General features: G+C 42.8%; 1 protein-coding gene across 1 annotated transcript; it reads right to left on the bottom strand.

The window, feature by feature from the left end:
- Positions 1-21381: 21381 nt before the first annotated feature.
- On the bottom strand, positions 21382-50693 carry PEDS1 (plasmanylethanolamine desaturase 1). Its single transcript, XM_063459675.1, has 6 exons — positions 50497-50693; positions 35712-35831; positions 26151-26242; positions 25662-25806; positions 25027-25239; positions 21382-23630 (listed from the first exon to the last, which is right to left on the bottom strand). Exons 1-6 carry the CDS (start codon positions 50669-50671, stop codon positions 23509-23511), a joined length of 867 nt encoding a protein of 288 aa, XP_063315745.1. The 5' UTR covers positions 50672-50693; the 3' UTR covers positions 21382-23508.
- Positions 50694-72089: the final 21396 nt, after the last annotated feature.

Here is a 72089-nt window from a genome sequence, read left to right on the forward strand (position 1 = left end):
TGGACAAATGAAAAGTTCGTATTCTTTTTATTTATTTATATATACATAGATATATATACAATTTCATTCTAAGTGTATTTTGATATAAATATATATATATATTAATATCAAAATACAGTTAGAATAAAATTTCGTATAGATATATAATTTTTTTTAAAAATTGTATTATTATTTTTACAAGTTTAATTTAATTTAAATTTCTTTTTATTTGTATTTTATAATATATATATATATACACAATATATATAGTTATTATATATATTATATATATACGTGTGTAATTTAATTATAAGTGTATTTTTATATTAATATATGTACATATTAATATAAAAATACACTTAGTATGACATTATATATATGATATATAGACGTATATTATATAGGTATAATATATGTCTATATATCATATATATATAATAATAATTTTTTTTTATTCACTTTAACTTTATTTTTTTTTATGATTTTACACTTGCAGGGAGACTGCCTGTCAGCACAGACAGTCCCCCTGCAGGCAGACACATGGACACCTATTGTGACCATGTGGTCGCCCTGTTGGGCGATCACATGGCCACAGGGGTCCTAATCCGCCATGGGGAGACTGTCTGGGCTGCAGGCAGTCTCCCCACAACGGGAGCACCGCCGATCGCCGCCGGGGGAACGACGGCGATCGGGTAAGTACCTCTTAAATTTAGGACGGTTCAGGACCGTCGTCGGTCGGCAACGCAAAAATGCCAATGACGGTCCTGAACCGTCCTGCGTCGTTAAGGGGTTAATTGCCGTGTTGGCACTTTAAGGAAAAAAAAGTTGGCATATATTGCGGTTTGGGCACTCGGGCTCAAAAAGGTTCACCATCACTGGTATAGATCATTCCCATTTCACTGCTCAATTCACTGTCATTTAGGAGTTAAATCACTTTGTTTCTGTTTATGCAGCCCTAGCCACACCTCCCCTGGCTATGATTGACAGAGCCTGCATGAAAACAAAACTGGTTTCACTTTCAAACAGATGTAATTTACCTTAAATAATTGTATCTCAATCTCTAAATTGAACTTTAATCACATACAGGAGGCTCTTGCAGGGTCTAGGAAGCTATTAACATAGCAGGGGATAAGAAAATCTTAATTAAACAGAACTTGCAATAAAGAAAGCCTAAATAGGGCTCTCTTTACAGGAAGTGTTTATGGAAGGCTGTGCAAGTCACATGCAGGGAGGTGTGACTAGGGCTCATAAACAAAGGGATTTAACTCCTAAATGGCAGAGGATTGAGCAGTGAGGCTGCAGGGGCATGTTCTATACACCAACACTGCTTCATTAAGCTAAAGTTGTTCAGGTGACTATAGTGTCCCTTCAATGAGAATTCAAGGTGAATTTCAAATCTAAGCCCACGGTAACCGAACTGAAAGCATAACTTAGGGAATTTACCAGGTTAGATATTTTTACCATCAAATTGAAATTCACTCTGAATTGTCACTTTAGTAAATAGCCCTAAAATACTAAGAATAAATGCTCCTGAATGAGTGACTGGGTGTTTTAGGGAATTCCCACCATCAGTCACTAGATGGTGCTGTGTACAAAGTTTGAGCAAAGTATTCTGCAATGATAATATTCTGTTTCAAGTTTTGGTTGACAGACAGAATTAAAATTAAACTCCAAGCACTCTAACAAGCCATCAGGGCCGGCTGGGGATACAAAGCAGCCCTGGAAAAAAATCTATGCCAGCCCCGCAGCACGGCGTGAGAAAAAAAAAAAAAGGTGAGTAAAACCACTATTTTTAAACACAGACACACAAATACACCATGACAGACACAGACACACACATATACCACAACAGATGACAGACACACACACTCCATGAAAGACACACACACTCCATCAAAGACACACACACTCCATGAAAGACACACACACACCATGACAGACACACACTCCATGACAGACACACACTCCATGACAGACACACACACTCCATGATAGACACACAAATACCATGACAGACACACACACCATGACAGACACACACATACCTTGACACACACACATACCATGACAGACACCCACGCCTTGACAGACACACACAAACACCTTGACAGACACACACTTTGATAGACACACACGTACCATGACAGGCACACACACACACCTTGACAGGCACACACCATGACACAGACACATACACCATGACACAGACACACAAACTGACAGACTGACACATAATATAGCTACCTGTGGGCGAGCGGACAGGAGTCTTGCTGGGCAGACAGCTGGGTCAGGTGTGCTGGCGGCCCCAGCGCGCAGCTTAATGAGACCGGATATTCTGGCCCCGGTCTCATTAAGTAGCGCACACGGGGAGCAGAGCCAGCACAGCCAGCTCCCTCCTGCAGCCGCCAGAACAGCCAGGAGCCAGCTCCTCCCTGCAGCCGCCGGAACAGCCAGCTCTCTGCCCGGCCCCAGGTGCCGACAGCCCACCAGGAAATTTCCCGGTATCCCGGTGGGCCAGTCCGGCCCTGCAAGCCATATATGTTGCATGAACGATGGTGAAAGTAGGTCTCCTGTCTCTGTGTCTTTGCTTCTAACTGCAGTAATTTGCATAGCCCATATAGAATCAGGCCTAACCCAATACCCTATGACATCACAGGAAGAATCTATATTTCTTCCTTGGCTGTACTAGTATCTGTACAGCCCTTGGAGCATGTGTAAAGTCCCTGCCTCCAGGACCAGTTGTCGGAAAAAGCTCAAGGTGCAGAAACGTGTCAACGTCTCAACAGAGAGCTGCGCACAACCCTTACGGGTTTGTGAATGGGGCTGTCATTAAGCTGAATAGCAGCAACAGTAGGGCTGCCATTTTTTTAACTCAGCCATTCCAGTCATTGGATGAATGAAACGGATTGTACATTGTACAGCGCTACGGAATCTGATGGCGCTAGATAAATGATAAAATTTGTGAAATTGTGAGGTTTGAATTAAATATGCCAGAAAACTCTGCCCCACCTGGGTTGCTGAGATAAGCTCAGACACAATGACCCAGAATGAGAAGGTCCTGATTGGTGGAGACTCTTTCCAGTCTGTGCTTCTGTTTGTGGTTTTCCTATCCTTCTCATTGAGTGGAGATAATTAATTAAAGACGAAGAAACCTTTCCCGGCTGTCTGATAATCAACTGGGGAGGTGTTTCAGCGATGTTATATAAAAGTGCTAATTTCTACTTTTATAACCTGTCAAAAAACGACAGACTCCAAACATAGAGCTTTCCTTTTCAGTACAGAGATGTACTATATATTATTCCATAAATGTACCACAAGAGGGCACCAAGGTTATACAAGCTCCTTCTAGTGACCCAATGAGTTCTAAAATAACCTGACAATTCCGGAATATTGAAGAGGAAATGGCACATTTAAAAGCTGATGTAGAATTCCCCATATTGAGCTCTGCTTGTCAGTTCTCCACAATTTCACATTTATTAAATAAAGCCCGGACAATGTCCCATAAAATGCCAGAAGTTAGTTTGCCTGGTGGTTGAGATTAGCAGGGACAGAATGTGGGTGGGGTAGCTGTCTGGTGCCCAGTGATTTCCACCCATTCACTATGGAGCTAATCCACCCCGGCCACCATTTAATTACCGAAAGAACCCACCCTCAGTCTTATTATCCAGAGTGCACTCTCCATCTATTGCCTAGTTAGCCCCACAGTGCCCCATGTCCACCACGGCCCTCCAGTATGACATTTAGGAACCCTTCCCATTCTGCACCCCACAGTGGCTCCCACCCACTCTCCCTCCCTCCCTCCCCATCCTGTTTCCTAAAGTGACCCCCTACCTTAGCCACTTTATCCTGCTCCCCACAGTGGGCCCTACCCACCCCGTCCTGTTCCCAACAGTGATCCCTACCCAACTTCCCCATCCTGCTCCCCACAGTGACCTCTACCCAACCTCCCCATGCTGTTCCCCACATTGACCTCTACCGAATCTCCCCATGCCGCTCCATATATTAACGTCAACCCACCCTCCACAACTTTCTCGTGACAGTGACCCCTACCTACCTGCCCCATCCTGCCTCCCACAGTGACCTCTACCCAACCTCCCCACATTAATGTCAACCCACCGTCCACAACATTCTTGTCACAGTGACCCCTACCTACCCCATCCTCCCCAACTTTCTCATCACAGTGACCCCCTACCCACCTGCCCCATCCTGCTCCCTACAGTGACCTCTACCCAACCTCCCCACATTAATGTCAACCCACCGTCCACAACATTCTTGTCACAGTGACCCCTACCTACCTACCACATCCTCCCCAACTTTCTTGTCACAGTGACCCCAACCCACTTGCCCCGTCCTGCTCCCCACAGTGACCTGTACCCAATCTCCCCATACTGCTCCCCACATTAATGTCAACCCACCATCCACAACATTCTAGTCAGTTTCTACTATCCACCCGCCCCTTCCTGCTCCTCACAATGGCTCATACACACATCCCCAACTTTCTCCTCACAGTGAGCCCAACGTCCCTATCCTGCTCCTCACAATGGCCTCTACCCACTGTCACCAACTTTGTCACAGCAGTGACCCCTACCCACCCGCTTCATCTTGCTCCCCACTGTGACCCCTACACAACCTCCCTATGCTGCTCCCCACAGTGATGTCTACCCACCCTTCCCAACTATCTTATCACAGTGACTCCTACTCCTCGCAATGGCCCTACAGTTTTCCTATCTTTCGCCTCACAGTGACCCCTAAACATCTTGCTTCCCAATAACCATTACAATAGTAAGTGCAAACAGTTATATCTGTAAGTACAAAGTATATTTCCATCAACTTGTATGATAGTTGGGGGTTCATATGAAAGGGAGATTTAATAAGGGCGTGACCAGGAGAAGGCATGACCAGATAAGAGGTGGGAAGCTGGGAACATCGAAGTACTAAGTAATGATAACCTTCTAGGGAGAAAGTGTCAGGTTACTCTAATGCAGGGGGGGACGGGACCCCAGGTAGAATTTACTGTGAAACAAAAGAAACACAAGAGTAAACCATTTAGAAGATAAATCCTTTTGTGAATGGAGTAACCCAAATAAAACGTCACTTTTAATATAATTGTTTCAAATATTTCTTGTGGAGATAATCAGCGATGACAGATAGTAACCATAAATAAATAAAATAAAATCGAATGAATAAATAAATAGATAAAGTATGGTTGGTAATATCATAAAAGGTATTAATGTTGTCCCGTATCTCCTAGGACCTAGACCAACACCATACTATGTGACGTCCCGACGCGCGTTTCGCCCTTAAGGGTCTTCCAAGGGGACATGTTTTGTACTGGGTGTCTGAGGGCCTCAAGCTGTCCCTGGCTGCAAAACGCACTGTATTAGCTACTTGTGTGGATTCACTCGCAAAGTGGTTTGTTGTAGTAACAAACAAGTCCCTGTGAACTTTTGATCTAATGACACAATGCCACAAACATAAGTCATGACAAAGCGAATCACGTTCACTTCTGCAGTGAACAAACTAATAACATAATAGGAAATGTATGAACAAGGCTCTCAAGCCTGAACATGCAACAAGACAAATAAAATTCACCACAATCTCTAAATCCCAGCCAGAATGGAGATTTTGATCGCTCGTGTCACCGCTAGCATTTTCTCTGTTTATAGAGAGTGATAGCCTGCCAGTATCCTTGTTCTGGATTGTTTGGGTTAATCTTGGACATTTCATGTTAAGTTTTGGCCTAGTTTATATATTGTACGTATCTGATTGAGATGGTTTATCCAGGACACTTTCCAAATGTCAGCTAACAAAGGACAAGTCAGCAAGGAGGTCGCTAAACATTTATTTCAGGTCCGATCACAGTTAGTCACTGTGCAGAAGGGAAATGAGGGGCGTATTCACCAAGCCTATGCGATTATCTAACTATAATAAAGAAAGGAAAGAGCCAGTGGCCAAAGACAACCAGCCTGTAAGTGTGTCAGGGGGATCCTAAAAGGGGGTAACCCTTACATCCGTTTAAAGAAAAAGACAAGAAAGGAAGACCTAAAGAGAGAAGAGGAGACTCCTCACCCCTACACTAGGTCAACCAAGGGAGGAAACCCCATCCTTAATGTAATGCTAAAACTTAACCTTTAATAATAATAAGATAAAATAATGCAAACACAAAAAATAATAAAAAATGTAAATAGGGAGTGCCACCACAATGGATGTGGACAGTAGAAATGAATCATATGTTGTCCTCCAAAACCACCTATAGATAAAGATCAAACATGAAAGCTAGTAACTAGATAGGGAAGGTTGTATAGAGGAGAAAAAAGAAAGAAAAAAGGAAATCCTCTGAGTCACTTGGAAATCTCCTGTAAAAGAAGGGGGAATCCTAGTATGCACAATGGCAGACAGTAACAAAATATCTAGTGCAAAAAGAAACTAAATTGCACTTGTAGCAGTAGTCCCTATAATATGGGATAGTCAAACTGGATAGTGTAACCAAAGAAAGCCATTGTTGCATAGATAAAGGAGACTACCCAAATGGAGAAAGACTCATATATCATAAACGGACAAAACTCATTTCCCTCCTCTTGTACCACCAAATTACTAAGACAAATTACTAAGACTATAAGTGTACCGAGCCGGCAAAAATGTGTGGGAGTGTTAAACCCGTTCGCACCGAAATCTGCGTTCAAACAGGTACTGCCCCCTTGTGTGAGTCACTGAATGATTGACAAAACATGCAAATGAACCCCTAAATGCCATCACCTAAATGCTCAACGGGTGATTTGCAGGGTTTAAAGAAAAAGAATATTTGAAGTCAATAAAGTGTCCATTATTTATGTAGTATATCAAATAAAATGATATGAAATGGAATGAACTATGTGCAAGAGCTATGTCCTTATTAACTATGAGGACAGAACATGAAAGAAACATGTTATTACTAGCACATTAAAGGTTAGCATAACTGTTCTGCTCAAAATCCATTAGTTATCAGTCGCTCATAGTTTGAACAGTACATAAATATTGGTTATTATTGAAATTTAATTTACATTATTATTATTATTTTTATTGGGGGGAATAGAGGCATTGAAATCCATATTAATCAAAAAATAACGAAAGTATTTACAAGAATTAATATATATACAAATTAAGTAATAATGCATTACCTATGATGTTAAATATTACTCTCTGTGTAACTCATTTGTCGATGAAGGGAACGAACGTAAACCCCTCATTTAATCCATTGGGGGCCAATGTATTGAAATTATAGATCCAAAAGCATTCTCTTTTGAGGAGGGTACGATCCAAATCTCCTCCTCTCCGACCCAATTGCACCTTTTCAACCCCTGCAAACTTGATCCCTCCCGTGTCACCATGATGATCATTTCTAATGTGTCTAGAAACCGGGGTATCTCTGAAATTTCTGACTGACTGTATGTGTTCCATAACTCGCCTCTTAAAGGGGCGGATAGTTTTCCCCACATATCTAAGACCACAAACACGTCAGCAAATATATAATCCCCTTCGTGTTGCAATTGAAAAATTGTTTAACATGACACACTGATTTGTCAATCAAGTCTGGAAGGACATTTGAATCTTTCATCATGTATTGACAGGCCACGCACCTGCCACATTGGTAGGTGCCCTGCACGGAAAGCCAATTTGTAATGGCACATTTGGTGGACAGATGACTGGGAACCAAAACTTCTTTTAAATTTCTACCTCTTCGTGCAGTGAGGGAAACAAATGGAGTCACAACTCCCTTAAGTTGGGGATCTTGAGAAATCAGAGGCCAGAACCTGCCTAATATCCGTTTGGTCTGATCCCATCCAGAGTCAAACGTGGCTATACAGCGAATAGGTTCTTGTTTGGTTGGTGCCTCCTTGTCTTTTAGAAGGTCCCCTCTATCACTCAATAATGCCCTCTGATATGCATTTTTGAGGCAGCGATTGGGGAATCCCCTCTCCTTAAACCTAGTTCTGAGGAGTTTTGCTTGGTCGATGAATTCTTCCATGGTTGAGCAATTTCTCCTCAGACGTAGGTACTGGCCAACCAGAATCCCTTTTTTAAGGGTGGTGGGGTGGTAACTCTCCCACCTCAGCATAGTATTTGTCGAGGTGGGCTTCCTAAAAAGAGTGGTCCTAAAAAGAGTGGTCTCAATCCCTGAATCTAGAGATATTGAAAGTACAATTGAGGAAATTCAGTGTAGAACCACCAATCTCCATCGTGAGTCTTAAGTTCAGATCATTGGTGTTCAGTTTCTCTACAAAGGACATGGAGTCCCCCGTGCCCGTCCAGACAACGAGGATATCATCGATATATCTTTTCCACAGAAAGATATATTTCGTGAACTCAGCATTAATGTCTGAAAACACCACATTCTCTTCCCACCACCCCAGGTGCAGGTTAGCATATGATGGGGCACAAGACGTACCCATAGCTGTACCCTGCACCTGGTGGTAGAACTGGCCATCAAAGAGGAAGAAATTGTGGGTTAACACGAATCTCAGCAATTCAATTACGAATCGCGTATGACATTCATGTCTCAGACCTCGTGTTTCAAGATAACATTTGGTATGTGCTAGACCCAGAGTATGGGGAATTGATGAGTACAGAGCCTCTACATCAAGGCTACACAGTAGTGCACCTCTTGGTATATTGAGGGAAGCTAGACACTTTAATGTGTCCTTTGTGTCTCTCAAATATGAGGGTAGCCTTTCAACAAATGGTCTAAGTATTTTGTCTATGTGTACCCTGACACAATCGGTCTGGCTGTTAATTGAATAGACCTTTTGTGCACCTTGGGTAGGCAATAGAACGTAGAAACAACCGGATTTTTAATATAGATAGATGTATGTTCATTCCTACCCAAGATGTCATCATCAAACGCTGAGTCCAAAATACCCTTGAGGTCTGACAGAAATTTAATGGAGGGATCAGAACTCAATGTGCGATAGGTTGTATCGTCCTTGAGTATGTTGATTGCTAGCTGGATATAGTGTGCTGTATTCAAAATAACAATGTTACCCCCCTTTGTCTGCCGGTGTGATGATGATGTCCTCGTTGTCCTGCAGGCCACGGAGGGCACGACACTCATCCCCCGAGAGATTACTGTGAGGTCGAGGCTCTAAGGAGTCAACTTTGAGCTTCTGTATCATTTTACATACTGATTCAATGAACATGTCTATGTTCTTAAAATCCCTGATGTTGGGCGTAAATTTACTTTTGGGACACAGATCTGTATAGGGTTGTGGAGAAGTATCATCATTATCTTCCAAAAGGGACACTAAGTCGTGGAGGCATTGGTATTCTCTGACACTGAAGCCCAGATCTTTGGCTCTTTTTTCATTAATAGTATGGAAAAATGTATGTAGAGCCAGGCGTCTACCAAATAAGTGGATATCTTTTATCCAATCAAATTTATTAAAAGGGGGTACCGGAACAAACGATAGACCCTTCATCAAAACCCGATATTGTAGTTCAGTAAGTGTAGTGTCAGAGAAATTAAGAACCTTAATATTAGTGCCTAGTATCGTTTCCGTGCCCTCCCCCTGTTTTCCCCCTGATTTCGGCGCGAACGGGTTTGACACTCCCACACATTTTTGCCGGCTCGGTACACTTATAAAAGAGCCGGGCAGGGGATAGACCATTGCTTTACCTCTGACGAAGGCGCATTTAGAAGTGCTGAAACGCGCGTTAGGTAGTTCAGTCAGGAGTTGCCACAAGTGATGAGATTCAATAAGATTTAGAAAGCGTTCACTAGTCTTAGTAATTTGGTGGTACAAGAGGAGGGAAATGAGTTTTGTCCGTTTATGATATATGAGTCTTTCTCCATTTGGGTAGTCTCCTTTATCTATGCAACAATGGCTTTCTTTGGTTACACTATCCAGTTTGACTATCCCATATTATAGGGACTACTGCTACAAGTGCAATTTAGTTTCTTTTTGCACTAGATATTTTGTTACTGTCTGCCATTGTGCATACTAGGATTCCCCCTTCTTTTACAGGAGATTTCCAAGTGACTCAGAGGATTTCCTTTTTTCTTTCTTTTTTCTCCTCTATACAACCTTCCCTATCTAGTTACTAGCTTTCATGTTTGATCTTTATCTATAGGTGGTTTTGGAGGACAACATATGATTCATTTCTACTGTCCACATCCACAGTGATTGTGGTGGCACTCCCTATTTTCATTTTTTATTATTTTTTGTGTTTGCATTATTTTATCTTATTATTATTATTAAAGGTTAAGTTTTAGCATTGCATTAAGGATGGGGTTTCCTCCCTTGGTTGACCTAGTGTAGGGGTGAGGAGTCTCCTCTTCTCTCTTTAGGTCTTCCTTTCTTGTCTTTTTGTGATTATCTAACTATACATTTTAATCTGCCATTGGCTGAGGCTGTCTGTGAGCGCAAAGTATTTCTCTGACAGCTACAAACTATCTCATTTCTTGTTAAATACCCCGACTTGGGATCAGTATTCACACCCTGGAGATAAGGTGTCATATTGCAGCCTCCTGTCTAAGGTTTGAGTGTATCTGCTCGCAGGATTTACCTCGATTTGAATGAATCATTACTTTTTTTTCATACAAGTCATCCGTGTGTCAGGAAGAATGTTATGCCTTATTAGAAAGGAAATGGCAATGTAAATGTTTAGTGCCATTTTTAAAATACATACTTTTAATCAGATACTTTCAATCAGATACTTTTTAAGCAGGCACTATAACCACTGAATTGGTTATAATGCCTTGAGTCCCCTGGCTCGTGCCCTCCATTCACTGTTTTAACCATTTTGGAGCAGTTTAGCACTTGGATGTGGCTATGGCTAAGGTAGATATTACACACTTCCTTCTAGCCATACCGATTCATACCAGTAATGTGCACTGATGGGCTGAATGCCAATCACAGCTGCACACATTGCTCTCCCTGAGTGTGAGCGTAAAATGTCCCCCGAGTATTTTACAGAAAGCAGTTAAAGGGTTACTCCAACCACCATGGCCACGTCTGCTTTTAGAAGTGGTTATGGTGGAAGGTCTCTGTGTGTGCATGTAAATATGTGCATAAAGCACATCTATCGTCAACATCCACTGTGCGCTGGAGACGGACATTATCAGATTCTCCCCTAGCATGTAATGCACCTCTATCTCCCATCTCTCTCTCAATGGAACCCACGCTGCCATCTCCAACTCCCATGATTCCTAATAATCCCTCTATTTATTTAGATATTTAGTTATATTTTACAAGCATTTAATTGGAGCTCATGAGGGCAGGGGTGACGTTGGACAGGGAGGGGAATCCAGTGAGGACACCTTTTAGGTAAATTATTGCTCTATTTTGCAGGTTTTTAAGTTGTGAGACCCAATAGTAATTACCAATAAAGCATTCTAGGATTAAAAGATTCTCCAGTGTCAGCAGCTGAGTTCCTGGAGTATTCTACAGACCGTGGTTAGATTGTAATGTCCATAATGTGTGTGGAGTCTCCCTTTAATAATATAAACCCACCCAGTATAACTAACTGTAACCTAACCTACACAATGCATCTAACATGTGTGGGAACCTGGAGTGTCCCTTTAATGATATAAACCCACCTAGTATAACTAACTGTAACCTAACCTACACAGTGCACCTAACGTGTGTGGGAGCCTGGAGTGTACCTTTAATAATATAAACCCACCCAGTATAACCTACTGTAACCTAACCTACACAGTGCACCTAACGTGTGTGGGAGCCTGGAGTGTCCCTTTAATAATATAAACCCACCCAGTATAACTAACTGTAACCTAACCTACACAGTGCATCTAACGTGTGTGGGAGCCTGGAGTGTCCCTTTAATAATATAAACCCACCCAGTATAACTAACTGTAACCTAACCTACACAGTGCATCTAACGTGTGTGGGAGTCTGGAGTGTCCCTTTAATAATATAAACCCACCCAGTATAACTAACTGTAACCTAACCTACACAGTGCATCTAACGTGTGTGGGAGCCTGGAGTGTCCCTTTAATAATATAAACCCACCCAGTATAACTAACTGTAACCTAACCTACACAGTGCATCTAACGTGTGTGGGAGTCTGGAGTGTCCCTTTAATAATATAAACTCACCCAGTATAACTAAGTGTAACCTAACTTACACAGTGCATCTAACGTGTGTGAGAGCCTGGAGTGTCCCTTTAATAATATAAACCCACCCAGTATAACTGTAACCTAACCTACACAGTGCATCTTACGTGTGTGGGAGCCTGGAGCGTCCCTTTAATAATATAAACCCACCCAGTATAACTAACTCTAACCTAACCTACACAGTGCACCTAACGTGTGTGGGAACCTGGAGTGTCCCTTTAATAATATAAACTCACCCAGTATAACTAAGTGTAACCTAACTTACACAGTGCATCTAACGTGTGTGAGAGCCTGGAGTGTCCCTTTAATAATATAAACCCACCCAGTATAACTGTAACCTAACCTACATAGTGCATCTTACGTGTGTGGGAGCCTGGAGTGTCCATTTAATGATATAAACCCACCCAGTATAACTAACTGTAACCTAACCTACACAGTGCATCTAACGTGTGTGGGAGCCTGGAGTGTCCCTTTAAAAATATAAACCCACCCAGTATAACTGTAACCTAACCTATACAGTGCATCTCACGTGTGTGGGAGCCTGGAGTGTTTCTTTAATAATACAAACCCACCCAGTATAACTAACTGTAACCTAACGTGTGTGGGAGCCTGGAGTGCCCCTTTAATAATATAAACCCTCCCAATATAACTAACTGTAACCTAACCTACACAGTGCACCTAACGTGTGTGGGAGCCTGGAGTGTCCCTCTAATAATATAAACCCACCCAGTATAACTAACTGTAACCTAACCTACACAGTGCATCTAACGTGTGTGGGAGCCTGGAGTGTCCCTTTAATAATATAAACCCACCCAGTATAACTAACTGTAACCTAACCTACACAGTGCACCTAACGTGTGTGAGAGCCTGGAGTGTCCCTGTAATAATTTAAATCCACCCAGTATTACTAACTGTAACCTAACCTACACAGTGCTTCTAACGTGTGTGGGAACCTGGAGTGACCCTTTAATAATATAAACCCACCCAGTATAACTAAGTGTAACCTAACCTACACAGTGCATATAATGTGTGTGGGAGCCTGGAGTGTCCCTTTAACAGAGACGGCTCTCTAATTAGGCGGTTTAGGCGGCCGCCTAAGGCCTCGCGCTGGCGGGGGCCTCGCGGCCGCCTAAACCGCCTGTTGGCAGAGTGTGTCAGGTCCTCGGTCAGTGACCGAGGACCTGACACCAGGAGGGGGCCCGGCGGCTTGCCCGGTATGCCGCCGGGTGCGAGGCCCCTCCTGGCTGCCCGGCCACCATCGCAGACACTGGTCTGCAGCTCCGCAGTGTGCAGAGCTGCAGACCATGTGACTCGCGAGAATTGGCCAATCAGAGCGTTGCCGCGGGTTACCACGGCAACGCTCTGAAATCTCGCGAGACTACTCGGTCTGCAGCTCTGCAGAGCTGCAGACCGAGAGCAGTGGCCGCCGGACCACCAGGGAGCCCACTGGACCACCAGGGAAATCAAGGTAGGCTCTCCCTCCCCATCACCCCCCAACACACTCAGCCTCACCCCCCCCCAGTCACCATCACCATACTCAGCCTTACCCCCAGCCTCACCATCCCCCCACCACCACCCTCAGCCTCACCACCATCACCCCCACCACCCTCAGCCTCACCACCCCTAGCCCCCACCACCCTCACCATCACCCACCACCCTCAGCATCACCCCCCTCAGCCTCACCCCCCACCACCCTCAGCCTCACCACCCCTAGCCCCCACCACCCTCACCATCACCCCCACCACCCCTAGCCCCCACCACCCTCACCACTACCCCCACCACCCTCACCACTACCCCCACCACCCTCAGCCTCACCCCCACCAGCCTCACCACCCCTAGCCCCCACCACCCTCACCATCACCCCCCACCACCCCTAGCCCCCACCACCCTCACCACTACCCCCACCACCCTCAGCATCACCCCCCTCAGTCTCACCCCCAGCCCCCCTCAGCCTCACCCCCCACCACCCTCAGCCTCACCTCCCACCACCCTCAGCCTCACTACCCCTAGCCACCACCACCCTCAGCCTCACCACCCTCACCATCACCCCCCACCACCCCTAGCCCCCACCACCCTCAGCATCACCCCCCTCACCACTACCCCCACCACCCTCAGCATCACCCCCCTCAGTCTCACCCCCAGCCCCCCTCAGCCTCACCCCCCACCACCCTCAGCCTCACTACCCCTAGCCCCCACCACCCTCACCATCACCACCCCCAGCCTCACCACCACCCTCACCATCACCCCCCACCACCCCTAGCCCCCACCACCCTCAGCATCTCCCCACTCAGCCTCACTCCCACCACCCTCAGCATCACCCCCCTCACCATCACCCCACCACCCTCAGCCTCACTACCCCTAGCCCCCACCACCCTCAGCCTCACTACCCCCCCACCCTCACCATCACCCCCACCACCCTCAGCCTCACTACCCCCCCACCCTCACCATCACCCCCACCACCCTCAGCCTCACCACCCCTAGCCCCCACCACCCTCACCACCACCCTCAGTCTCACCCCCAGCCCCCCTCAGTCTCACCCTCAGCCCCCCTCAGCCTCGCCCCCCACCCACCCTCAGCATCATCCCCCTCAGCCTCACCCCCTCACCATCACCCCACCACCCTCAGCATCACCCCTCACCACCCACCACCCTCAGCATCACCCCCCCACCACCCTCAGCATCACCTCCCCCCACCAGCCTCACCCCCCACCACCCTCAGCCTCACCACCCCCCACCACCCTCACCACCCCCCACCACCCTCACCACCCCCCACCATCACCCCCACCACCCTCACCATCACCCCCCACCACCCTCACCATCACCCCCCACCACCCTCACCATCACCCCCCCACCACCCTCAGCATCACCCCCACCACCCTCAGCATCACCCCCCACCACCCTCAGCATCACCCCCACCACCCTCAGCATCACCCCCACCACCCTCAGCATCACCCCCACCACCCTCACCATCACCCCCCACCACCCTCACCATCACCCCCCACCACCCTCACCATCACCCCCACCACCCTCACCATCACCCCCACCACCCTCAGCATCACCCCCCACCACCCTCAGCATCACCCCCCCCCCCCACCCTCAGCATCACACCCCTCACCACCCTCAGCATCACACCCCTCACCACCCTCAGCATCACCACCCACCACCCTCAGCCTCACCACCCTCAACATCACCCCCACCACCCTCAGCACCACACCCCTCACCTCCCTCAGCATCACACCCCTCACCACCCTCAGCCTCACCACCCCCACCACCCTCAGCCTCACCACCCCTAACCCTCACCACCACCCTCAGTCTCACCCCCAGCCCCCCTCAGTCTCACCCTCAGCCCCCCTCAGCCTCGCCCCCCACCCACCCTCAGCATCATCCCCCTCAGCCTCACCCCCCTCACCCCTCACCATCACCCCACCACCCTCAGCATCACCCCTCACCACCCACCACCCTCAGCATCACCCCCCCACCACCCTCAGCATCACCTCCCCCCACCACCCTCACCACCCCCACCACCCTCAGCCTCACCACCCCCCACCACCCTCACCACCCCCCACCACCCTCACCATCACCCCCCCACCACCCTCAGCATCACCCCCACCACCCTCAGCATCACCCCCCACCACCCTCAGCATCACCCCCACCACCCTCAGCATCACCCCCACCACCCTCAGCATCACCCCCACCACCCTCACCATCACCCCCCACCACCCTCACCATCACCCCCCACCACCCTCACCATCACCCCCACCACCCTCACCATCACCCCCACCACCCTCAGCATCACCCCCCACCACCCTCAGCATCACCCCCCCCCCACCCTCAGCATCACCCCCCCCCCCCCACCCTCAGCATCACACCCCTCACCACCCTCAGCATCACACCCCTCACCACCCTCAGCATCACCACCCACCACCCTCAGCCTCACCACCCTCAACATCACCCCCACCACCCTCAGCACCACACCCCTCACCTCCCTCAGCATCACACCCCTCACCACCCTCAGCCTCACCACCCCCACCACCCTCAGCCTCACCACCCCTAACCCTCACCACCACCCTCAGTCTCACCCCCAGCCCCCCTCAGTCTCACCCTCAGCCCCCCTCAGCCTCGCCCCCCACCCACCCTCAGCATCATCCCCCTCAGCCTCACCCCCCTCACCCCTCACCATCACCCCACCACCCTCAGCATCACCCCTCACCACCCACCACCCTCAGCATCACCCCCCCACCACCCTCAGCATCACCTCCCCCCACCAGCCTCACCCCCCACCACCCTCACCACCCCCACCACCCTCAGCCTCACCACCCCCCACCACCCTCACCACCCCCCACCACCCTCACCATCACCCCCCACCACCCTCACCATCACCCCCCACCACCCTCACCATCACCCCCCACCACCCTCACCATCACCACCCTCACCATCACCCCCCACCACCCTCAGCATCACCCCCCACCACCCTCAGCATCACCCCCCACCACCCTCACCATCACCCCCACCACCCTCACCATCACCCCCACCACCCTCAGCATCACCCCCCCCCACCCTCAGCATCACCCCCCCCACCCTCAGCATCACCCCCCCCCACCCTCAGCATCACACCCCTCACCACCCTCAGCCTCACCACCCTCAGCATCACCCCCCCCCCCACCCTCAGCATCACACCCCTCACCACCCTCAGCATCACACCCCTCACCACCCTCAGCATCACCACCCACCACCCTCAGCCTCACCACCCTCAACATCACCCCCACCACCCTCAGCACCACACCCCTCACCTCCCTCAGCATCACACCCCTCACCACCCTCAGCCTCACCACCCCCACCACCCTCAGCCTCACCACCCCCACCACCCTCAGCCTCACCACCCCCACCACCCTCAGCATCACCACCCCACCACCCTCAGCATCACCACCCCACCACCCTCAGCATCACCCCCCACCACCACCCTCAGCATCACCCCCCACCACCACCCTCAGCATCACCCCCCACCACCACCCTCAGCATCACCCCCCTCTCACTCTCACATTATCCCCCTCTCACTCTCACATTATCCCCCTCTCACATTATCCCCCCTCTCACTCTCACATTATCCCCCCTCTCACTCTCACATTATCCCCCCTCACTCTCACATTATCCCCCCTCTCACTCTCACATTACCCCCCTCTCACTCTCACATTACCATTACCCTCCCTCCATACACCCCCCGCTCCCTCTCACCATCAACCCCCCGCTCCCTCTCACCATCAACCCCCTCTCCCTCTCACCATCACCCCCCCCTCCCTCTCACCATCACCCCCCCTCTCCCTCTCACCATCACCCCCCCTCGCCCTCTCACCATCACCCCCCCTCTCCCTCTCACCATCACCCCCCTCTCCCTCTCCCTCTCACCATCACCCCCCTCTCCCTCTCACCATCACCCCCCCTCTCCCTCTCACCATCACCCCCCCTCTCCCTCTCACCATCACCCCCCTCTCCCTCTCACCATCACCCCCCCCTCCCTCTCACCATCACCCCCCCTCTCCCTCTCATCACTCCCTCTCACCATCACCCCCTCTCCCTCTCAACATCACCCCCCCTCCCTCTCACCATCACCCCCCCTCCCTCTCACCATCACCCCCCTCCCTCTCACCATCACCCCCCCTCTCCCTCTCGCCATCACCCCCCCTCTCCCTCTCGCCATCACCCCCCCTCTCCCTCTCGCCATCACCCCCCCTCTCCCTCTCGCCATCACCCCCCCTCTCCCTCTCGCCATCACTCCCCTCTCCCTCTCGCCATCACCCCCCTCTCCCTCTCGCCATCACCCCCCTCTCCCTCTCGCCATCATCCCTCTCGCCATCACCCCCCCTCTCCCTCTCGCCATCATCCCTCTCGCCATCACCCCCCCTCTCCCTCTCGCCATCACCCCCCCTCACCATCACCCCCCCTCACCATCACCCCCCCTCCCTCTCACCATCACCCCCCCTCCCTCTCACCATCAACCCCCCTCTCACCATCACCCCCACACCATCACCCGCCTCTCCCCCCGCCCCCATACACACAACACACTTCAAGCAGCTGCCCCATACACATAGGGTCTCAGACAAAAACGCAAACATGTTCAGAGACATACATTCACACACACACGGATACTCTTTGTCAGACACACTCTCAGGCACATACACAGGTAGACAGTGCATCAATGTGTATATGTGACACTTTTTTTTGTTAGTGGGGCCTCATGTTTGCGTTTCGCCTAAGGCCTCATAAAGTCTAGAGCCGCCTCTGCCCTTTAATATAAACCCACACGGTATTACTGTATTGTTGGGTCACTTATTTAAACTAAAAAAGAGGGGCACATTATTAATACATTTAAAAAAAAAAAGGGGGGGGGTGGGTAGCTTGGTCAAGCGGACGCATCAGACACAAGCTCCACGAACTCTCGCTTTAATCTCTGGCAATAAAGCGGTCACCATTGCAGAATTGCGCCGACCCGGAACCTGAAGGTGTCTGGGAGTTGCTGAACAGTCCAGTGAAGTCTTCTCTAGTTTATTGCGGCATAGTGTGGGGCACGCTGGTAACAGCGGCCGGCTTCTCGCTTGGGACCCTACAGGCTGCTTTGGGGCAGAGTCCCATATTCCCCCTCCTGGGCCAGTGGGGGTTATCCTGGTCCACGCTATAACACTTGGGTTACTCCCCACCCAGTCTCCTGAAACCTGCTACAGTATGAACCAGAACACAGCAGCTCCCCCCAACATGGCAGACGCACCGTTTCCTCAAGTGGACTCTCCTGTACAGTCCGGGAGAGCTCTACATAGCTCTATAGAGCAGTCTCTGCGCCAGTTGGATGAAATCTTCACATGCTTCTGGGCATTATTTGAGAATCGCACAGAAACAACTTTGCAGAAGCCTCAGGAGTGAGATTATGGGAGGGGGGAGAGCCTGTGGGCGAGTGGTACTCCTTCATGTATAGCTCTTTTGATGGCGGTTTACTGAACTGCTAGCCCACCCGGGCCAAGGGCCTCCGAGATCAACTAAGGGCATCACTCTCATGGACACCTGGCTAACCTTGTAAGCAGTACAAGACCCCCAAAGCCTTGTTTACCACAATGTGGCAAGGACATGGACTTTCAGAGACAAGTCCATGGTACATAGATGCTGGCCTCCATTTGGACCAGGGGCTGGAAGAATGCCTTGTCTTGCTCCAGCTATGTCTGGGAATAGGTTGAATAATGACAAGCCAGTGCAGGGTGACATTTGTGTAGCACCAATACTCATACCCCATATGTCTGACTTTTTGCCTTTATGGACAACGCTTGTGACTCCTGACTGGACTTCGCTTAGTCTATAAACAGATTGGACATGACTGCCTATCCAGATACTATAACTTAGAATTATGTCATGCCATTTACCGTATCACTATTGTTTGTATTGTTAGATCTACTGCTTGTACTGTGGTATTCTCAGCTTGTTTGAATGGTGCTCAACCCTCAACATACACTGATAAACCACTGTCACCTGCGTTTAACTTTCAGATTGTCATTTTTTGCTTGTTTTGAACAGAAAGCACCGCAAAAATAATGATGGCCCTAAAATAAATAAATAAATAAATATATATATATATATATATTTATTTATATTTTTTTAAACTGGTGTGTTCCTTTAAATACATGTCATGTACCTTCCTGTCATGTGGGTAGTGGAAGGTGTCAGAATGTTCCTAGGAGAACATTCTGCCATGTTGTTACTAAGGTGGATATCTCCTGCACTGTGCAGATACAGACCGTGTGTTATGTTACTACTGTACGTGTTTGTTTACGAGGGGGAAAAAAAATAGTCAGACAAGTTTTTTCACAATCGATTAGTAAGGTCTAATTTTTTTTGTTATAAATATATTCACATTTAGAACATGAAATTAAAATATTATTCCCTATTACACAAGAAAAAAACTTTATATTTTAAGGCTTCATATAATGTACAGGGAAACAAAAATCCGAGCACCTTAAACAAAATACCATCAGGCTTATTCATTTTCCTTCATACACGTTGATACTGCAGCTCCTGAATACAGATTATAGAAACCAACACAAACAGCCCTGTGATACCATTCGTACTGGGTGCAATCAGGGGAAAACACAGATTTTTAGGGCAATATTTACTACGGTGATTATTTCTTAACAGCATAGATGGAGAGAGCTGGAAGATTAGGATTATAGATAAGTATTCAGTGTCCAATTAAAGAAAAACCATTGTGCTACTGGCTTCGTTCCATTCGAAATACCAAAACATGGAGTTCCCATCAAAAGACGAAACTTTTTTTTTTTTTGACCAATAAAACATATTATTGGCGATTTCATAAAGTAAATGAAATAGAGAAAAGGGCAATTGCCATAATTTTAGCTTACATTTTACAATGTGATTCTGCAGTTATCACAGCTTGCTGTTAAGTTAATAGACTCCTTAGTAAAGCTCATCCTGAGAGGTATAGGGGTTCATTAAGTTAAAAAGTGAATTGAAAAACAAATTGCAAACTCCAGGCTAGAGTAGCCAAGTGCTGACTGTAGTCTAGCCGATTTGTTTTTCTAGCTCAACTATAGTCTTAATCCGGCAAATCAGTTTTCAATTTACAACTGGCAGGGCAAACGGTTAGGAATTCACAATACGATTCCAAATTTAAGGCTGAAACAGACTAACAACAACATAACAAAAAACAACATAGGCAACTTGATTGCACCCCTTCCCCGCCCCTGAATATTGCAGTTTACATTTCTCAGATTGCAGTAGTTGTGTACAGGTCTGTCACATGCTGTTTAACCGAGCACTAAATCTTTAAACAGTTGCACATTTCACCAAATCTGTTCGGAATAAACTGAGAAAGATGTTCCAATTCCAGGTTTGGGCAGCCAACTCGGCTAATAATATAACCTGGCTATAACCTTTGTCTGCTTCCGTGCACAATCATTAAATACATGAAAAGTAACAGTTTTAGTTTATTTTGAAAATTACACCTTAAAGAATTAAACAAGATACGTTTAAATCTTCTGTGGTCAGTAATCTTTAAAAAAACAAACAAAAAAACACTATTGGTCCAGGAACCATAGAGAGCGTCAGAGGGGACATTTTGCTCAGATTCATGAAATTCTCAGCAAGAAAATGTAGTTGTCGGAACCATGATTTAATCAGAGAACACGCAGTGAGTGAGCTAGGAGCCAAACTGGGCAAATTCTCCCATTAGTGCTATTCGCTGACCAAATCACAGACTTCGAAAGAAAAATGACAGACGTCATTGAAAGTCATTAAAAAATGGACCCAGATCGAATTTTATTTTTTCCAGAGCATTGTGAAGGAAAATAAGCAAATCTGCATGGAATTCCCAGGCTGGCATTGATAAGGTAGCTGTGAAAGCTGTGCATAGTAAATGAATCAATATATAGATAGAAAAGAGCGAGCCAAAACATACATAAATAGATCTATTAGGTTACTTATGTGAGGGGTTAAAATATTAAACAATTTCATTTAAGTGACTTGATTTGGCATAATTGTATCTGGTTATATTTGCCAGCTGAATAAAACTGTGGACATTCTAACAATCCCGCTGGAGAGACTCAAAACAACATCTGGATTTTGATAAAATAATCTTTAGATGGCCTTGTGATCGTATAACCTAATAATTGGACAGTGCAAGTGCCTTCTCCCTCACAAACTAGGTAGAAACTGGGATTTAATATTGATAACAAGGAAAACATTAAATTAGCAAATCAAGCATAGGAGGAATTATCCAACTCAGCTGTACACGGTCTTGTTGTACTCAGCAGAATGACAGGCAGACTGGACCCTGCTGGGAGTTGAGGCTTTGCACTCAAGCTTTGAAGATATTCCACAGTTGGTGTATTAACCAACTAGCCTAGGCGGATAATCTGCTCAACAATTCTCAAAACCGATTGTAACATGCAAACGTGTATGCTGGCCTCATAACACGAAAGTAATTGGATCTGTAATTTATCGGTGGGCTCATGTCTGATCAATGGGTATTCAGTGCCATGAATTATTGGGAATAAACTGTCCATCTGTGGAATAGGAAAATGTTCCAAGACAACTGTTTATTTAGATTATTTAATAAAAAAATTTAAAAAAACCTTTTTCCAACAGATGTCCAAAATGTTGTTTTCTCTTTGTGAAAAGAGGAAACTCAAGGAGTCACGAACACCACTGTCTGGCACATCCTAATAGATGTGGTCAGCGAACAGCTCTAATCTGGACTGTAAAACACTGACCGGTCAACTGCCACCAACAAAAATCAAATGTCAAGATTATTCCCCGACACCAACAGAACGTTATACACAACAACAAACTCACTTTGTGCACTTCAAAAAGGGAAATTTTCCTACCACCTACTAACCTACAGACAACCAACTCCACCAGTCAGGGAGAACACACATTAGCAATGGCTTAATCAATCTCAGCAGCGTGTTGGCTTGTTAAACAATTCTGTGACCTTTTTATTCCTAAAACAGTTAATGTGGATTATACACTCCTAGCTTTCTCTGGTGTGCGGTGCCAGAACTAAACCTTGTGGGTGGACAAGGGTGAATCAGGGCTCACCACACTGGCACTTAAGAGTTAAAAGTTGGCGGAGAAATATGACCTTTCCATACCCCAAACGAATGAAACACGGGAATTTCCCCAACCTGAACATTTTAAACATATTCCTAAAATATCAGCGCAAGATTAAAAGCGGCGAGGACCACCTTGTCAGAAATTTAGGACATTACCTTTACGGTCTTGAGAAAATATATATATGAAAAAAAAAAAAGTATTTCGTTTCTTTTTTAAAACTTGTGCCGTGCACTCAATCTGAACGCCGATCCATCATTTTATTGATTTTGAACCACACATGCACCATTAGCCCTTCTAAAATACCAGATGACCCAAAAAAATAATTAGAAAATTCTAAATAAAATACTCTGCACATAATCTTCATATTTGCATGAAATGTCAGCTATATCAAGGGCAGCAGATTCATGTTGATACAACAAATGCGAAATCATTTTCACTGATGGATTTCCATAGTGCAAGTTAGTTTGCGTACAATCGTCATCTAATCTGGCTCATGGGATGGAGGCATGAGGCTCAGCAAGGTGAAATGTCAAATAGAACATCCGCAAATTAAACGGTTAGAGCTCCGGCACACAGAAACGAGGGGAACTCTCACTGCTCGGCTACGCCCCGCGCATTTTATGGAGTGTGAGTAGTTGCTTAACAGTTTATGGTGTTAGCACAGTTAGTTTGCGCTTCAAAAGTCAGTAACTCCATAGCAGTCTGTTTTTTGTGTTATTTTCATTTTAGACATTTGGCTAATGGCTTTAGGTTTCATTTATTTTGAGTTAAAACAGTTGGCAAACTGGTTCAAGGTTGGGACAGAGATGTGTCGGTTCATTTCACTTTTTGAGCCCATTTCAAGTCATCTGATCGTGGCTTCTCTCCAGTCACACTATGGATGAGGTCCTCTAGGCGTCTCCAGAAGCCGAGCTTCTCCAGTGGGTAATTCAGCCAACCTTAAAAATGGAAAGACAATATATTTAAAATCAAAGACTTAACGCACAACGTTCAACGCATTTTACGGGTCCTCTCTTCTAGGACCAAATCATCAAATTCATAAATACAAAAGATACTGCACCAGGATTAAGCATCAGACTTTTATCCCTCCTTAGTGCACCTGGCCATCCTCAATTCAAACAACAAAAAGTGGATCAGGCATTAACTACCATAACCACTGCAGGCATTTGAGACCATAGTTTTTCTAATTTGAACCATGAAAACAGAGAGAACTTGGATTTTACAGCAGTAGGCATATGGCATGCTGCAGTTGGATTAGAAATGTCGGGCAGTTTTAGGGCACTGCTACGTGCTCTTTCAAAAAGCCCGGCAAAAACCTCAGTCTAAACTCAGCCTCTAGCTCACTGTAAGGTGATGCTATTCTAGGACTATGAGCAGGGAAATCTCAGAATAAAAAGATCAAGCCATTTTTTTGTCTCGTCAGACATTTCACAATGAACATTGTTTTGCTGTCCAGACAGAGGTGATTGGCCAATCAGGATGCTTCAATAACTTTATAATTCCCTTTTTAGCCGGGTTTAATAGGCAGAGTATAGTTTCTGTTTTAAGCCAGTTGTGAGTTTTTCACTCAGGTAAGCGGTTAGAAGTACAGGTACCAGAAAGCTTTGTTGTGTGTTGTGATGATATGAAAACCCATTATTGCAAAGATTAAGCAAAATTGAAGCACTTTAGAAAAGGCGGGGTGAAAGAGGACAAAGTGTTAAAATGTAGAATGCTGCAAACCTCCCCCCCTCCGGGTAAAAATGATTTAACATTTTGTGAGCAATTAATAAAGTTATGCGGAAAGATAAGTCCTGCGTTCACTCCCATCACTTCTGGGCAGCAGCAAAGACTACAGTACACATCAGCCCCAATATATAGTAAAAACCAAAGAAAAACAAGTGAGCTTATCCTCTCATGGCCATTGGAGGTAACTAAAAAACCTCCATTTGTTTAAAAATACACAGGGATTAAGGAGAGCGCAGGTAACTTGTTTTTCTTTGTTTTTTAATAAATAAAGTTATGGCTAATTTAGGCCAAAGCTGTTAAATGTCGTGTTTCTTTAAATAGAAAGCAGCAGCAATTTTGTTTTGAACCAACTACAATCATGTGATATCAGCAAGCAGAGCTTCATTTCTTGTTCGTTCCTTTATTAAACCCGTGTGTGCACATTTTAACAATTACTGCAGATAGATATTTCATTAGCACAAATGGGATCATTAAGACAACCATCACCCATTAAGGCATTTGTGGCGATTGGAATAGTGCGCACCCAAAGCCAAATGTCAAACTCTGATCTGCAGAAATAACCCAATCAGCATTGTGATTACTCCGCAAAACAAAATAGAAACGTACCTGTAGTGATACAGAAGTAGGTCTCGTGTGGGGACACGTGGTGGATGCGGTGGTGTTTACGTGGCAAGATAATATGCCAATCTTGAAGGAAGACCACCCAGCAAGGAAGACCAAAATAGGTGTGAGACCACTTGTGAATCTGGTTTGTAAGCGTCACAAACATGGCGAGGGCGAAGATGAAACATTCTGTCGGGTACGATTTGTAAATTACATCTAGAAGGTCGGGACGTGGGGAGAGAGTAACGACATGTCAAACACAAACCAAAGAACGAACGGTACAATGAAAGCTACACGAACCTTCAGAAATCTCAGATAAAATGACAAAACCAACTTTTCTGCTCATAGTTAACAAGAGGCCCGGTATGGATTATTACATTCTCGCAGTATCTCCAGCTGTCCTCTTTTCTCCTTTCTACTTCCTTCCTTGTCATGATCTAGTTGGTCTAAATGATGGATACCACATGGTCTTTGCAGAATGAACAATACCCATTAAAAATATGTACACAGAGTGGAAATAAAAGTAAATATATTTCAGAGACCAAGAGGAACAATGGTGTTTCCAATCAATCCAACAATGATCAAAAAGCAAAGCAATTCAGTTCTACGCGATAATTGGCTGTTTGTGCATCACTCACCTGGAGTTAGGAACAGAAACTTGTACGCCATGCTAGCTAAAGGAATGATCGTTACCATGCAGTTATCTCCATTCGTTTCAATAAAATCATGTCTTGTAATTGCTGTGGGGTCAATATGATGTTCCCGAAAAGGCCTGATAAATGCCTGGAATAGAACAAAGAAAAATGCACATAAATATAAAAAGATTAAAAAAAACAACCAAAAATAAAAATTTTTATTAATATGCGCTTTAGTGTCAAAATCTTTCTTTTACACATTAGGTGCCCTGTGTAGGTTACAGTTTGTGATAATTATATACAATTGAAAACAATTTAAATAAATAAATGGCATATCTGAAAAAACAATGAGGGTTTAGTTATAGTATCGCAGACTCCTTCCACCATACAATGAACCCAATTTTGTATAATTTCTTTGGAGCCAATTGAGCAAACCGACCTGTATTTTTGTAGCTGGGACTTAAAACAATAATATTTAGTAAGATCACTTACTTTACCAACAATTGGAAGCTCCACGGATCCCCACGTGTCGGCTCCCCAGTGGACCAACCCCGAGGCAAAGTCAGCTGTGATGATTCCCGCAACTAAGAAAAATAGATAAAAAAATAGATTAAAATGATATAAATATATAAACGGACATGCGAGAAAAAAGAAATACACAGAAAGCAAGCTCTTTTAGCTCTCATCAATAAATAATTATACAAATAAATAGTGGTTTCACAATTCCCACAAATTCTAGAAACATTACGGTAAGAAAATATATATTACCAAAGGCAGCCGCACTGGGCGGAGCCAACATATGGCTAGTGGAAGGGGTGGAGCAATGCCAGGGCTGCAGGCTTGTCACATAAACACAACGTCTTATAACAGGGGGCTAGGAGATGGTGCAATAGTAAACGTTACATTAAACTGCAGGATTAAAGGAGAAGGCTTGTGTGCTCTTTATTTTTCTAATCTTTTGATGGGCATTGCGATCAGCTGCCACGTAAATTTATATTATTTATATAGCGACAGCAATATTCCGCATCGCTGTACAATAGCACAATTCATGCATAATAAACGACTTATCTACTAGATTAAAATATTCACATAAAAATATAAGGCAAACTATTCCATTAGCAGGTACGTATTATTGTTTTGTCCTCGTGTCATTTAAAAGGGAAAGTTTATTTTCAGAATTTATGACTCAAAGCGAATTATAAATAATCAATTTCCCGCAGTAGCTCCATGATAAGGAGACTTACTTGTCATTTATTGCCCCTCTCCAGACTCACAGGTTGTTGGCCTTTATCTGCCACTGTTTACACACTATTATTATCAGTATATTGGCTATTTTATCAGCTGAATTGGAAGAGAGATAGAGAAGGGAATAAATAAACAAAGCTGTGTGTTCACTAAAAAGGGAAGATTGAGAAATCGGGGCCGCCACCAGTGACAGTCGGTGGTGCAGAGTAATATTAGGAGCATATATCCACGGCAGCTATCATTTCCCAGCATGCTCCATCTGTCAATCAGCCGCAGAGCGGTGTATGATTTGTTCGAATGAGATGCACACATTGCTATGGATCAGCGATAGTTTAAGTGCATACGATGTGTGTGGTTTGCTTAGTGCTGCTGCAAGATGCACAATTAAAGGGACACCCAGGAGCCCACACACTACATTGTGTAAAATGTTCATTTACTACTAAGCAAAGCCAAATTTAAATTACAACTCCCAGAAACCTTGGATGTGCCCAAAATGCACTTTATATCAGATAAACATACCAAGGACTGCTGCAGTATTCTGTGCAAGGGCAGCAATACATTTATTTTAAATTCTTCCCCCTCCCCCCCTCCCCAACTCCTTTAGTTTACATGTTTTGTTGAGGACTCTTTAAAGAAGATGCACAGCCGTAGGATTTGCTGCAAATACAGAGACTTGAAATGAAAGTACCATTTTGTTTATTTTGAATTTAATGTTTTGGCAAGCATATTTAATCTGAACATCTTACAGCAGAAATGTCCATTAAGTTATGGATATAAAAATCCAATGAGGTTTCACCAGCCTACATGGACTGGGCATCAAAAGGAGGTCTGTCTGTAAATAACGTCCTTAATTCTAAGGCTTAATGGGTCCATTAATGGCTCCGTTTACCTTTAAATCAAATAACAAATTGACATTACCACATATTGTTTTCATGTATTGACAGGAAGATGCTCCCAAACACTTACAATTGGTTTTACACTTTTGATATCTCACTTTCCTGCTGCCCAGACTTGGATATTAATAAATCTTGGCTTCTTATTTACCGAATGTCTTACAATAAATGTATGATCACATCGGCCTCTCAGTAACTAGATCTCAAACCACAAAGTGTGAGCCAATTCAAAGAGGAAGAGACTTATTAAGTATCAAATCCGTAACCACACATTTCACAACGTCGCCACCGCCTAGGGTTTGGAAGCCAAAGAACCTGCGGTAATGCAAGGTAAAGGATTGGAATGTGCCTTAGAAAGCACAGCAACACAGTCGGACATCTCCAGAGAAAACGCTCTCCCCCCTCACATTGGGAAAAACGACTGACTGGTAAGAATTGCTGCAAGCTGTGCTCCGCCATTAAAACAGAATAAGCCCAGGAGAGACCATTAGGAAGACCCAGAAGACGAGTGATGTAAACAGCTTGCTAAGCGCTCCGTAAACAAACAGCGCTGCGTACACAGGAATGTCCCGTGTGTCACAGCGTTTCCTGCCAAGAGAGAAAGATCCAAAGGCTCTGAAGCACTAAGTAAAAGGATGCTGGCGAGATCAGAATCATTAAACACTTCACACACAGTGTCTCCGGTTAGCAGCGATTTCTCCAACATCACACGTCTGCCAACAGAAAACATGAAGGCCTGAAAAGAGAGAGGTACGCAAGGGAGCACAGCTCTGTTTTTTTTTGTTTTTTTAGGGACTTGTCCCGACACCGTAATGTGGAGGCATCTTTCCGACCATTTACAAAGATTCTCCAAGAACACCAAGTCTCCTTGGCTCTCACATTGCTACAGTCTCTGGGCATCTCACAGATTCCCTACCGCTTGCTCTCCAATTTCTCGTCACCTGGATAAATCCTCCATTGTCTATGTCTCACCTTACTTTGACATTTTCCCCTCTTTCCCATAAAGGACTGGCTCTGTAAGCTACAGTTCCCATTATTGCCGAGCAATACGTGTCGTTGTTTAGGATTTACGCCAAATGCTCTTTTTAGGATTTTCGATTGCCGTTTGTCATGTGTAAGCTAGACTTACCAATCAGCCACTTTGGTTACGGTATTTCTATAATGACACCGTATCACCCATTCTGTGTGCACTCCTAGGCTTGGCAATATATCTTTTATAATAAAATTCCTCACTCCTTCTAGTAAATGCCTAATGATTTGATGCTGCTGTAGGCATTGTGCTAGTGCGTGTATCTTTTTCATAAGTGGAATGAGACAAATAAAAAATAATAATTTAAAAATAATTAAAAAGAAGTACTGGGATTTTTTTTTTTTTTTTTAATTCTTTATTTTTGTTGTGCGTAGGTTAACAGTACATGCTTGTCTAGCCACGGCAGCTTTCACAAGCTTAATAATCATAAACAATGCTGGACATAGTATGGCATTTCGAATAGTTCCTAGTAGAAACATAAGGTAGAGTAGTCAAGCATCCGGTAACATATAATTAAACAATAATTTGAACACAAGAGAATGAGATGTACCGTATATGTTGGTTCTGCACATTTTCAATAGGTAGTTATGTCGAGCTAGGTAGAGGTCACAAGGTCCCATTAGTATAATGCACATTATGCTAGTGTTACTGGCTGTGCTGGTTTAACTAGCTGGCAGGTACAAAGCTTAAACCAGCTGCTTCAGTTGGTAAAGTGATATAATTGTTTTAACCGTTAAAGCTACATGCTGGGATAGTCCGCTGAGCCTGTTTGGGGTGTATGAAAAAAAACTAAGACGTTTAAACTATTTATAACCCCCAAGAGTTAACCTGTGAACTGATAGCAGTGCCGGCAGAAGTGTCCTTCGCAATATTGGGTTATCAACAGGATTCACACATGGCTGCATTTAAGTGTTGGGCAAGCCTCCAGTAACATAAAAGTAAACAGTAATTGAAACACAGAAATAACGTTGTTAACAGAGGTTTGTGGGAGTTCATTTGGGGCATATGAGGCTGGGTTACAGCGAGTACTATGCCTGGTATTGAGTCCAAGTCCCTGTTGGATCAGCCAATGCCGTGTTGGGGCTGAATGTGTGCCAGTGTTGGGCCTGAGTGTGTGCCCCCTGCGTTGGTCGGTGCATTTGGCGCGGTCTCCCCGGTGTGCGCAAGCCTGGCGTCCCTGGGTCTCTTAGGAGTGCGTTGGGCGGTGAGTCAGCTCTCCGGGTGCAGCTGTGCTGTGAAGGGAATGATGTGAGCCTCGCTGGACGTCGGCTCTTGGAGCTAGTGAGTGACTTGTGTGGGAGGCCGGCTTAGCTGTCTGGTTCTCTCGAGTGCGGGGGTCATTATGTTCGCCTATGCAGTATGGCGCCGCTTCCCACCCTTGGGCTCGACGGCGTTTGCGGGGTCTAGTTGTCTTTCTGGGTGCTTGTAGTGGAAGAGTACTGGGATTTTATTGTATATGTGACTGTCCTGGTTTAGGTTAGGGCAGATTTAGAATATCCAGCAGGCACACCGTTTTGTTACTGAATTTGTATAATTTGGACATGCTGGGTCTGAAGTGGCATAGTCAGGCATTGGATGCAAATTAGGTTTCAGAAGATTCCAAAGATAATTGCGCATCGAATGCTTTGCAGATATGACCATTAATGTTTTTCTGTGTCGAGTCCTCAAATGCGAATCTTGCAAGCATGCATGCTGAGTTCCAGCGCACTAGTAATCAGGATCCCAAAATGGTAGTTCATGTATTTAGTCACGTCTGCCACAAAATCGACTCCGTAAACACTCCAAGGATTACAGAGGAGAACAAACAAAAATGCGTGTGACTTCCCTCTGTAATGGTGCAGTTTTCAGGAAGCGCAGTATTCCGGCAGAATATATATACAATATTACACATTGTGTGCACTTGTTCACATAGAGTGTCCCTTTAATATAAGAACTATGGATACACTCTTATTTACATGCACCTGCGCTATCAATGGGCTGGAGAGCCTTAATCCTACTATATCAAACAATTTCTCTGATGTTAATCTGCGCACCGGGGGAATATGTTAAACGGATTACACCTCGGGACTGGCTTCAGCAGCAAGTTCATTTAGTCTCCTTGATTCAGACGCATAATGAAAAGTTCGAAACGTCAGAATTTGCCACAAATATTAGCTGGCCAGAGAAGCTGGCCAAGGGCTCTGGGAGTTGCGGAGGGCAGACTGGATCTGTGATGACATTCTCAATCCGTTCAGACGGATTAATTACTGCAAAGCGATAAAGATTTCATTAGGGTTTTCTAACAGTTTGTAATCAGATATTGGAAACGCTATCCTACACACCAATCTGAGTCTTGGTTAACATGACGGTGTTCAAGATTTACAGAGCATTAGGATGCACTTACCTGGCCACTGAAAAGTGGGATGACATTATGGGGCGCTCCGGACCACATACAGCCTGAGCAGACACTTCTAGGGCGGGTAACTAGATTTATAGCGAAGAATCCTCAGCATTAAAAGGGTCAGTTTTAGCACCACAACAACCTGCATCATTGAGAAGGTTATAGAGCCGCTGATTGAGCAGTTCCATTATTTCTATAGGAGGGGCTGACCTGCATCTGGGGAGGATAAACTACTGCTCCCATAAACCCCTACTGGACAGAGGTTTAGGGATCAGTTTATAATCTATAGACAGCAATGAGCGCAGTCTAATCGATGACGTTTCTTGCAGGTGAGGGGGGGGTCTGCCGTTTTCTGTTTCTTTTTTTAATTAGATTTATTTTTCAATAAATACATTACTTGCAATACTTTTAAGGGAGACGGGACAATGTCTGAAGGTAATCTGTTACCCCTTTCAGACAGTGATAGCGCAAACAGTTACATAAAATGCCGCCATATAGGTTACGAGTGCCCCTTTAAATAGACAGGTCATTCGCTATATATTGCTGCACATTAAACATCTTATGTATAAACCTGGCAGCAATTTGAATGAATCCCTATAACCACATGCACCATTATATATTGTTTAAATGCTAAATTGTAATAGGGTTACACTATTCTAAATATATACACTCACTTACTGAAGCATTTTAGAAATCAGGATAAAGCAGATTCAGGAAGAGAAAAATACACTTTTGAAGTTAAATAATTTTTCCCTTGTCTCACGGAGTATAAAACGCTAAGAGTCGGTCAGAGAACATTCTGCGCAGGTTTGCGGTTAGTCTGCATGCCTCTCTAGAACAATCATTTACGTCTTTCTAACCAGACACCTGTAAGAGAGGAGCACTTTGTTCGAGTCCTGCACAGGAACACTCACAGGTAATCATTAACTACAGCGAACCTGCACATTATCACGCATCAACACCTACTCAGTAGATAAAGCCGGGGGTGATTTCTGGAATCAGACACAGCTTCCTATTGCTACAGATGATCTTGCGGCGGCCTGAGACTTAGATCTATCGGAGGAGTGTCGAGTCCCGGGTGGGGCAGTTCAAGTTATTTTCAGTGGGTTTAAATTGCCCAGAACTGCTACATATATACAAGAAAATGCGTACAGCTTTTTGTATATACATCAATCACACGTAGTACAGATTGTATTTTATGCATATTCTGCACTTTACCCAGACCAGGAAATGGCTGCAGCCCCTCTGCCAATCCTGGTCTTCACAGTCTGATCAAAAACAAAATAAAACCCAACAAAACCCACACAGCATGGGGCAATATGTGGGGATTATAATAATTGTGGGGACATGTGGACAGAGTGTGCAGGCAGGAGGGGTAGTTATGGTGCTAGGAGCATTCATTTTAAAAGGACCCTGAATGTTGGAATGAGATCAGAGTTAAATGTGTAAATTTGTGTAAGAATGGAAAGCCATAATGGGTTAAAGTAATATGTTGTCATTACGGCATCCCACATGATACAAGTTGAATCTCGATTTCCAGTTTAACGGGGACATAACGCACTCAGGCTTGCTTTATAAGGATTTAGTAATGGAATTATATTGCTAGATAATGTACTATATGCAAACAGGGGATATTGAAATGGACACCACTGACAGCAGAGAACATCCAGCGCGAGGCTGCTCCCGGCATGCAGGCTCCAGGGAGCCGACTCAAGTTTCAATGACAACAGGCATCTTGGAATTTCAGAGATACACACCCCATGATGATACTCACTGCACAGTCACGGTAAAAAAAAAATCCCTGGCTCATGTGCTTTCAACACTTGCTATTCCAGCAGTCAGCATGAACCACATTATGCAATCTTAAAAACAGACAAGAAAACACCACAAAATGTAGGTCGTTTTGGGACTGTCAATGTATCTATTATCTCTAACACTTCCAGACCTGTAGGTCCAACATTCCTGAAGCTACAAGAACAAGACATTGTGTAACGAGATGTCACTGTGTCGATTCCACGCACATTTTTAGCAAACTCCATGCATCAGTTCAGCTTTCACTTATATCAACTTTGCATTTAGCAATAACTTCCTTGCATTCTGCTGCTCTGCACGTTATCTGCATTGCTAATAGTTACACAGCTTGCATTTTTCATGTTGCAAAACCCTACTTTTCAAAATAAACGTAAACCATGTATTGGGCCTTAGAGAACCTGCCACGGATGCGTTGTGCAGGCTATAGGAAATAAGACACCAGGAAACATGCCTCCTCCTACATTAACAATTCTACAAAGCCAAATAAAAACTCTACAATGACAGACTATTTGTTGTATTACCACGGCAACCAGGGCTATATTTATTTACGTAAGTTTCCTTAACAGAGCTTATTTTTCTGCTGTTATCTAGAACAGAGAGTTTTTCTCTTTTGCAGACCTAGTTACACTTCAACTTTCATCAGTAACTTATAAACGTTGCATCTATCTGAAGCCTTACCAGAAGATTCTACAAACCAAACTGGCTGTTTTAATGGTCATATGAAAATGTAAGTTTTAAAGCAGACACTTTAAAAGGATCAAATATAAAACAAATTATAGTTTAGTAGATATACCCCGAATGAAAACCTTCATACATTTAATTATGCATTTTTCCACTGAGGTTATATCTGAAAAAGATCTCGTCTGCTGCCTTTGCAGCCCTCCCCTTCTAACTCCGCCCAGACTTTCTGTGGCTGTCCAATCACAGACTTCGTAAGGCAGCTCAATGAGAAGTCTATGCAAGGTAGGTGCTGTGGAGTAGAATACGAACAATTTAGATTATTAGGCTTGCCTTAATTAAGAAGGTTAAATAGATTTACTTGCCCTTTTTCCCTGGCACACCAGTCTCACAACAGTCACCCCAGCGTTGCTGGTTAAAGTCATCAATATTGATGAACCCTGCCCACCCATAGGAAAGCATGAGGAGGCTAGTGCGCAAGCATAGAAATTGCTGTACCAATCAGCATCTCATAATAGGGATGCATTGACTCAGTGCATCTCTATTGCAGTGTTTAGCATCTCCATACTCTGCATGGAGACAGCAAACTTTGATTTTGCAATCTTTGCAGAACTACAGCGAGGATTTCCCTCTAGTGCAGGTGTAGGTAACCTTCAGCGAGGATTTCCCTCTAGTGCAGGTGTAGGTAACCTTCAGCACTCCAGGTGATGTGGACTACAGCTTATATATTGCTGGCAAAACATCAAGAAAAATTTAGTCCACGACGTGTGGAGTGCATGACTGACTGTACATTGACAGCCTCTAGAGTTGACCTTCGACTGCAACATAAACATAAAGACAGTGCTTGGATTGCAGATCCTGCAGCGTCAGTGTATTAAGATGCAGTAATTCTGGTGCCTAGAGTATCCCTTTATAACACTACATTCAGGATTTTACAGCCCTGAAGTCACTGTGTTTGTGGCACACATTGAAGTGCCATTGCATAAAGGTTGAAACACACTACTTTACAGTAAGTGACCTTAACCACTAGCCAAGCCCTCTCGTTTCACGGAGATATGTACTCCCAGCAATCTGGGACAGAGAGGTATGATCAAAACTTTCCAGGACTATCATGGTCACACCAGCAAGGGTGGCTTGGCTTGCATGAAAGTACCGAGACCCATGCGGTAATTGGACTGGTGAGATCAGGTAGTGTGTATACTTCTGTATATTGCAATGCCTGTAATATGCTGGAAAGTGATCAGGACAAGCACGTCATGGGGTTTATACAACGGTATCTTGTGGTCTGCGGATAAGCAAGTTAGCTATAGCCTTGATGCGACCCCTGCAAGCCAAAAGGAACATAACTTAAGCAAGTGCCCCTCTGCATAACAATCACTCTAATGTAAGTAAATACGGTTTTCCTTTGTTCTAAGAAACGTGTCCAACACCTGTATAAAACTGGGTTCAGCCTATAATATAGCAGCATAGATTAGACCTCTCAAGAGTAGCCCTTACCGTTTATTACCAAATTCCTAAAAGGCACCAGCAGAGCTGGATCTCCACAACCAACTGTGCTGGGGTTACTCAATCACTGCTTTCTCTACCGGCCTACACATGGAGTCCCGCTACACCTGCTGGACCCTCCACGTGGCTGCCTTTACACAGAGGAGCACAAGACCCCAGCACTGCACTCCAAGACAGAGAGCACCGTATATATCACAGTGCAGATAACTGTATGCTATATGTGAGCATCAAAATATATCACCATGGACACTAAAAAAAAATTACAGGATCCGGCTTCAGTATTTCAATTTGTGTTTTGTTTTTTTACCCAACTCAATAAAAGTTTTTTTAAACAATACGATAACTCTGCTGCCTTCAAGGTGGAACCCTGGCAAAATACTGTGTTGGATTCAACAGTCACATTTTTTTACAACACTAAATTTAAATGTGAATAAAGTGGTCAGGTTACAATTAAACTAAAAATGGTTTTAAAAATATAAATACAATAATATGGGAAGAGTTCAACTTACAGATACTAAAAACAATGCTGGTTATGTGATCCAGGGTGAAATAGCGAACGAGGCTGCAGAAGTTGTAGGACAGCAAGACGAAGCACAGAACAACAGACATCCATTCCTGTAACCGCTTTCCTGAAAGGAGGAAAAAACAAAGATTAACAACGTGCTCAGTGTGGTCTAACTCCGCTCCATCAAGCATTAATGTTAGGGAAAAATAAAAGCAGCACAATATAGGCCAATAGTGGACGCAGTCACTGCTCAGCCACTAACCTACAGTCCTAGCACTTACACATTGAGTATCGAGTGTGAGCAGGGAGTCTGAGCTATGCATAGTAAACAATAAAATTATAAACAATTCCCCACTTGGTCAATATATCCGATGTGTGGAAGGAGGAGCGTAACAGAAAATATGGACCGTTTGTGGGGGAGCCACGACGAGTCTACATGCAACTGCCAAAAACAAGACCCCCTGTACTCCACTCCACAAGACGGTATTTTTTTTGTTTATTATTTTGGATTGTTTTGCTGACTTCTGGAGAACTATGAGACCTTGTGACAGAGAGGTAACATAGAGTCACATTATTTGTATTGTGAAACAAGAAGAATTTGACAGCCGTTGAAGCACACTATGTAAGGAAGCCACAGGCCTGCTCAATACATTATTTGTAGTAAACAACGGTGACTTTAAGTGATACTAAACTTACTGCAGCTATTGTTTTTCCCCCTACACTCCCCCCTCACCAACTGTTAAAATCATGTGGTTTTGACTGTCACCACCGGAAGTGAGCAATTAATACAATAGGTTTTTACCATCCTTATTACCTTTCACAATGGTGGCACAGACAAGACGGATTCTATAATTTCATAATTGTTTGATACATCTATGAAATGTTCCTCCCTTTTTTCTGTCTGTGGCGTTCACCCACTGCCAATGCCTCCAATCATCGCAAGATTTAAAAGGCTCTTAGTTTGGAGCTTTGACGGTCCTGAATGTGCTAAGCAGACACGTTAACCCAAAGTGACAGCAGATGTTCAGCGTAGATTGCTGCCACCTCGATAGCCACACACAGAGTACGGTTACTGTATAAAGGCCATTACCATAGCAGAATTGTGAGCTAATGGGGAGCCCTGGTATATGCTGCGTGTACCAGGTTATTGGTGGATCGTCATGTGAGGCATGTGCTCCCAATTCCAATCATCGCATGGTAATAAAAGTTCACACGGGGACGGAATATGTAAAATTACATATTTTAATGTGGAGTGAAACATTTGCTTGCAATACATGACAGGTCTATGTGTCATTAGGCAGCACCCTATAAACCCAGCCTGGGGGACATGGCTAGCAGGGTCTTAAATTGGGCACAGGGATTGCGGGACTGTATATGGCACTAGTGTGTCTCTCTAGGCCTCAGGACAGGAGGACACCAGATAAAAGGCCAATATACACAAAACCTGTGAAAACCAGCATAGTGGCCAAATGACGGATCCGTGTTAAATTATGGGTTTAATGGAAGTAAATGTGCAGATCTCATTTTTACAATCCTTCATAGCGAGAACACTAGCATAAAATGGCAGAGTGTGAGTTTGAAAACAGTATAATTATCCCAGTAATACTCCTCCCTCTAGACTAGCGGTCCCCAACCAGTTGTATGAGGGTCAATTGGGTGGTCCACGCACTTGGGAACGCCCGATAGACATGTGTCACGAGGGAGCCAGGTCCTGCACTGCATTTAACAGCACAACCCTTCTAGCCTGCAGAGAGAGCTGGGAGATAGCGAGAGAGAGCCGGGCACTTCCTCCCAGCTAGCACAGATACCACTGCAATGGAGTGGGGAGCCACAACTCACAGCAGGGGGTCAGACCCGTAGAAGAACAATTCTCAACAGCCCCAGCCAGCAAAAGCCAACAATTTTTTTTTTTTTACCTATATGTGTGTTTTGGGTCAGTGTGTGGATCTGCATATGTAGCAATGTTTCTGTGTGTCTGTACAGCTGTATCTGTGGCAGTAGGTCAATGTCTCTGTGCAACTGAATGTGGTTCAGTGTTTATATCTGTATGCATCTCAGTGTGTGTATCTGTGTCTGTATCCGTGTGTCTGTGCAACTGCATGTGGTTCAGTGTTTATATCTGTATCCGTGTGTCTGTGCAACTGCATGTGGTTCAGTGTTTATATCTGTATCCGTTTGTCTGTGCAACTGCATGTGGTTTAGTGTTTATATCTGTATCCGTTTGTCTGTGCAACTGCATGTGGTTTAGTGTTTATATCTGTATCCGTGTGTCTGTGCAACTGCATGTGGTTCAGTGTTTATATCTGTATCCGTGTGTCTGTGCAACTGCATGTGGTTTAGTGTTTATATCTGTATCCGTGTGTCTGTGTGCATCTGGGGGGGGGGGGGGGGGGAGGGGGGGAGGGGGTGTTCTGCAAAACTGACAACATATGATATATGGGCAAAAGGAGTGTTTGTATGTGCAGAGGACAGGGGAAACAGCAACATGTATATAGCCATCAGGGGCCTAGAAATAATAATAAAAAAGGGGTTTTTTTTGTACAACAGAAGCAGAATCTTCTTCTTCCAGATGACAAACGAATTGTCCAAAAAGACAAAATAATTTCAATAGACATATGCAGAAAATAGGGATCCAGCTGTACTCTATAACATAAAAGATAAATAATACATAGTAAAGTACAGTATACAAGTGTATAGCACGGCAGTTACTGGTAGCGCTCACAAGATGTAAATTCAGAAGTCCTCTCTCCACACTGGGTCAGATGGATACTCAGAAGGCACAGGAACTTACGGAGTCAGGGATCAGGTAAGAAATGATATCTTTAATTAGGCAAAAATGCCTTAAATAAAACAATTGGTTACAAATATAATAAACAGGAGCATAAAATATATCGAACGCGTTTCGTCCAGTAGATTGGACTTCTTCAGAGATATGATATAAATAAACAGCAATGAAATAAGCATGCCTAATTAAAGATATCATTTCTTACCGGATCCCTGACTCCTTAAGTTCCTGTGCCTGCTGAGTATCCATCCTGACCCAGTGTGGAGAGAGGTAGCCCCTTTGAGGGCCTTAAAGGATCACAAAGCGGTTTTCCTGACACTATAATGCACTGAGGGTGCCCCTTCAGCAGCTTACTTTTATCCAGCGCTTTTGAAAAAAAAAAAACATCAGCACTATACACCACAGGAGATGCCATGGAATGTATAATTTCACAAATAATAGGCCTTTGTGGGGTAATTTCAACAAACTGTTATAATGCCCCAAAATAAGACATTGGCCAATTTTAGTTTATAACAATGCCATCGCTACACTCACCTAAAAAAAACTGACATGATCACAGTCTTCGGTCAAATAACAAGTAAACTTATCTCAGCACAGCATGTGGTAAAATATTGCAGGAGTCATCAAGGCCATCCCCTAAGTGTTTGAGAGTTGGCAACTATATAAAATGCTTAACGGGACACTCCAAACACCTAGAGCGCTTTATCTTACTGAAATGCTTTATATGTGTGAAGAGTGTCCATTTTAAATTTTTTTTCTCATTTTACACAAAATGTATATTTCAACAGAAATTTACACTTTTATAAATAAACTTTGTTACACCCTCCTGGCTGTCAATCAGAATATTGGTCCTTTTACTTCCTGCTTATTTAAGCCACTAGAGGCTGTCTTAGCGCAGTGTTTTACATTGTAGCACTAAGTGCAATAGGGACAGTGCACCCAGACCACATCAATGAGCTGAAGTGGTCTAGATGCTTATAGTGTCCCTTTAAATGCATGCACGTTTCCGTTGTGGGTACATTTACTAGCATATTTCTATTTATTCCTTGGAGTGTTTCTTTAAACATGTCATAACAAGGGCGTGTGTATATTCCAGTTTGTCACGATAAGCCAATAGTCATTATGGAGAAGAGAAAACGACTCTCCAGAAGTTACCATGCCTTAGGGTAGGATTTCGGAGCATAGAAAATCCAACTGGTTGTGCAGAAAAATAAATAAACAGGCATTCATCTGTTGATTGTTTGTAATAATTCATTTACGTATTACTAACCAAGCAACACAGATGGCACACGAGCAAAGGAAAGCCAAAATCATGAAGCAATTCTAAAAAACAAATATGAAAGGGGGAAAAAATTAAAGATTCACTAAAACATTAATTGTAGTGAACGGAATGGCAACCTGCAACACGAAGGCCAAAATAGTCGATTTTGAAAAAAATCTCCATCTAGATATAGCCATTGGCCATTTTAGACTAATCTTTACAATCTGACTTTCAATAAAGCAGTTTAGTGAACAAACCCAATCAAATATCAGTAAATAGCGTCCTGTTCAGATCAGATCACAGGAATTCACAGATTGAAGACATTTGTCACAATTAATGACTGATTTTGCAGCCGGCACCCCAAGAACGCAGGAATAAAGTCCATTTAGAACACGTACAGCAGTATTTAGAAAATTCACAATTTAGTAGGGATGCACTGAAATGAAAATTCTGGGCTGAAACCGAAACTTCAGGATGCCCTTGGCCGAAAATGACTTTCCCATAATTGTATTAATATTAGACTTTTTAATTAATCTAATATGAAAAACTTCTCGCTTCTCTTTTAGTGGTCCCCCCTCACTCAATGTTCCTCTCTCCCCCCTCTAGTGTTCTTTCCCCCCACCTCCCCTGTCCCATAGTGTTCTTCCCCCCTCCTCCCCACGCATGCGCATTCAGATCCGACGTCGGCAGGGGGTGGAGAGTTCCCCAGCACAGAGGGAGTCCGGCACTGGAGAAAGATAAGTGGCTGAAGGGGTTTTAACCCATTCAGCCCAGCGGGAGGGGTGACCTGATGGTGGGGGGGGACTTAATGACCCTATAGTGCCCCAGCGGGAGGGGGCCCCTGATGGTGGGGGGGGGCTTAATGACCCTATAGTGCCAGGAAACAGAGTTTGTTTTCCTTGCACTATAGTGCTCCTTTAATGCAAGCATGTCTGTTAAACTATGCACTTCAAAAATAAAAAAAATAAAAGATTGTAAAAAAATAAATTAATTAGAATTGTGACCCATTTTCGGACGAAAATTTCGGTGCATCCCCTACAATTTAGTGAATAATCAGATTCCGTTTTATTCTGCTTACTGACTAGAATTGGACTCCTAGTGGTCTTTGGCTGTAAATAACATGAAGCCACTCGAAGGCAATACCGCTGCAATGAATTCCCCACTCTCCTTTACAGTTTTGAGGTTTATGTACGTTTGGATATAATGAATGCAGAGTGTGTGTATTCAGTATTCATTATACACACACACACTGCATTCACTATACACACACACACACACACACTGCATTCACTATACACACAAACTACACAAACACACAGTCTGCATTCACTATACACACACACACAGTCTGCATTCACTATACACACACACACACACACTGCATTCACTATACACACACACACACACTGCATTCACTATACACACACACACACACACTGCATTCACTATACACACACACACACACACACTGCATTCACTATACACACACACACACACACACACTGCATTCACTATACACACAAACTACACAAACACACAGTCTGCATTCACTATACACACACTACACAAACACACTGCATTCACTATACACACACTACACAAACAAACTGCATTCACTATACACACACTACACAAACACTGCATTCACTATACACACACTGCATTCACTATACACACACTGCATTCACTATACACACACTGCATTCACTATACACACACTGCATTCACTACACACACACACACCACGGGTTACCAAAGCAACGCTCCGCGCGGCACCCAGGCCGCAAGAGTTAGACAGGGGAGCTGCTGGGAAGGTAAGTAAGACTGTGCTGGGCCCCCCAGGACTGCTGTGGACCCCCCTGGGAATGCTAATATATATATAAAAAAAGATTAAATGTAACAATGCCCCCCTCTCCCCCCATTTTACACACATTACATACCTACACAGACACTCGCTGCACAAAAGACGTGTTGCTTCCCCCAACTATTAAAGTTTAGATTTCTATAGAAATTGGCAATTTTATAAAACTGGCACAAATATGGCAGACTCCAGACATTGCGCGGTGTTCCTTTAAGCACCACCCTGAAATGAATTTCTTCTTTATTTAATGGGCGCAGTAAATACCCAGAGATTCTAGTTACATCACCAAACCTAAATGAGTTCCTAGCTCTTAAAATGTAAATACTGAGCACCAAAACCACTTCATTTTACTATGAGACGCATCAGACTGGCCGATACATGCTGTAGGTCCCCAATGCAGCTCTATGGGAGGCCGGGGACGGTACCAAAACAATCTCAGAGGAGGCAGGGCAGCAAAGTGTCTGGCTATATTTAATTTAATTAAAATAGGGGGCTCAGAATAAAAACAATAATATCGATCCAATATTCAGCAACAAAATAACTTTGTGCTAAATAAAGTTTATTTATTACATGGTCAGAAAAGTACACATTTAAATATACATTCATCTAAATATCACTCCACCTAGATTGTCACTTGCAATAGATGAGAAAAATACATAATATATGGAAATCCTTTCGGCAGTTTTTCCTCCCCTTTCATAAAACAAGATTTTTCTAATCAGGAATTCCTTGCGTTCCAAGCTGGGCAAATCGAAGACGACTTCGGGGGCGAAGCAGAGGCGAAGTGGAGGACGGCCACAAAGAGGCAGAAATGCAGTAAAAGCGAGTATATCTTTACATTTTACACTGAATTTATCTCTACGATATGCCGCGTATTCAGTATATGGGAGCCATTTCAGACCTGTTGTTTTTTCATACCCGGTTCACTTTAAGCTTTCATGGCACACCCTAACGGGATCTATTTATAGAAGGAAATTCCACACCCTGAAAAAAAGGCAATTAGATCATGATGTGTCTGATGTGCCTAGTCCTTAATGGGTTACAATACATAGAGAGAAATCATTCGATGTTAAATATAATAAAAGAACAGAATGTGACCTGACCGGTCTGCCTGGTTTCTCTCGTAAAATTGATTTGTTTGTTTCTCTGGGTACAATATCTTTAGTTACCAACACTTATACAATCAGTCATTCAACCGCCTTATTCTTATACCCGCCTGCTACACAGCGTATGACTCTTCAGCAAGCTAAATCTGGAGTGTCCCTTTAAATGTCATAAAACAACGGACAATAGTTTACTGTAACTAGTTGTGGCATTCCTGAATTAGGGGACACTACAGATTGGATCAACCTTTTGTCAATACATTAAACATTCATATTACAGATGATATCAGGTACACACTTCAAACACTTCAAGATAGTTTCTCATGGATACCCAATTCATGAATTCGCTTCCTGCTTGGAGACTATGAATGCTATATACACAGGGCCGAACCATTGCCATCCAACATGAAAACAAGACAGCTCCCTCTTCCCCTCTCTCTCAATCAAAGTGGTGTTAATGAAAGTCTTAATTTACAAAAATCTAAATCAGCTTATTTTAATTATTTCAATGTATTTTATATTGAAACATGCCCCATCATCTTCATTCATATACAAATGAGAAATGAGAAACAATGAGAGCAAGCAAGTAATCGCTGGTACCGGAGCTATAAAAAGAAAGCTATGGCTGTACCTCCACCCAGGCGCTCCGACATGATGATTTATAAAACCAATTAACCTGATCTGCAACAGAAATGCCAATGGCAGGTTAAGTGTACACAGTGTATAGCGAGGTGTGAGTAGAAGTAAATATACAGCATGATGAGTGTGAACTATAAAAATCATTCCTACACAGAGCAATAATCCTGTTTTTAGAGCAGATTGACTCATTTTCTCCTTGTGCTGGGACACACGTCTCCCTCCTGCATCCAATCTGAGAGCAACTTCCTGCAGTGACTAAACACGTCCCCCCACACCCCATCTAGTTCCTGTAGATCGTAGAACCCATTCATTTACAAGCACGCTATTCATTGAGTAACAATGCCGCCTACCACGCAGCTTGTCTTTCAGCTCATTCACCGAGTGTGCTTAGTGGGGTGTCTGCAAAATAGAGCCGTGAATACCAGGGGAACGGTCACTTCTGTAGACATAACATTATTCATTAAAACATTGGAAATCACCTATAACATATGGAGATCATTTTTCATGAGATTCTCGATTTTCTTTTAAATAGATTAAATTAAAGATTTAGCAATTGACATCACAATCCAGCACTGCCAGGAAGTGAATGAATAAAAGTAACAGGGAGATTTATCAATGTGTTGCTGGATAATCTAAGTCTTTTGGGGGATCTTTTTTCCCCCTCGAAATTGATAAATTCTGATCATTTTCACTGCTATTTATTACTTTCTGTGTTGCACGCTCCATTTATAGTTACGTTTTGTTTAACCAGAAAAGTATTCTGTTCTATATAATGTCCCCTTACATGCGAGGCAGGGTACACACAATACCCACACAGCATTCTTAGGGAGACTCTGAAACCCCCCCAAACTTGAACTTCTCAAGATTTTGAAAACCACCCTCACAGACAGAACACAGCAGGGCTTCTAACAATGAGTGAAACACATGATAAACCTGATTTCTCAATGGATTTGTGGCACCAAACGATAACCCGGCAACAGTTGCAACCATTTTAGTTCTGTGTCAAGCGTGGGTCTCAATCAAACATTCCAATGTTAAACAGCGAATACAACAGGTGAATGGAATTGCAGTATAAATTCTTAATACAAGCAGTAGCAGATCAATACTGCATTACTAACCTATAACAATGAGTGACAGCAAACCAAGATGGAGGCTCTCTGCTCCAGGATAGAGGTAAACAGAGTATTATTAAATAATTAAATATAGGGATATATAAACATTATCTTAAAAATCCAGGCCCTTTATAGCTCAAATACCAACTTAGATAATTAATGTCTGAGCGCCATCACATGGATACATTCATTGACTCAGATCAGAGATAACAACCCACAATGTCCACTCACACTAACCAGATACATCCATAACGTCCAGGCAGAATTAAACTGTGGATTTGTCAGCTCATTATTGAGGAGGGCCCATCGCACCTGAACTGGGTCACACTTATTGTTTTTTTTTTTATTCCCATTGTACTGCACTACATAGTAGGAATGTGCATGGGCAAAAAATGTGGACTTCCCTAACCACGTACATATCTTGGGGTAGGGTTAGATTCCTGTAATTTTTCTTCCCTCTCTTGTATTGCCACTTTTCCGATATCCGAAGCAATTCGGCACTTCCGACATTCAGAAGCATCTGAATTTACGGAATTCGACAGAATTTACATTCGGAACGAAACAAATTGCATGTCTACTACATAGTATGTTGGGATTTATAAAATGCCAATGAAGGGAAAATAATCAGTATAAATAATCACACGCATATTGTGTATTATAATGTAGCAAACACTGCGGGGGCTATTGGGTATATACAGTCCTCTCCATAAACTGCCTAAACCCAGAAAGGAGGAAACTCCGCAAGAAACGATCAAGGTTTTAAAAGGGACACTCCGGACCTCTAAAGCAGTGGAGTGTCCCCCTCCTCCCCCCCCCATTTTACTTAAAGTGCAAACTTGAAATTAGCACCTTTATAAATCAGCATTGTTACACCCCCCTGGCTGCCAATCAGACTGCCTGTCCTGTTACTTCCTGGTTGTTTAGCTCAGTGTAACTGAACTCAGGAGGCAGAAATTGCTCAGACAAGACTTCTCATAGTACAATGGTCAATTGTATAGAGACCACCACTACTACTTCTGTGTACGTATATATTCAAATTTATATATCTTCTCATATCTAGGGCGCGGTTTCCTTCCTTCTTTTTTGTTCACACTATTCTGCTACAAGGTTGGGGTTCCTTGTACTGGTTACTGCTGCCTAACCACTATAAACTATATAGCGAGCGCCTAATCTACCCAAGTTTACACTTCTCATAGTGTTGCATTGGAAAGTCTGACCGCTACAATCTGGGTTAGAATGGGATGGCTTTCACAAACTGCAGACAAGAGATTTGCAGCTTTTACAAACAGTTTAAGATATTAATGACTACACAGTGATTTGTATTATTAACTTATTTTTGCATTTGGGCAGTGGAGTGCCCTTTTAATCCCTTGACGATGTTAGGGCTTTCTACTATTTAGTGTATGCAGGGTAAAATCACTGCTCACAATAGTTACCTGGGGTTCTCCTCTGTCTCACACTTAAATGCTTATTAAAATATCGAGATTTGAGCAAGGTTAAATCACTGCTCACACCACTAACCCTAGGTATCAAAACCTACATCGATACCTAGTGGTCCCCTTAATGTGTCAGGGCCAATTTTAGTGTCCCCAGACTTTTTAGTGAACTGCTTGCAGGAATTTAAATGCCTGTGTAGCGATTGCAGCGTGCGCAGGGTTAAATCCTTGCTCACACCACTATCCCCAGGTATCAATGGATACCTGGGGCTTCTGTTAGTCAGCTGGGGTCATTTTTGTGGCCCCAGACTGTCCGATGAGGTCTGTGCAGCCCTGACTACTAATCTAACTCCATTGAGAAAACAAATGAGCAATCCCACTCAGCCGCAATTTTTCTAGAGTGCAGATTGGGACCAGTGCTGGGTTTTGCATGTACTTATAGGATATTAAATGAAAGCCCTTTCTGTCCTTTAAAAAAAAAAAAAAAAAAAATTATATACAATACTTATGGGCACTTGAAGAGAAACCATTACATTTGGTGGAACAAACCCTGGAGCTCACATTCAAGGTTCTGTTTTGGTTCAGAATGTGGGCAATTACCTCTGTCCTTAAGGGGTTAAGCAGCCCTTCCCATTTGGACTGTTGTCCTTTTCCAATGTGTTCTTGCTTTCTAGAGATTACAATAAATATACGGTATTTATTTTTTTATTTTATTTTTTTAATTGTAATGTAAAACTGTGTATTTACATCAGTAATGAATAACGTTGGCACAGCATTTTTATGAGCTATATTTCACATGACTCTCAGCCATCCTTAATCGTGGCCAGGAATCATGGGAAATATGCTGTAGGAACACCTTTGGCTTCGAGGTCAGCCACTGGGGAGGGGTTCAAGAATTTACTTTAACTCTACAAGGATTTCAACAGCAAATCCCAAACTCCCCTAAACAAACCGTGACTAGAGCGGACTTTGAGTACTTTTCCAAATCCGCCATTTGTGCAATTCTGATTTCAATTTACTACAATTTGGTGATTAATAAACAAAGCTCTTTTCCCTTCACATACTTTATTTTTGTTAGCAACGTCCCTTATTTTTGGCTTTGCTATAACCGTAGTCTAACAGCATTTTGCCCTCACCCTATAATCCTGTCTCTGTAACCGTGCCAACATCCATATTCTAAACCTGTTCTTCATTCATCACTTTAAACAGATGGATTCCATTTAACATGCGGATTTCTAGCAATTTAGTATGAACTCGTTTCTATGACAATGCTACAAGCAATGGATAAAAAGAATGCTATACATTGAACATCACTTTAAATATGGCTACTAGCCTGCCGCTAGTAATCACAGCACAGCAAAGAAGTATTTATACAGGATCCTCTAACCAGCAAAACCCAACAAACAGAGCTGTCAGTGTTCACTTCCAGCATAGCTTGACATCTAGTTATTACCAGGTTCTTCAGCAGCTCAGGCATCTTATAGTACGTGAGAGCTGAACCAGCAAACTTCCAGTCTCTGTCAGTATACAGGTTAAATCGTCAAACTTCCAGTCTCTGTCAGTATACAGGTTAAATCGGCAAACTTCCAGTCTCTGTCAGTATACAGGTTAAAATGGCAAACTTCCAGTCTCTGTCAGTATACAGGTTAAAATGGCAAACTTCCAGTCTCTGTCAGTATACAGGTTAAAATGGCAAACTTCCAGTCTCTGTCAGTATACAGGTTAAAATGGCAAACTTCCAGTCTCTGTCAGTATACAGGTTAAAATGGCAAACTTCCAGTCTCTGTCAGTATACAGGTTAAAATGGCAAACTTCCAGTCTCTGTCAGTATACAGGTTAAAATGGCAAACTTCCAGTCTCTGTCAGTATACAGGTTAAATCAGCAAACTTTCAATAGACAATAAGTAAATTCAGAGTTTCAGAGATTCTCCTACAGAACCAGCGATGGACTAAACGACTTAAGGGAACAGCAAAACAAAATACTTGGACTTGGAAGACTAAACCTAGCGCTCAGTTACTCAGCTGTACCTATATATAGCCAACAATTCACAGCACAGTGTACACTTGGGGTATCCAACAGACAGTTTTATCCAGCCATGACCCCTGACAGCCCCCCCCCCGTATAATGAGCCCCCAGCCATGACCCCTGACAGCCCCCCCCCAGTATAATGAGCACCCAGCCATGACCACTGACAGCCCCCCCAGTATAATGAGCCCCCAGTCATGACCCCTGACAGCCCCCCCAGTATAATGAGCCCCCAGCCATGACCCCTGACAGCCCCCCCCCCAGTATAATGAGCTCCCAGCCATGACCCCTGACAGCCCCCCCAGTATAATGAGCTCCCAGCCATGACCCCTGACAGCCCCCCCAGTATAATGAGCTCCCAGCCATGACCCCTGACAGCCCCCCAGTATAATGAGCTCCCAGCCATGACCCCTGACAGCCCCCCCCCAGTATAATGAGCTCCCAGCCATGACCCCTGACAGCCCCCCCCAGTATAATGAGCTCCCAGCCCCTGACAGCCCCCCCAGTATAATGAGCCCCCAGCCATGACCCCTGACAGCACCCCCCAGTATAATGAGCTCTCAGCCATGACCCCTGACAGCCCCCCCCAGTATAATGAGCTCTCAGCCATGACCCCTGACAGCCCCCCCCCAGTATAATGAGCTCCCAGCCATGACCCCTGACAGCCCCCCCAGTATAATGAGCTCCCAGCCATGACCCCTGACAGCCCCCCCAGTATAATGAGCCCCCAGCCATGACCCCTGACAGCCCCCCCAGTATAATGAGCCCCCAGCCATGACCCCTGCCAGCCCCCCCAGTATAATGAGCACCCAGCCATGACCACTGACAGCCCCCCCAGTATAATGAGCCCCCAGCCATGACCACTGACAGCCCCCCCAGTATAATGAGCCCCCAGCCATGACCCCTGACACCCCCCCAGTATAATGAGCTCCCAGCCATGACCCCTGACCCCCCCAGTATAATGAGCCCCCAGCCATGACCCCTGACCCCCCCCAGTATAATGAGCCCCCAGCCATGACCCCTGACAGCCCCCCCAGTATAATGAGCTCCCAGCCATGACCCCTGACAGCCTCCCCAGTATAATGAGCCCCCAGCCATGACCCCTGACAGCCCCCCCAGTATAATGAGCCCCCAGCCATGACCCCTGACAGCCCCCCCAGTATAATGAGCCCCCAGCCATGACCCCTGAGAGCCCCCCCAGTATAATGAGCTTCCAGCCATGACCCCTGACAGCCCCCCCCAGTATAATGAGCCCCCAGCCATGACCCCTGACAGCCCCCCCCAGTATAATGAGCCCCTAGCCATGACCACTGACAGCCCCCCCCCAGTATAATGAGCCCCCAGCCATGACCCCTGACAGCCCCCCCCAGTATGAGCCCCCAGCCATGACCCCTGACAGCCCCCCCCAGTATAATGAGCCCCCAGCCATGACCCCTGACAGCCCCCCCCCTGTATGAGCTCCCAGCCATGACCCCTGACAGCCCCCCCCAGTATAATGAGCCCCCAGCCATGACCCCTGACAGCCCCCCCCAGTATAATGAGCCCCCAGCCATGACCCCTGACAGCCCCCCCCCCAGTATAATGAGCCCCCAGCCATGACCCCTGACAGCCCCCCCCCAGTATAATGAGCCCCCAGCCATGACCCCTGACAGCCCCCCCCCCAGTATAATGAGCCCCCAGCCATGACCCCTGACAGCCCCCCCCCAGTATAATGAGCTCCCAGCCATGACCCCTGACAGCCCCCCCCCCCAGTATAATGAGCCCCCAGCCATGACCCCTGACAGCCCCCCCCCAGTATAATGAGCCCCCAGCCATGACACCTGACAGCCCCCCCCCGGTATAATGAGCCCCCAGCCATGACACCTGACAGCCCCCCCCCGGTATAATGAGCCCCCAGCCATGACACCTGACAGCCCCCCCCCCAGTATAATGAGCCCCCAGCCATGACACCTGACAGCCCCCCCCAGTATAATGAGCCCCCAGCCATGACCCCTGACAGCCCCCCCCAGTATAATGAGCTCCCAGCCATGACCCCTGACAGCCCCCCCCCAGTATAATGAGCCCCCAGCCATGACACCTGACAGCCCCCCCAGTATAATGAGCCCCCAGCCATGACCCCTGCCAGCCCCCCCCAGTATAATGAGCCCCCAGCCATGACCCCTGACAGCCCCCCCCCAGTATAATGAGCTCCCAGCCATGACCCCTGACAGCCCCCCCAGTATAATGAGCTCACAGCCATGACCCCTGACAGCCCCCCCCCCAGTATAATGAGCCCCCAGCCATGACCCCTGACAGCCCCCCCCAGTATAATGAGCTCACAGCCATGACCCCTGACAGCCCCCCCCAGTATAATGAGCCCCCAGCCATGACCCCTGACAGCCCCCCCCAGTATAATGAGCTCCCAGCCATGACCCCTGTGGCGGTTAGTGGCTCCTGGGGGCCCCTGTGGCGGTTGGTGGCTCCTGGGGGCCCCTGTGGCGGTTGGTGGCTCCTGGGGGCCCCTGTGGCGGTTGGTGGCTCCTGGGGGCCCCTGTGGCGGTTGGTGGCTCCTGGGGGCCCCTCTCACCTGGTGAGTAAAGTTCCGCTAGCTCTCTGGCCCCCGCGTGCTGAGGGCCCCACCTCGGGCTGCCTTCCTTGGCCGGCTCGGGCCGCTCCCGGTGCCCGCTCTCCGCCTCGCCCTCCTCGGCCATCGGACAGAGCCGGGTGTCAGTGGCGGCTCCTCCGTTCGCCGTCCTCGCCATGTTCCCCGACAGCCAATCAGAGCACTCGCTGTCACTTACTCGCCGGCGATTGGAGCACAGCGAAAAGGGGCGGGAACTCTGCACCAATGGGAATGAGGGCTCGAGAGACGGCAGCCAATCACATGGAGCTTACGCGCCGTCTGCATGTGATCTCTGACCAATCGGAGCGCGGCGGGGGATTGAGGCAGGGTGGTGGCGCAGAGAGCAGCTCAGTGGGCGGCTGCCCTTGTGTGAGGAGGGGGAGGTGCTGCGCTCTCTGACAGGACCTATTCACTATCATTATCGCCATCACACCGCCAGCTTCACGCCAAATTGTTTCTAATACCCCACCTCCTATAGACTGTAAGCTCATTTGAGCAGGGTCCTCTTCAACCTATTATTCCTGTAAGTTTTCTTGTAATTGTCTTATTTATTGTTACATCCCCCCCTCTCAAAATATTGTAAAGCGCTACGGAATCTGTTGGCGCTATATAAATGGCAATAATAAAATAAAAATAATAATAATAATAATAAATCCCCAGAACGCGAGTTACAGCGGTATCCCCTCCCCAACCCGGGCTGGTATCTGTAACTCCCATCACTCTCAGCCAGGGATTCCCTGAGCCATCATTGGATCCCAGTCACAGAGCTCACTGGCCCTCACACTAATATCCCATCAATCATTACAGGGAAATATTAATTAATATAATAATAACACCTGGGCATCTATTATATAATAATAATAATAATAACACCTGGGCATCTATTATATAATAATAATATAACCATTCATTAATAATGAATATAATAATAATAACAACACCTGGGCATCTATTATATAATAATAATAATATAACCATTCATTAATAATGAATATAATAATAATAATAATAACCATTCATTAATAATGAATATAATAATAATAACACCTGGGCATCTATTATATAATAATAATAATAATATAACCATTCATTAAAAATTAATATAATAATAATAATAACAACACCTGGGCATCTATTATATAATAATAATAATATAACCATTCATTAAAAATTAATATAATAATAATAACACCTGGGCATCTATTATATAATAATAATAATAATAACACCTGGGCATCTATTATATAATAATAATAACCATTCATTAATAATGAATATAATAATAATAACACCTGGGCATCTATTATATAATAATAATAATAATATAACCATTCATTAAAAATTAATATAATAATAATAATAACAACACCTGGGCATCTATTATATAATAATAATAATATAACCATTCATTAAAAATTAATATAATAATAATAACACCTGGGCATCTATTATATAATAATAATAATATAACCATTCATTAATAATGAATATAATAATAATAATAACACCTGGGCATCTATTATATAATAATAATAATATAACCATTCATTAATAATGAATATAATAATAATAATAACACCTGGGCATCTATTATATAATAATAATATAACCATTCATTAATAATGAATATAATAATAATAATAACACCTGGGCATCTATTATATAATAATAATATAACCATTCATTAATAATGAATATAATAATAATAATAATAATAACACCTGGGCATCCATTATATAATAATAATATAACCATTCATTAATAATGAATATAATAATAATAATAATAATAACACCTGGGCATCTATTATATAATAATAATATAACCATTCATTAATAATGAATATAATAATAATAATAATAATAACACCTGGGCATCTATTATATAATAATAATATAACCATTCATTTATTAAAAAATAATATAGCCTTCATTTATTAGATATTATTAATATCTTAATTCATTATATATTAATATCTTCATTAATTGTGCATTAATGTAATCTTCATTCATTATATTAATGTAACCTTCATTTATTAGATATTAATATAACCTTCATTTATTAGATATTATTAATATAATCTTTATTTATTAGATATTAATATAACCTTCATTTATTAGATATTATTAATATAATCTTTATTTATTAGATATTAATATAACCTTCATTTATTAGATATTATTAATATAATCTTTATTTATTAGATATTAATATAACCTTCATTTATTAGATGGCAGTATAGTTACACTGGGCGACAGGCAGGGGAACAACACACTGGGCTGTTTGGTAAAAAAAAAAACATTTATTTGTATTAAAAATCAGTGGGAATTGGGGAAAGACAAGTTTTAGCTATAAGGTATGTTGTGCAATCATGGAAGCGGCAGGTTATCTGTAAATACAATTTCAAATGGAAAGGATACTAAATGTGAGACTAATATAGCTACAAATATTATTTGGAAATATTCCCATTTCTGGTAATTTTACAGCTGGGATATTTGGTCCAAAATTGCTTATTAAACAATAAACCATTAATTGATTTGTTTGTAATTTCCCTTGTCGTTAGATTTCCATTTTCCCATAAATAATAATATACTGTATATGGGTTGTAGCGTTCGCCTCTCATAATGCAGCCAATCACAGGAGCCGACCCCACAACAACGCTACGAGCTTGTGATACGAACACACATTCGTTAATTTATTTAATCTTATGGTGATAGACTGGGATTGGCTGGAATAGCGCAGCCATTTCCTGCGTGGTGGAAAATGACACTCAAGGCAGATCTGATACTTGGTAAATCCTGGAGAACGAGAAATGTTCATAGTATTTATACTGAAATGATTGTTTTCGTAAATGGCTCTGGATTGTTTGTGGCGAATCGCTCTATATTGTGTTTCTGTAATATTGAACCGTTGTTAGTAAGTCTAGTTTACACCCCGGCTGTTATTTTCCGGAACGCTGTTACCCGGTAAAGTGCGTGTCGCTGCTGTTAGTGTTACTGTTCGTGATTTTCACCCGTACCAACAGGGAATTACTGTACTAATTAGCAATAACTCTCAGACCCTAACACAACATACAGAATACAGCGCACTCACTAAACACCAACTTCAAACCTCATATATTATATTAGAACCTCATATATTACTTGCCGAGCTCAGGGACAGAGAATCAGACACAGCGATGAGAAAAAGACAAAAGTCCCAGATATCAGGGAAGTTAGAACGAAGCCAAAAGTCAAATACCAAAATATCAAGATCAGGAACGCACTCTTGGATTACCATCAGGCAGAAACCACAGCAGGGCAATGAGAGAATGTAAAAATAAGTTTAAATAACCCTCCTGTTATTCTGATTGGCCGTAACCCCAAAACGTGCGTAACCCTTTGGCCTTTGACCCCAAAACGTGCGTGTACGTGACGTCATGAGCGGTCATGGAGCTATCAGGTGGCATAGATCCGCAGTGGCCGGCGTCCCTAGACATGCTGGGTTTATCAGGTATCCGGGCACACGTCGGTAGATAGGCACAACTATTCCTATCAGGACAGTAACTACCATTAAACACATTACCATAAGCGGATGAATTCGTTACACCGCCTCCCTGCGCTTCCGCGGTCAGTGTGAAGTGCAGGGAGACAGATCAGTGCTGCTGATCTTCTCCCTGTGTAAAAAAAAATAAAGGGCCACTATAGTCAGCAGAATAACTACAGCTTATTGGATTTGTTCTGGTGAGTAGAATCATTACCTTCAGGATTTTTGCTGTAAACACGGTCTTTTCAGAGCAAATGCAGTGTTTACATTACAGCCTAGTGATAACTTCACTGGCCACTCCTCAGATGGCTGTTAAAGATCCTTCCTGGGTCATGGCTGCCTAAAAGTATCTCCTCCTCCTCCAGTATCTCCTCCCTCTGCATGCAGACACTGAACTTTCCTCATAGAGATTCCTGGATTCCATTCATCTCTATGAGGAGATGCTGATTGGCCAGGGCTGTGTTTGAATCATGCTGGCTCTGCCCCTGATCTGCCTCCTTGTCAGTCTCAGTCAATCCTATGGGGAAGCATTGTGATTGGATCAGGCCACCACTTCTGATTATGTCAGCAGACTGCTTGTTTTTCCGAGTCTAACAGCATGGAGGGCTACAGCTTCAGGCTTGAATACAGTAAGAGTTTGCTATATTTATGGAGGCATGAGGGGCTCAGGGGGGCTAGATAGTGATTTTAACACTATAGGGTCAGGAATACATGTTTGTGTTCCTGACCCTATAGTGATCCTTTAAAAAGTTAAATCCTTTAGTAAAAGTTAAATCCCCCCCCTTCCTCTGCTTTAATAAAAAAATAACCCCATCCCTGCCAATTGATCACTGACTACAGTGATCAATTGACATGGATTACATTTTACTGTCATCTGATTTTTTTTTATTTTTTTTTTAACCCCTAAGGGTTAAGTTTTATTTTTTTAACACTCAGGGGTTCAGTTTATTTTATTAATTAATTTAAATATTTAAAAAGTATATATTTAGCCAGCTGGGGTGAGTGGAAGATAGTGGGGAGTTGGGGAATTTGGTGTTAGGCTAGCTAGGGGTTAACGTTAAAAAAAAGTTTAAAAAAAAAAAAAGCTTTCAAAAGTATTTTAACAACGTTTTTAAAAAGTAAAGAAAATCCCACCCCCTTTACCCAGTCTTATAAAAATTGACACCTTCCCTGCCAGTTGATCACTGCCTACAGTGATCAAAATACAGATCAAAATATTATACTGTGATCTGATTTTTTTCTTTTTAGCCCCCGAGGGTTAACTTTTTTTTTTTTTTACAACCCTCAGGGGTTCAATTTATTTAGTTAATGTAAATATTTTAAAATTATATATTTTGCTAGCTGGGGTGGGTGGGCGTTGTGGGAAATTGGGGAATTTATTGTTAGTGCTGCTTACTAGATATGTGCAATTCGTTTCGGTCTGAATTAAAATTCGGCCGAATTTCAGGTAATTCGGACATTCGGGTGCTTCCAAATGTCCGAATAGTTGAAATGCCGAATTTCCGAAGTGTAGTAGTGCCGAATTGCTGAAGTTCCGAAGCACAGTATTGCGTAAGTACGAATATACTTACCCAGTGAAAGAAGAAGAATGTTACACTGTATACAATTTCAAATAAAAAGTATACAAACATAACCAGGATTCGGCTGTAAGCATTTGCAACACTTACAACAATCAAGTAACATACATTCATGGCTGTGGCTGCTCACTGTAAAATAAAATCCTGTCCTCCCCCCCCCCCCCACCCCCACCCCTGGGCGGCAGGTGGGGGCCCTAAGTCAAATCCCCCACCCCCCATCAAAGGTGACTAGGGGTCCCCAAGCCCCTAGTCACCTACCCCCACACCCAAATACAAAGGCCCCTACCTACCCCCCTCACCCTAAAAAATAGTGAGGGGGGAATAAAATTACTAACCTGTAAAGTAAAATTAAACTTACCATTCGACATCTTTTTTCTAAAATCTTCATTTTTCAGCCCCCAAAAAAGCCAAATAAAAAAACATCATACCCGTCGAACTTAAAATAAAAAACCCGAGCGCAAACAAAAAAACCCGAGCGCAAAAAAAGAATCCATCTTCACCCATGGAGGGCTCCGCGCAGAATGAGCTCCGCAGGGTGGGGGAAGGCTTATAAAGCTTTGCCCCGCCCTGCAATTAGGCTAAGAACACTCTGATTGGTGGGTTTAAGCCAATCAGAGTGCTCTTTGTCATTTTTCACAGCGTGGGAAAATTCCAAAGGACTTTCCCACACTGTGTAAAATGACACGGAGCACTGTGATTGGATGGATTTCAAGCCATCCAATATCAGTGCTCTGTGTAATTTTACACAGCGTGGGAACATTCCAAAGAACTTTGCTATGCTGTGTAAAATGAGAAAGAGCACTGTGATTGGATTGCTTGAATGGGGGGGGGGACTTTGACTTAGTGCCCCCACCCGCCACCCAGGGGTGGGGGCCGGAGAGGGGGAGGACAGTAGGTCCCCCCATTGTAATTTATGTCCCCCACCCACCGCTCATGGGTGGGGGCGGGGGGGGGGGACAATAGGTTTCCCCCCTTATTTTACTTTAGGGCCCCCACCCGTCGTTTAGGGGTGGGGCCAATAGGTTTTTTTGTTTTTTTACAGTAAGCAGCCACAGGCCACAGGCTGCTCACTGCTTATTTGACATGCCCCTACTCACGGTATAGCGAGTAGGGGCATAATTTACTAATACTAAGTAATCTTTACTTAGTATTAGTAAATGTGTCTGAAAGACCAATTTAGGTCTTTCAGCCTTTTAGTAGATAGCTCCCTAATGCCGTGGGAATTAGGGAGTTATCTACTAAGCGGCTGCAAGATGCAGCCGCGGCAATGAATAGGATCGGAGTTTCATTCATTCGAATGAAATTCCGTCACGAACAAAGTGCCGAATTGCGTTCTAAAACAAACGAACATACTGTTCTCATTCCGTTAGAACGCAATTCGTCAGTTTAGTCTAAAATGACAGGAAGCATCGCGGAAACACAGAGGAAAGGTAAGGATTATGGGAAAATTGCTCTGACCAGCAGAAATGAAGCAAACTTTGCTCCTCCGCTGGTTAGAGCTGGTCAAGCGGAGGAAACCTCCATAAGGCAAAGAGTCCCTACTTTGTCTTATGATTTTAAAGAAAACTAAAGAAGACAGGAAGAAAAGAAGAACAGATCCTGAGAGAGGGGGAGAAGAGGAAGAGATTGAGGAAAGGTAAGTTCGGCATGACAGTGCCGCTTTAAGACAAATGACACTTGCTAGCTAACAGCCTAATAGAATGGAAATCACACTAGATAAGATAACCTTCTGGGGGAGGACACAAGAGGATAACTAGTTATACCCAACGTATCACGTACTCATGGGAAGCATTGCTATGCCCCGAGAATGGTGGCTGTTGAAGAGAAGTGAAATTATGAAATTAAATAATGATACCATGTTAAGAAAACAAAAAAAGTTTAAAAAAAAGTAAAAAAAAGTTTTAAAAAAATGTAAAAAAAAAAATACATGAAAAAATGCTCATTAATACACCTGGAACAAACTAGCAAAATAATTATCCCACGCTAAGGTTCAAAATATGCCTTTTGAAATACCCTGGGATGTCTTCTTTAAGAAATTGTATGCCTTTATGGGATAGTTGGAATATATAGCCTGGTAAAATACTCCAAATTGCGACCTGGACACAGCGTAAAAATTCAAAGTTTGAAAAAAAAACTGGAATGGCTGTGTCTGAATTGTGCCCTTTCAATATCCACATAAACCTGGCAAAGGTACATACAGGGGTATTGCTGTACTCAGGCGACATAGCTGAGCAACACATTGTTATGGGCAAATGCAATTATTACAAGTTTTAGAATGAAATATTGTATTCCTTAAACTGTGTACTTTGTCTTTAAGAGATATTGCAAACTGACAAGCATAGGCGTGCGCACGGGGTGTGCCGGGTGTGCCTGGGCACACCCTAATCCCCGCGGCACGCACTATGGATTGAGTCCTGCAGGAACAGCGTTCCTGCACTTTTTTGAGCAGGAACGCTGTTCCTGCAGGCACTCAGCGCCCCCAAATGTCCGCCTTCCTCACCCTGTGTTCCCCCTGTCATGGGGGGGCAAGAGGTGATGGATCCCTCTCTCCATCTCAGCCGCGGCGAGGGAGCTGTGTGCTCTCTGCTTCCTCTCGCTGCGCGCCGTTTGCTTATGCCGGGAGCCGGAATATGACGTCATATTCCGTCTCCCAGCTACTGTAGACAGCCCGCGCGGCGAGAGGAAGCAGAGAGCACACAGCTCCCTCGCCGCGGCTGAGATGGAGAGAGGCGCCCGACCCACTGGACCCCAGGGACAAGTCCACACCAGCTCTCCAGGTAGGGAGGCTGGGTGGACATTTTTTTATTAAAAAAATAATAATATGTGTGTGTATGTCCCTGTATGTGAGTGTGTGTCTGTGAATGTGTGTGTGTCTGTATGTGTGTGTGTGTCTCTGTATGTGAGTGTGTGTCTATGAATGTGTGTCTGTGAATGTCTGTATGTGTGTATGTGTCTCTGTATGTGAGTGTGTGTCTGTGAATGTGTGTGTGTCTGTATGTGTCTCTGTGTGAGTGTGTGTCTGGAAATGTGTGTGTGTGTGTCTGTATGTGTCTCTGTGTGAGTGTGTGTCTGGAAATGTGTGTGTGTCTGTGAGTGTGTGTGTGTCTGTGAATGTGTCTGCCAGTGTATTTGTGTCTGTGAATGTATGAGTGTGTGTCTGTGAATGTGTCTGTGAGTGTGTGTGTGTTTGTACATACATATATATATATATATATACATACACACACACGGGTGTATATTATTTTTTTTGGGGGGTGGGAATCTTGGTTCCCACACATTATTCCACAGGACTTGTACCCTGCCGGCAGGGGAGATCTCCCGATCTCCCCTGTCGGCTCATCTGCTCTAAGCCTCCATGGGCCTGCGGGGAGATCAAAGATCTACCTCACCAGCCCACAGCAGCATAGAGGGAGGCAGGAGAGGACCCGGGGAGCTCTAGACAGCAGCTCCGCCAGGTTCCTCCCGCGATATCTGAGCGTTGCCACGGCAACGCTCAGATCTCACGAGAGTTAACTCTAGCCCCGCAGGCTAGAGTTCACTCTCCACTGGACCACCAGGGATGGCACATGGCAGCAAGAATCCCCCCTCCCTACATAAGGTCAGAAGGGAAGGGGGATATTTACTAATCTGCCCCCACCTCCACAATCCCTCCAAACATACAGCACACACACATACAGCACACACACAGCACCCTCACACACAGCACACATACAGTACACATACAGCACCCTCACACACACAGCATGCTCACACACACAGTACACTAACTGCACCCTCACAAACACACACAGCACCTTTACAAACACAACACCCTCACACACACACACAAACAGCACCCTCACAAACACACACACACACAAACAGCACCCTCACAAATACAAGACACTCACACACACAGCACCCTCAAAGGACAAACACACACACACACACGCAAACGCACACACACACAAAGACCCTCACCCCTAAAACACACTAACAGCACACACACACACAGCACCCTCATGCAGCACACTAACAGCACACACACACACAGCACCTTTACAAACACAACACCCTCACACACAGCACACTAACAGCACCCTCACAAACACACACACACAAACAGCACCCTCACAAATACACGACACTCACACACACAGCACCCTCAAAGGACAAACACACACGCAAACACCCTCACACACAAACAGCACCCTCACAAGCACACACACACAAAGACCCTCACCCCTAAAACACACTAACAGCACACACACACACAGCACCTTTACAAACACAACACCCTCACACACAGCACACTAACAGCACCCTCACAAATACACGACACTCACACACACAGCACCCTCAAAGGACAAACACACACACACGCAAACACCCTCACACACAAACAGCACCCTCACAAGCACACACACACAAAGACCCTCACCCATAAAACACACTAACAGCACACACACACACACACAGCACCCTCATGCAGCACACTAACAGCACACACACACACAGCAGTGTATGTATGTGTGTGTGTATATATATATATATATATATATATATATACATATACACACACACATATACATGCGGCGTGTGTTTGTGCTTTAGGGTGCACACCCTAATGCAATAGGCTGCGCACGCCTATGCTGACAAGGTGTTAGAAATGAAACATATTGTTTTTCATAACTGTTTCTTTAAAATATAACCTCTTACTTACCTTCAGGGCAGGGGCGTATTAGCCGCGAGGCAAACAAGGCATTTGCCTTGGGCGGCATTTTCCATTATATATTATATTATATATCAGAGAGTGTGTGTGTCTGACAGTGAGTGTGTGTGTCTGCTAGTGAGTGTGTGTGTGTGTCTGCTAGTGAGTGTGTGTGTGTCTGCTAGTGAGTGTGTGTGTGTGTGTGTGTCTGTTAGCTAGTGTATGCGTATCTGTCAGTGAATTTGTGTGTGTGTGTATTTAGAAGGCGGGACGGGGGGGGGAAGGGTTGGGTGGGGGTGTCGCGCGGGGGGGGGCGCCTGAGTTTTGTCCTGCCTAGGGCAGCACAAAACCAGGATACACCACTGCTTCAGGGCATAATATGCTTGTGCCATTTTGCCCCAGACGAATTACAATAACAATAATGCATAAACAATATTCAAGGCTATGCTACAACTCTTTCAGTACACAATATACTGCGGTAACCATAAGTAGATAAAGATGTTCAGACTGTAAGATGCCATCTTGTACTAAGTCAGGGAATTTTCCATGACGTATACACCCTTTAGTTATGGACTTGTATTTTTGCCAAGTTTAGGGAGGTCGTAAAATGAATAAAGTAAAAAAAGTGTTACTTTTTCATATATGAACTACGGTAACCCTAAAATGAAGACACCTAAGGTATAAATATGTGTACCTTTTAAATGTTAAGAGACAGAGGAGAGACTTGGAGACAGACGCTGCTCCATCTTATAATGACAGAGAGGCTGACATGATGACATGTTCAGGAGGGTATGTCAACCTATTAATGATATTTGCAAGCATTTCGTTTAATCTTATCAACTCTGCTATAATGGATTTTATATGTCTATATTTATATTTTTATATAATAAATATCTAAAAAGACAAAACTTTATTGCTTCCAAGACAATCCTTATTTTATATTGTATTCTCAATTATTTATATATGTTAAATAGAGGATGTCTTACTAACTATATAAAATTATGGCTAAGATATCTGTATGGTTAGCCCTGCTAAGTTCTGTGCTTTGAGACGTTATAGTGGTAAATAAGGGAACCAGCCGAGGTTACAATATGAAGTATTATACAGTCGTAGCACACATAAGAAGGGTATTCAGTAATCATTTGAGATGTCAGGTTGTGTTTCTCTCTCAGTGGCTGATATTGAAGATCTCAGCAGCATGTAAAACAAAGTGCATCCAGAATGAGGTTAAAGTAGATTGAAGTAAAGTATTACCTACAGAAGTAAGAATTAATCTGCATAAAACACAAATAAAATCTGTCCACAATCTGTCCAACGCGTTTCTTCCCACTCAGGGACTGCTTTTCAATCACAAGACAAGTATAACAATGCATAAAAGTATCCTCCCTCCCTCCCTCTTAAATACACCCCACAATCACTTCATTGATGTTATCCATATGATCTTCTTGCTTGATTTCAGCTGCCCGCGATCAAATCTTAATTACTTCCTGTTTCCGGGTGTCTGACGCCATCACGTTCCGTTCGGAATGTCATTCGTGCGTTCCAAATGCGTTCCAGGGATTCATTCTATTCGCATGGCGGCTTATGCGTTCCACCATTGCGGAACAGTTCACCTTCTTTACCAATTAGTGACATGGAGACAAGTAGAAATGGAGAGGGGGGGAAAGATATTCTTTAAAAACAAATAACAAATGTATCCAAACTGCACATATGAATCAATGAGTAAAAACAATAGAACAAAATCTAAAGGACACAAAGGAGAGGAATAAAAATATAAATCCACTTGCAAACACTCTGACGGTGAGGAATGGAACAGTTATAACGAATAGTTCCAATACTTTATAGTCTGCTGGTATATTCCAATAAATTAGTGGAAGGCTTGATATGTAGGGATTTCCAATAAAGAAGAATGGATCCTCTAATTCATGGGGTGTCTTGACTCCGTGATATACATGGAAAGACAAAGCAGAGAAACTCCAATAGTGCAAACTGAGGATCAATAGGAGCAGGATAAATATAGGGGAGGTAAATTACTCACCTATTATTGAGCATAAACTAGCTCAAGTATAGTAAGCATTCAGTGGCGTCTGCCCCCCACTGGCGGGATAAGGTGAAGATAATTCCTCGGTATAAAAGAAGGGGGAGAAAAAAAAAACCAAATATAGTGCTCACTGTAGATATGATAAAAATAAGGTGAAACAGTAAAAATGCAGGTACTCACATATGGATGAGCAGGATATACTGCTCAATCTATTCGTTTGGGTGGCATGTGTTTCTCTTAGCTTATTTAAGCATCTATGTACCAGGCTGATTTTTACTATTGCCAGTTGATAAAGCCCTGTGTGGCGAAACGCGTTTTGGCTGTTTTTATATATTTATTATCTTATTAAAGGCATATTGGCTTAACCTAGAATTATTTTGCCATATATCCTTTCTTTTTATTTATTTATTTATTTTACCTGGTCCTATACTACTGTGAAGCTGATACCTGCTAAAGAATCCTAGGTGGGGACTATACCACCCAAACGAATAGATTGAGCAGTATATCCTGCTCATCCATATGTGAGTACCCGCATTTTTACTGTTTCACCTTATTTTTATCATATCTACAGTGAGCACTATATTTGGTTTTTTTTTTCTCCCCCTTCTTTTATACCGAGGAATTATCTTCACCTTATCCCGCCAGTGGGGGGCAGACGCCACTGAATGCTTACTATACTTGAGCTAGTTTATGCTCAATAATAGGTGAGTAATTTACCTCCCCTATATTTATCCTGCTCCTATTGATCCTCAGTTTGCACTATTGGAGTTTCTCTGCTTTGTCTTTCCATGTATATCACGGAGTCAAGACACCCCATGAATTAGAGGATCCATTCTTCTTTATTGGAAATCCCTACATATCAAGCCTTCCACTAATTTATTGGAATATACCAGCAGACTATAAAGTATTGGAACTATTCGTTATAACTGTTCCATTCCTCACCGTCAGAGTGTTTGCAAGTGGATTTATATTTTTATTCCTCTCCTTTGTGTCCTTTAGATTTTGTTCTATTGTTTTTACTCATTTATTTGTAGTTAGCGCGACCTATTATTGTGTTTTTTGCCATTTCTCTTTGAGGTTATTAGAGGGAACCTCATACCCATAGGTTGCAGCTTTTCATTTGTTCTCAGTCCTATTAGATCACTCAGCGCTGATCCAATACCTATCCTTTGTCTTTCCATTTCCCTCTGGTGATAGCAGCTGAGTGCTCTATAGGAACTATGTCTATTTTTGATTATAGACGTAATTATACTATAGACATAAATCATGCTTTTGACACAAACAATAGTGATCTAATTTTTAACGAACACCCAACTCATAATCAACAAGACCTATTTAGACAACTAGAGAAATCTTTAACCTCAGAGATAAAATTAAAATGGGAAATAGCAACTCTGAAAAAGTACATTGACGAGAAAATTACCCCAAGAGGTTTAAGACTGTATAAATTACCTACTACAGATCAAGACGATGAAGAGTTTATGAATGACTGGTTTAATAAACTGGATGTATGCACCTTCGGCCTCATGGAAACCTTAATCATAAAGAAAAGTAAAAAACTCTCCACTCTGGATATGGAGATAAATAACCTCAAAGAAAAGCTACTACCCTTTACAGAAACTCACTCCTACAAACAAAATTCAGTCTTAATACAAAGTAAAATTGAAAAAGTAGAGACGGACACAAAACATATCAAAATAAAAAAATATATAAGAGACAAACAAGATTATGGCAATAATCAAGTGAGGACATATAATTTACACAAAAAATACACCACTGATACATTCACAACTAAGAATAGAAATCAAAATTATGAACACACTCATCACGCTAATTTTTACCGTTATAACAAATCTTCACATCACTCTTCCCCACCGCCACCATACCGTCACCGTCAAAACAATTACTACCCTCAAAACAGACAAAGACCCCCCACCCATTTCCAAAAAGACTATGATAGACATCACTCCTCACCGAATAGATACAGAGTATCACACAACTACAAGACATCCAACCATCACACCAACAAATATCACAAATCACCAGATTATCAAAACACCAACAAATATCACAAATCACCAGACTATCAGAATTATCCTCACCGCACTACCACAAATAAGTCCAGTCACACTCAATCCACAACACCCACACCAAGACCCCAGAGACCTAGATTTGGCCATAAATATCCAGATGTTCCCAAGTCACCACCTAATTACTCCCACAATAACAGGTACCAATTACTGTCGATTGACTCAGAGATTGAGGATAATTTTTTAGACATCCGCACACACAATTTACCTCACATACAGACCCCATACCTTCCCAGAACAAGGAAAAGAAGCTTAAGTATAGAGGAGGGAGAGGTGGCAGAAGACTACAAAAGAGAAAGGAAAGAGAGACAATAATAAATAATATAGATGAGAAAAAACTTGGAATTTTCAATCTCTCCCAAAAAGTTTTAACAGCCACTCAAATTTTGGTTTTAAGTAAAGGTCTTAAATACGCCCCTACTAACGCTTTTAAACCTTTCCAAGCCTTTCTCGATATTAACAAATTTGTAAGAAAAGCTACAATAAAAAGATTTTTTAACCATAACAGTCACATCTCTACAGAATCTAATTCAGCCCCACAACATTCCAATTCAGACACATCTAATGAAAGCTCTACTACACATACTGTTTTAAAAAATCCTTCTAAATTTTATCCTGCTAATTTTAAATCAGGCCCTATTGAAGTTTTCGAAAAATTGGTTCTTAAAGATTTCGATAAAATTAAACATAATAAGTATGATCATCAAAACCTTACTCAGAAAGAATGGAAAGCGTTAAAAGATCTTCAAAAAGATGACGAAATCGTCATAAAACCCGCTGATAAAGGTGGGGGTTTAGTTATTTTATCTAAGTCCATGTACATAAAAGAAGCCAACCGTCAGCTTAATGATGTTGAGGTATATAACAAATTATCTTATGACCCTACCCCCAATATCAAAGGAATTTTAAGTGAATTTTTAAAAGATGGAGTAAAGATGGGAATTTTAAATAAACATGAATTAGATTATCTTAATATCCTTTACCCTAAAATTCCAGTTATTTATTTTCTTCCAAAAATACACAAAAATGCTGAAGAACCCCCTGGAAGACCTATAGTGTCGGGTATTGGATCAGTCCTATCCAATCTTTCAGAATATATAGATATTTTATTACAACCCCTGGTTAAACAAACGAGATCTTATCTGAAAGACTCTCTGACTCTTTTATCTTTTTTAAGTGATTTTAAATGGTGTCATAATTACATACTGGTAACCTGCGATGTACAATCATTATACACTATAATCCCACACGATATTGGATGCCAGGCAGTAGAAAGAATTTTAAAACAACACAGCTCCATCCCAGATTCTCAAATCAATTTTATTATACAAGGTATCAACATAATTCTTACCAACAATTACTTTTGGTTTTTAGATACATTTTATATTCAAAAGAAGGGTACTGCTATGGGAACCAGGTTTGCCCCCAGCTATGCTAACCTCTTCATGGCGGATTGGGAATCCGAAGCTATTTGGGGTGATCATTGCTGGCGGGCAAACCTGGTCTCCTATTTCCGTTATATTGATGACTTATTTTTTATTTGGCAAGGCTCAGAAATGTCTCTTAAACTGTTTTTAGACCATTTAAATGTGAATGATAGAGGTATTGTTTTAACTTCAGAATTCAGTAATACGTCAGTAAATTTTTTAGATTTAAATATTTTTATCCAAGACGGATGCATCCAAACAAAAACTTTTTTTAAAGAAGTTTGTACAAACACAATAATAGATCAGACGAGTTGCCATCATAAACCCTGGTTGGATGGCATCCCAAAAAGCCAATTTCTTCGCCTCCACCGTAATTGTTCATCCACAGCTGATTTTATTGCTCAATCTACCTCATTGAAAAATATGTTTTTAGAAAAAAACTATGAAGTAAATAAATTAGATGTAGCTCTGGAGTCGGTAAAAGAGAAAGAAAGAAAAGAGCTCCTAACATATAAAGTGAAAAAAGCAGATCCCCCACAATTGCCTATTATCTTAGATTTTAACAATAAGAATAAAACCTTAAAGAAAATCATAAACAAACACTGGCACATTCTGAAACAAGACGACCTTTTAAAAGACTACATCCCAGATAGACCTAACGTTGTATTTAGAGGAGCGCCGAATTTCAAAACAATGCTTACTAAAAATTATACAAAAAAAAGTGTACAACAAAAAAGGAATTTTTTATCTAAACCTAAAGGTTGTTTTAAATGTAACAACTGTATTGTATGCAGAACTACAAAAGGTACCACAAATTCTAAAATTACTCACTTTTCTTCTAATATTACAAAAACCTCTTATCCTATCAAAGACTTCATTGGTTGTAACACTAAAGGTGTTATATACCTGTTGGAATGCCCATGTGGACTACAGTACGTGGGCATGACTAAGAGATGCCTCAAAGTAAGACTGGCAGAACACTGCCGTAACATCAAAAGGGGCTATGACAACCATTCAGTTTCCAAGCACTTCACGATACACAATAAAGACCCGACTCTTCTGAAAGTTATTGGGATAGAACATGTTACCCTCCCATGGAGAGGAGGTAACATTACCAATATTCTGGGTAAAAGAGAAATGTATTGGGTCTTTCAACTCAGAACCCTTGCCCCACAAGGACTTAATGCAGAATTTGATCTTTTTAACTTTTTATAAACTATATTATTATTTCCCTTTTTCTCTGCTCTCTATATTCATATCCCCTCATTCACATTCATATATATTCCTTTATACTTTTTAACTTTTTATAATAAACTATATCATTATTACTCTTTTCTCTGCTCTCTATATCTATATCTCTTCATTCACATCCATATATATGCTTCCATATCTTATTACATTTTTTCATTTTTTTATTTATTCACCTATTTATTATTTTTTTATTATTATTATCTCTATATTCTTCTTCTATTTTTATCCATTTTTTATATTTATTTATATTTATTATTTTCACCTACATATATTTTCTTTTTTTATTATTATCATTTTTTTTTTTTATTTTTTTTTATTATTATATTATTTTAATCATATTATTATCTAATATTCAGATGCTACATTAGAAGTTATTATTTTTCTTATTTTTACTTTATACTTATTTCCTACTACTTACTCAGTAGTGGTCTCTGTCTGTTTATAAAGCCCCTATCTAGTTTACAGATATCCCTGACATTCCTGTATATCCATTACACTCACATACATTTTCACCTTACATATTTACATATTCATACCCTATCTACATATACACATTTCCCCCTCTTCACTTCTCTCACTATTCCAGTACTTGTCTTTTCCCCCCTTTTTCTTTTTTATTCTCATTATGCTCGTTTTTATTATTCCCTGTATATTCTGCACTATGTTCTTCGCCTAAATAATTTTTACTTCATGCAGCTTGCTCGTTTACTAGACGGAGGTGTGCTTTGTAGTGCCGACCTCCGTCTAGACTACATTGCCCATAGTACATTGCGGTATGCCACGTGATCGCGGATGATCGCGATCACGTGTCTATCTGTTCTGTTCACACATCCGGTCCTCCAATGCCTTGTGCAGTACACTACATTTCCCAATAGGCATTGGGGAACCCCATGTGATCGCGGCTATCCGCGATCACGTGATAGAATACTCCCCTTTCATTTTTTATTCTTCCTACTTGAAAACACTCGTTTTAAAGTTAGAATTAAGGGTTTTATACGTTTTTTTTATTATTACCATTATGGACTTGTATTTCTTCTGTTTTAATATGTAATTGTATTTTATACTGTGTATTGATGACGTCATTTTGGCGCTAAAATTTGAATAAGCATGTGTTTCTCTTAGCTTATTTAAGCATCTATGTACCAGGCTGATTTTTACTATTGCCAGTTGATAAAGCCCTGTGTGGCGAAACGCGTTTTGGCTGTTTTTATATATTTATTATCTTATTAAAGGCATATTGGCTTAACCTAGAATTATTTTGCCATATATCCTTTCTTTTTATTTATTTATTTATTTTACCTGGTCCTATACTACTGTGAAGCTGATACCTGCTAAAGAATCCTAGGTGGGGACTATACCACCCAAACGAATAGATTGAGCAGTATATCCTGCTCATCCATATGTGAGTACCCGCATTTTTACTGTTTCACCTTATTTTTATCATATCTACAGTGAGCACTATATTTGTTTTTTTTTTTCTCCCCCTTCTTTTATACCGAGGAATTATCTTCACCTTATCCCGCCAGTGGGGGGCAGACGCCACTGAATGCTTACTATACTTGAGCTAGTTTATGCTCAATAATAGGTGAGTAATTTACCTCCCCTATATTTATCCTGCTCCTATTGATCCTCAGTTTGCACTATTGGAGTTTCTCTGCTTTGTCTTTCCATGTATATCACGGAGTCAAGACACCCCATGAATTAGAGGATCCATTCTTCTTTATTGGAAATCCCTACATATCAAGCCTTCCACTAATTTATTGGAATATACCAGCAGACTATAAAGTATTGGAACTATTCGTTATAACTGTTCCATTCCTCACCGTCAGAGTGTTTGCAAGTGGATTTATATTTTTATTCCTCTCCTTTGTGTCCTTTAGATTTTGTTCTATTGTTTTTACTCATTTATTTGTAGTTAGCGCGACCTATTATTGTGTTTTTTGCCATTTCTCTTTGAGGTTATTAGAGGGAACCTCATACCCATAGGTTGCAGCTTTTCATTTGTTCTCAGTCCTATTAGATCACTCAGCGCTGATCCAATACCTATCCTTTGCACATATGAATGTCTGTGCATATGAAAATCATACATATAAAAAAACATAATAGAATCTGCAACAAAGGTCTCTGTAAACAACCATAAGACTCTTCTGGAGAAGCTATAGATATTTAATCCAAAAAACACCATTGATCTATATCCAGATTTAACCCCCTGGGTTGCAGAATTTTTAACGTATTGATCCAATTAGAAGAGATCCTTTTTTTAAATTTTGCCGTTCCAGCTGATCTCTGATCTCTCCAGCTGAAGCATGACAGTGCGGCCGGGCCCCTGGCTGTCTCGGGCCCTCGGTGGTCAGTCTGCCCTGTCTATGTATATGTCACATCAAATTAAAGCACTGTTTGCCCTCTAAAAAAACAGTATATAATATGTGTTGGTGCAGTAAATGACAGAGATGCAAATTGCATTTGAACACCAATAGCAACAATGGCCTGTGTCCTTAAGGGTAAGTCCAGTGTTTGAAGCTGCATACTTAACGGGTTAAATAAGTTTAAATAGAACCCTTCTCAAAACGTAACACCTGCCTCTTGTTTGGTGGGAAGATAAAATCCAGGTAAACAAATATTATCTTAATTGCAATGTGGTTGTTATGGTGCGCAGAGGTCCTGGGTGCCATTTTACCTTGAGGGGTTAAACTCAGTCAATTCAAGGTGTCTCTTAACTTATTGTTAAAATTCCCCCTTTCATAGAATTGTAAAGCGATGCGGAATAAGCTGTTGCTGTATAAATCTAAATACACTTTACAGAACCCCAGCATTATATGGATTACAGCATTTTAAATAAAACATTTTTTAAATAACTATTTTGTCTAAGTAACAACCGAAATCCAAAATATGTGCTGTCCGCTTCCCTAATATAAACCGACAACGGGTAATCACTATTAATGCAGAAATCTGCGCATGTATTAATAAATGTTACTAGACCCGGATACATATATAAAACGTAACTGACAAATATCACCTTTAATACATAAAACAATACAGAGGTTTATGGAAATGTGTGCTTCCCTTTGCTCAGGGTGTGGAATCATGCACCAACCTTTATTTGCATAATTCTATAGATTGTGTGTTATCAGATAATACAGCTCAGGGAAGTAACATTTAAAGCTCGGCTCTCGTAGTGTTTTATTTGTGTAACTCAGTGGCTGACGCACGATTCGTTGGGCAGTTATAGCACTTCAAACCAGATAATAATTAAGACCAATGGTTGAGTGGCTGTTATCATTTAATGTTATATGTTTTATATTACATGGGATTTTAGATTCGGGTTACTGTTAATGGAAGTGCAGTGTAGAAGTTAAAGGATCACTATAGTGTCAGGAAAACAAACTCGTTTAGACAAGGGGGCGGTAAGTGGGAACACAAAGTGCTTTAAATAGTGCTTTAATAGTGTTTAAATAGTTAGCCCCTCCAAATTAGGGATCACTCCCAATCCCAAGAAAATACAAGTCAGCAATTAGTATAGTTTACATAAACATATACCACCGGGGGGCGCCACAATCACACACGTGTGAATATATTTACCAGATGTTGGGCACAAGTATTCATGAAAAGAGATAAAAACAATAAAATATGGTGAAGTATTTAATAACAGAGATACAAATAATTTAAAAGTAAAAAAAATCACACTCACAAATATAGTGGCACAATAGGGACATATGTCTAAATTGTGCTAAAAAGGCTTGTCAGCCCCTTCCTGGGCTAAATTCCCCTTTATGATCTGGATCTCGTTTACCCAATTCCAAGGTAGTCAGTCCGTATCTGGATAATCTCCAACCTTGTAATATGGTCCAATCTTTCTGTGGGGGTGCTGGCAAGCTTCAAACTGCTCGACGCGTTTCGTCTCACCGATTTTATCAAGAGCTGGTTCTTTCTTCCTGCTTCCGGCTTTTAAGTCCATCATTTCGCGCGTTTATTTCTGTTACACGCATGCGCACCGTGGCTGGCGTATCTACACATTTAGCCGCGCATGCGTGTACCACTTTGGAACGCAAATAACTTTATTGTTAATCTCTGCCGATACACACTTCCGTATTCGACCACCTGGTCTTACGGACAAGTGTGGAAGCATTAGGGGCCATAACATTGACCCAATTTTTCCGTTCAAACACTGTAATATTCTTTATGATTTAAAAAAAGAAAAAAACACATATATTCAGTCCGTTATATACTATAACATATATGAATAATTTGAAGAACATCAGTTCTAGTCCATCTGTTGTACCTATAACATTTCAATAGCACTTAAAGGTACAGATCAAATTGCGCATAGTAATACATTACAAAAGAGGTTTTTTTATCCACATGTTTACAGAAACATAAACAAAGAAATTAATAGTGCATATTACTGTAATATATTCAAAAAAATAGAAAAATTTATATTATATAACATCATCGTTCCTTTATCCTTTTTGTCGTTTATTTTTCAAGAGGTATGGCAAGGGCACCTTCGGATTCTTTTAGGAATCTCAAAGTCTCAAAAAACTTTTTGACTATTTATAAAAATAATAATAATAATAAATAAAAATAACTTTTTAAGCTACTAAAAAATGGGATTATAAAAATCCATTGGTTAAAATTCCAATGTAAAATAGAGCCAAAAGAGAGGCTAAAAATAAAAATAAAAACCAGGATATAAAAATAAACCTAAAACTGCAGTCAATCCATAAAAACCAATACATCTAAATCCACATTTAGCCCTTTCGGAGAGGTAGTTTTAAGTCTATAGATCCACTCAGTTTCTTTCATGGCTAGCGCTTTTTCTGTATCTCCCCCTCTCCAGTGGGGGGTTATAGTGTCTATTCCTATACATATGAGATCCTGGAAACTAAAATCGGTACAACTCATACAGTGTCTAGGGACACTGTGTTTTATATTCCCTCTTTTTATCCCATTAAAGTG

Source organism: Pelobates fuscus, chromosome 6 (assembly GCF_036172605.1).
Source record: "Pelobates fuscus isolate aPelFus1 chromosome 6, aPelFus1.pri, whole genome shotgun sequence".
NCBI lineage: Eukaryota > Metazoa > Chordata > Amphibia > Anura > Pelobatidae > Pelobates > Pelobates fuscus.

Coding starts and splice junctions, on each gene's coding strand:
- PEDS1 (XM_063459675.1), bottom strand. CDS start 50,671: ATGGCGAGGACGGCGAACGGAGGAGCCGCCACTGACACCCGGCTCTGT. Junction 35,832..50,496: donor AGCGGAACTTTACTCACCAG/GTGAGAGGGGCC, acceptor TCCTCCTTTCAG/GAAAGCGGTTACAGGAATGG. Junction 25,240..25,661: donor GTTTCTGTTCCTAACTCCAG/GTGAGTGATGCA, acceptor CCGACCTTCTAG/ATGTAATTTACAAATCGTAC.